The sequence below is a fragment of the Tupaia chinensis genome, unplaced genomic scaffold (genome assembly GCF_000334495.1).
Source record: "Tupaia chinensis unplaced genomic scaffold, TupChi_1.0 Scaffold000684_1, whole genome shotgun sequence".
NCBI lineage: Eukaryota > Metazoa > Chordata > Mammalia > Scandentia > Tupaiidae > Tupaia > Tupaia belangeri.
The window spans coordinates 305,669-369,179 of NW_006160207.1; the positions used below are offsets into that span (position 1 = coordinate 305,669).

The following is a 63,511-nucleotide window of genomic DNA, read 5'->3' on the forward strand; positions in this document are numbered from 1 at the left end:
GGAAATAGCACATTCAGAAACACAGAGGTCTGAGGAGCACGGAATGCTTAAGACAGGGTGGGAAGTCTCTGGTGCCAGAAGTCAGAAGGCCTTGACCCTCCTAAAGAAGTATTTGCTTACATCTTAGCCCAACATCCTGGCTGGCTGCCTGGGTTGCCTCCCAGAACTGACTTGCTAACCAGTGGTCGGCAAGTGTGGTCAGGGCTTCTTTGTCTTCCGGCCTGGTCACACAGCATTGTTCCTCCTCATCTGTGTCCTGTCCAGACAGCCCGATACAGGGCCCCTGCTCAGAGGCCGGACCCTCCACCTAGCATCCAAGCTGCCAGGTTACATTCGCCTTTTCTAAGTAAGTAGTTCTGGATCCCCAGGAAGGGTTGGTAACAGGGTGAAGCCAGGGTCACAGGGTCCTGATCACCCAGAGCATTAATCAAGCAGCCAGGCCTACATGGCTGAGATGTGTGATACAATTTGAGAATTCCCCCATCACACTACCCACAGGGTTCCAGCTCAGTCACTCTGATTTCTATTCCAAAAAATGTTTCAAAACCCCCCTCCCCAGAAGCTCTAGGCAAAAAGCCTGGGCAGACAGAAGGGGGGTTTCCTTCCTGTCCCTGAGGAGCAAAGATTGCTCCACTCACAGTTCTGAATCAGCTCTGTGTCATTCCCTTTGACTGATTAAGCTGACAAGATAGCTAGAGTAAGGTCCCGGAAACCCCTGGGGTCTAGGAAATGGGTGGTGATAGGCTCCCTCACCCTAGAACAGAAACTAATCAGGCTGCTACAGACTAGGAGAAAATACAGGGCTCTAAGTCTGTTATTGCATTGCTAACAGATATATCTGTTATCTGGATACATTTACAAGAATAGAGGTTTATTTGCAAAACTTACAGTTGTAGTAGCTGGAAAGTCCAAGAACCAACGCCTTCTCATGAAAGCTAGAACTCAGTGAGTCTCAAGAGGCATCATTGATCTATTCATGGGAGTGGTGCCTCTGTGATGCAACCACACTATCCTATCACTACCCTCTAGGCTTCATGGCCTCCCAATAACTTCCAAAACATGAAACTTTGGATAAACCAATAACCAAACCATAGCAGTTGGTAACAACTAACCTGATAAAGCATGTTTGTTGCACCAATTTGCTTATGTATAGAAAACAATTATTTTTTTCATCAAGACATTGTTTATTCAAATGTACAATGTGTTCCTAACGAATTACTGCAAACGTGGTATCTCTCAGTGGCAGAGGCCACACAGCAGAGCTGGGTTCACTGCTCAGTGTTCCATGAATCTGAAATCAAGGTGTCAGCTGATGGCACCTCACCTGAAGCTGGGATTGCCCTCCAAGATGATTCATGTCATTGGCAGAATTCAGAATTCAGTTCCTTATGTTTGTAGGACTGATGTCCCCATTTTCTTACTGGTATGAGTCAAGGATACCTTCCAAATTCTAGAGACCATTTTCAGGTCCTTGCCCCAGGGCTCCCTCCACCTTGGCAACAGAGATCCTCTCCTGTTTCCAATCTTTCTTTCTCTTCTTCCATCACCTGGAGAAAACTCTGTTTTTATTTTCTTCTTCCATCACCTGGAGAAAACTCTGTTTTACTTTTATTTTTTAAAAGGTTTTTTTGCTTTAGGGTGCATGTGCTTGCCAGAAAGAAAAAAAGACAATGAGAAAGTGAGAAGTCACCTCCCCACCCCCACCCCTACCCCCAGAAGAAAGGCCACACCACAATCCTTCTTCTCAATTCTCCTCCTGGGATCTTGGGCACTCAAGCAAACATGGCCGACATGATTTCAAGCCACCAGATCTGGGACTTGAACCATGGTCAACCATCTGGGAGTTCAGCAACATAGCCACTATGCCATCTGCTGGCCTGAAAACTCTTTTTAAAAGGCTTGTTTGAGGCATTAGACACTCTCAATAATCTTCCAAAATAAAGTCACTGCTTATTTCCATTCTCAATGCCATTCAATAGAGTTGACGTCTACAGACCCCATCCCTCTCCTAAAGACCAAATCTGGAGCTCAGGGTCCTCCTACATGGGAAGAAGCAGATGGGAGTCACAGACATAAGGGAAGAATGGTTAAACCCATACATTTCACTGTGAACTCATGAGAAACTGCAGCAGCTAGGAAATATGCCCTGCAATCCAGTCAAATCAATGGTGGGGCAGGGGTGAGCGGTGGATAGAACGCAGACAGCACTTTGCCTTTCCAAAGTGAGACAATTAGGCTGCTGCCATAAATGTGACAAACTTCTACATGTTTTTCCCTTTTAACTTTATTTTGTAGAATTTGTTGTTTGTTGGTAAGAAATTGTAACTTTTAGGACCAGAAGATGGTATAATGGTTATGTCATTGGACTCTCACGTGACCAACTATGGTTTGAGTCCCGGAGATGCTTGAAACACACCTGGCACTTGTGCATGCATGCCCAAAATCCAAAGAGGAGAATGGAGAAGAGATTACACCGTAGCCATCTCCCGTGGGAGGTTATTTCTTGCTTTCTGTCTCTCTTTCTCTCTCTGTCTCTCTGGCAAGAACATACACTCTATAGCAAAGATCTCTCTTTTTAAAAAAAGGAAAGAAATTGTAATTTTTCTGTGCTCATATCTATTGAACTCTATTTTTACCTACTATTATTATTCATTTTATATATACACATATAAATTTTCATTCTAGGGACCAGCAGTTAGCATAATGGCTATGTCGCTAGACTCTCATGTAGTCAACCGCGGTTCGTGTCCCGGACCCAGTGGTTTAAAAAACTCACGCCAGGCACGTGTGTATGCATGCCCAAGATCCCAAGAGGAGAAAGGAGGAGAAGAGATTGTGGCGTGGCCATCCCTCCTAAGGGGTGATATCTCACTTTCTATCTCTCTGTCTCTCTCTGTCTGTTTAGCGAGCACACGCTCCCTATAGCAAAAACCTTCTCAAAAAATAAATAAATAAATAAAATTTTCATTCTAATGATTTTTTTGGTTCTTGTTTGTTTTTTGGAGTTTTGTTGTTCTTTTTTTATTTGTTTTCCTTTGTGTTTTTTGTTTGTTTCTGTTTGTTGTTGTTGTTGTTTTTGTTTTCATTTTTGCCATAGGGCACATGTACTTGCTAGAGACAGAGGGAAAGTGAGGAAGCACCCTCCAGGAGTGGTGGCCACACTATAATCCCTTCTCCTCCATTCTCTTCTCAGGATTTTGGACAAGCTCAAGCTTGTGCCCAGTGTGTTTTTCAAGTTATTCTGGGACTCCAACCACCTTAACCTCCATGCCAGTCCTGCTGGCCTAATTCTAATGGATCTTAACCAGAATGAGATCAAACATTCATTTATGCACCTCATTCCCAGAATTTTTTTTTCAAGCTGGAGCCTGAACAAGTGTATTTGGAAATCCTTTTCTAAAGAATTTGATTGCTTAACCATTGGTAAAAGCTTTTATGCATCTGGAATAATGAATGTGTTGGCATAAACTGTAATTTACGGAAGAGCATAGTTTTAATGAATGTGTTGGCATAAACTGTAATTTACAGAAGAGCATAGTTTTTTTTTTCAATTTTTTTAGTCTTTTAATCCAACTATTTATTGATTCATATTGTAGTCTTTTAATCCAACTATTTATTGATTCATTCATCCATATACCAATAACTTCCATATTTGTATCTCCAACACAGGCTTCTCTTGAGCTCAGGTCTAGACACCTTTGAGCTCTAAATGTTTAGACCAAACTGTCCAACTGAAAGCTCTCTGAATATCTCAAAGGTACCTCACACTTGATATGTTCAAGATCAAACTCCTAAGCCTGGGCTTCCTAAGTATTCCCTACTCTAGCAAATGAAGCCACCATTTATACTGTCATCCTTGACGTCTTCTTCCTCAACCCCATAGGTGACCCATCAGTTAATCCTCACCATTGTATTTCCTTAAACTCTCTTGAATGCATCAACTCCCCTCCATCTTTACTGCTTCCACCTTAGACCAACCCATTTTCTCTCACCATCTTCACATTAGTAGCAATAGCAATGTATCCCCTATACTGAAGCCAGAGCAGTCTTATTAAAAAGCACAGGTTACCGTGTCTTCAATTCTTAGTGAGTCTATGTTGCATCCTTAAACATGCACTGCAGACATTGAAGGGCTGCCCTCTACCACCCACCCCAGTCTCATCTCATCCCATTTTTTACCATGTTCCCTGATTGCAATCACAATGGCTACTGAAGTTTCTCAAGCTTACCATGTTATCCCACCACAGGGCCTTTGCACACGTTTTCTACCCCTGGAAAGACTTTCCAGTTTTCCTTAATTAATTTTACTCACCCTTTTAAATCTCATCTCAAATATCCATTGAAGATATCCCTAATCTCTATTCTTACATAAGAATTCCATGTTAAAAACCCGTAGAATTGGAGCCAGCAGTTGGTGCAGTAGTTGAGGCACTGGACTCCCACATGGCTGACTGCAGTTCAAGTTCCAGATCTGTGGCTTGCTTTCTCACTTTCCCCCTCTCTCTATCTCTCTCTCTGGTGGCTGCACATGCCCTATATTGAAAAATAACAATAATAATAATAAATAAAATTAAACAATCATTTTAAAAGGTCATCAAATTGAGTTCTTTCTCTTTGGAATATTCATGTTTGTAATTACATAATTATTAGTGTTATTTTATTTAAATGAAATAAGATTCAATTCTTTGTTGAAATGAGATATACAGTGAAGTCATACATTTCTCAATATTTTTGAGAAAATATTTACATGTCAACTACTCAAATTGTTGAGAAGCAAACACCCAGCACACAAGTCATATACGAACCTTCCCAAGTCAGTCCTGCCTACCAAGTATTCTGTGGTATCTCAACTCCTAGCAAAGATCAGACTCTTTTTCTTCCTTCAAAGTCTTCCTCAAGATAATCCTCTGGTTGTGGCTGCTCTTTTGTAATCTCTACTAATTACAATGCTGGGCTGGAAAAGTCCAGGTTATTTTATGTTACAATTTCGTTCATATGGCTTCTTTAATCCTCTCTGCCAGGCAGAACTGTTGGCTTTCTTGAGATCTACTTTAGTTCCTAGTTGTCTGGTCATATCTTCAGATATGACATCCCAGTCAAAACCCTGGCAATAACAAGTATCCCAAATTTCTTATGCAAGGTAACAGGTATTATTGAACTTATGCAGATAACTCTTTTGCTGCAAAATAAGAATACTCATAAATATTTTCCAATCCCAGAGGGGTCAGGAAGGGAGAAAAGTTTGTTTCAATTTAAAGAAACAAATGAACAAATATTTTAACAAATTGTTGAACATATCAACAACAGCTCAAAAGAAAGCAAAATCCTTAAATCTGGAAAACAAGACGTAGTAAAAAAAATCAGTAATCTTTTAATCAAAAGTCATAAAATTCTATTTCACCAGTTCAGTCTCATGTAATTAATATCTCCTCTGTTGAATTTTCAGTGTTGCTGTGGTCTGATATTTTGCTTAAAACCTGGAAGTTAACATTTAATGTTATTATTGGTATTTCCAGACTTGTTTCTAGCATTTTCTTGGTTTCTCTTTGTTCTCTTATTTCTGTCTGTGTGTCTTTAGTTTTCCTGGTAAAGCACTCCCTTCAGAACTTCTTGAAGAGCAAGTCTGGTGTTGGTAAGTTCTTTCAGGTTTTGTTTTATCTCAGAAAGTTTTTATCTTTTCTTCCCATATGAAGGATAATCTTGCTGAGTATTGTGTTCTTGGTTGAAATTGCTTTTCATTTAACGCTTTGAATATTTTCCCCTTCTTCCTTACTTGCATTGCTTCCTATGAGAGGTCCAGTGTTAGCCTGATGGGATACCTTTGTAAGTAACCTGACATTTCTCTCTTGCTATTTTAGTATCTTGTCTTTGTCTGTGGATTTGGCCAATCTAGCTATGATGCGGTTTGGAGATCTTCTTGGGTTGATTCTATGTGAGGTCCGTTGTATTTCTTGGGTATGAATATTCGAATACCTCTCTAGGTTTGGGAAGTTTTCTTCCAGGATTTTATGGAATAGAAATCAATACCCTTACTAGTTTTTTTCATCTTCTGGGATACCCATTATCCGGATATTTGAGTGCTTGATGGTATCTAATATTTCTAATTTATTATGCTCATTTGGGGGGGGGTATTTTTTCAGTGTTTTGGTCATTTTTTCTAAGTCAGAGGTTTTTGTCTTCAACATTTGACACTCAATCTTCTATATGGTGTAATCTGCTTTTAATACTTTCAAGGAATGTTTTGATTTCCTGTATTACAACTTTCATCTCTAACAGCTCCGTTCGATTTTTAGTTTTTTTCTTTTTTATGGCATGAAAGAACTTCCTCAACTCCTGGAACTCATTGTCACTTTCCTCTTGCACCTTCTGGAGTTCATTGTCTCTCAGCTCTTGCATCTCATTTAGTTTTGTCACTATGAATATTCTGAATTCTTTATCTGACATTTCCATGAGTTCCATTGCACTGTCTTTGGATGATGAAGGGTTGTTCTTTTCCCTTCGGAGAGAGACATTTTCTTGTTTTCTTATATTTCTTGTGCCTCTGTGGTGGTTTCTGTTCATCTGATAGACTATACGTTTTTTCCTAATTTTTTAGAGCTAATTCTGAGCATTCAGAGGTGTGTGAGAGGAGGTGATTTGCAGTCTCTCTGGAGCTCCATTTCCCTGATGGTTGCCAAGCAACCTGCACTTTTGACTTTGGAACTAGATGTTACAAAGGCCTCACAGTTTCTAGGGAATAGATGCACCAGAGGTGTGTGGGAGGAAATGAGCCGTGGTCTCTGCAGCTCCATACTTCTCCCTGCTGCTCACTCTGCGATCTCTCTTCTCTGAATTTTAGTCATTTGGTGGTGTATTCACTTTTGGCTAATTGCTTAGAGAAGGTTTCTGCAACGGTAAGATCATGCGCTTCCCTTTATTGTAAAATACTTCTGTGACAAATTCTCTCCTCTACTGTGTTTTGCAAATATGGTACCCACAGAAAGAGATACTGAGTTCAGATTTATAAAGAAGAGTTTCTTCCTTCAGGTAAGGATTGAGGATTCTCTGACCCTAGTGCTTGGCTACTGTGCACCTATGCCAATCACAAAAACAACCAAAAAAGAAAGAAAGATTTTTTTTTTAACAGCAAAAAATGAAAACCACACAGTGCGCTTGCATGTCACAGGAACACGGCAGACACATCTCAGATTGAAATGACTTCTGAAATTAGCAAGAGAAAGAAGAGGTCAAAGATGACAAGAAGTGTTTTAAAATTGAACACACACACACATTTAAAAAAAGAAAGAGACAGAAAGAAGATGGAGGTTGCCCTATCTGTCTGAGCTTTATTTTGGGGTCTGGAAGATGGAGTTTAGAGCAGAGATTCAGTCACCTTGGTCCCAAACACTGTAGGACACACCTCAGATTGAAATGGCTTCTGTCTGAGCTTTCTTGGGGAGGTCTAGAAGATTGGATTTAGAGCAAAGATTCAGTCAGCTTTCAAGGCAGGACACACCTCAGATTGAAATGGCTTCTCAGATTGAAATGGCTTCTCAGATTGAAATGGCTTCTCAATGTTCTCTGTCTCACTTAGATTGGAAAGGTATTCATTTTGCTCTTGTTATTGAATGACGGTTTAGTTGGGTATGCAATTCAAGGCTGGCAATTCTTTTCTCACACATAGTTGAAGATATTATACATAGTGTTTTGTACTTCTGACAATTATAAAATTTCTCCTTGTCTATAGTTTGTAGTAAAGCTGTAAGTTGAAGAATCCCCAGTCACAGGCAAAGCCAATGCCAAAGGAGGAGCTGACAGAACTAGATCAATTAATAGATTAAAAGAAGAGACATAGAACATCAACATAGATTATTATACAACTGATACTTCCAAGAGAACAATGTGTATAGAAAAATATTAAGAGCATTTGCAAAACCTCATGTAACCATGTCTAGGATAAGGGGTCTGGGACTAACCAAGCCAACTGCTTCCACCTCTGGTATGGAGTACATCCTGCCTCTGTGGTTACTGAAGGCAGCGTGATTCTACTGTGACTCAGTGCAATAGTCAGTGAAGGTTCACCCTACACAGGCAGTCTCCAGAGTTATGATGCAGATTTACTCATATAGCAGCTTCCCAGTGAAGACAAAAATAATCTGACTGCTTTTTCCTATTTCCAAAACCCTTCCAGAAGGCCTGGGGAAAGTCACACCTACAAATATCAACAGACCATTCTGGCCCATTGATAAGATTCTTCCTTTACCCTGTCCCTGGCATAGTATTGTTAAGCCAAGCTATTTTGGCCAAAAAATGGCCACTCCCACACTTAGATTCCTATGGATAAGCTGAAATCATACATTCATTCATTTTAGGGTGTTTTCCTGAGCAAGTTACTAAGTTACAGACAATCACAGTAGCCACACTTCAGTCAATCACAGAAAACTCACTTCTTAGGCTGTTCGCACAGCCTACCATTCAGCTGTTACCAATTCAATGATCTCTCTACCTCACTCCCTCACTTTCATGTTTGTACACACTTTCCCTTTCCGCACACGTCATGTTCCCTTTCTGCACCTGTCACTTTCCCTTTCCGTAAACTTATGTACCCCATGACCATGCAGCACTCGTAAGTCGTTTTCTGGGAGACTGCCCAATTGAAACTCCCACCCTCTGTTTAAATAAACTCTGTTGAATTTTTGTGTGTCTAAAATTTTGTTCCTAGCAGGTTGGCATCAGAAGTGGCATCACGAAGAAAGCTCCTGTGATCCCAGAAACACCAGGTAACCAGGCACGGTAACTTCAGAGCCCATCGTGCTCACTGCTCTCTTGTTTGGGACTGCAGGTCGTGGCTAAGCTTTTTCTCAGATTCAAGCTCCACTGAATTGTGTTCTGAGCTCTCTGAGTTTATTTAAATAATATTTAGACTGGACTGGGTCCAGGATTGAATCAGATTTGATAATTAACTGGATTGAATTCAGTTAGAGGCCTCAGGTCTGGGGTACATGTTTTCAATAATGGAATTGTCTCAGTCTAGAGAGGCTGGGACTCCACCTTCTGGAACTCCAGTCAACTCATGTATAACTGTAGGGAGTGACCAAATCTGAGCTCAACGATGGTGGGCTTTAAAGACGAGCAGAGCAGACTCACTCCCTAGGGCTGAGGCTACACAGCCAGTGAAGGTTAAAGGAACTGTTTCAGACACAGGAGGCCAGGTGGGGCTTGTTTAGAACTACAGGACAACAGATGCTCCACAGCTGCCATCAACAATATAAAACACCTGGCTGTACCTTCTGTTTCTCCCCTGCCCCTTTACCCTACAAAAGAATAGGAACGGCTCAGGGCCACGGCGATCTCCATCAGAGATACCCGGACTGCCCAGTCCCCACTTTATCTCTATTTGTGTGTCTGTCTGTCTGTTATTTCTAAATCCACAGCTGTTCTGACTCGTTTGTGTACCTCCCCCTTCCCTGACACTTCACTGGGCTCAGAATGTGTGCATTTTTAAATAAGGGGTTAACTTTACTAGAGAGAACTTGGAATTAAGATGGCCACAGTGGGGAAGCTTTAATTTGGATAAATTTGTTTGTTTACAGGGCATATTAGAAAGAAGGAAATAAACACACACACACACACACACACACACACACACATACACATACACACATACACACACACACAAAATGGTGGAATATTTTCTTTTATTTGACTCGTTTGTGTACCTCCCCCTTCCCTGACACTTCACTGGGCTCAGAATGTGTGCATTTTTAAATAAGGGGTTAACTTTACTAGAGAGAACTTGGAATTAAGATGGCCACAGTGGGGAAGCTTTAATTTGGATAAATTTGTTTGTTTACAGGGCATATTAGAAAGAAGGAAATAAACACACACACACACACACACACACACACACATACACATACACACATACACACACACACAAAATGGTGGAATATTTTCTTTTATTTGTATGCAGAGGCAACTAAATGACTAAATGAATCAAAAATTGCCTCCTTAAAGGATTCTTGGCCAAAAGTCAATGAAAAGCTTAAGCAATAGACTAAGAACATGACAAAAGAACTAAGTAACCTCAGCTGTTGAACTAACCCCAACTGTTCCCTCACTCCGTCCATCTCTACCTAAATACTCTGACTCCACTAACTCTTTTTGTGAATTACTCTTTCACTCTGAAAATGAGGAAATGGAAGTCAGACAGATCCTGTACAAAGTAAGACCTTCTGAGCAGCAAGGCCTTCCTTCCTTAACCACCTTTACTCCATGGTCTAAGCTGAACTAAGAGTCATTGTAAAGGACTTTCCTAAACCAAAGGAAAGTTCTCAAAAATTTACTGTGAAATTTAGGATCCTCACAGGAGCTTATGACCCAGGACTTCCTGACCTTTACCAATTTATTCACAAGATATTGGGTCCCGGTAAGGCTCAAAAAGTGAATGGCAGCAGCAGAACGGGATAATCCTGAGGAAGATATTAATGACACTTCCAGAACCTCCTCACAAGATGGCCCAAGGGGAGCTAGAAAAATTGCTGAAAATCTTTCAAATTCAATTCCTAAAATGTTTCCACAGAAAATGAATTGATCCATTATACAATCTTGTAGACAAAAAAAAAAAGATGAACCAGTTTCAGATTATGTAACTTGTATAGAAACACTTTTTGTAACACATTCTGGGCTAAAAATACATCAAGGAATTTTTCCTAAAGTGACTGAAACAGTATTAACTACACTATTTATAAATGGACTTCATTCTGAACTTAGTACTTCAATTAAAAATCATAAACTGGGACCACCAGGTGGCATAATGATTATGTTGCTGGACTCCCACATGGTTGACCATGATTTGAGTCCTGGACCCAACGGCTGAAAACTCACGCCAGTCACATGTGCATGCATGCCCAAAATTCTAAGAGAAGAATGGAGGAGAAGGGATCGCAGTATGGTCATCCCCCCTAGAGGGTGATTTCCTGATTTCTGTCTCTCTGTCTCTCTGGTAAGCACAAGCACACTATAACAAAAATATCTCTTAAAAAAGAGAGAGAGGCTGGGACCAGCAGATGGCATAATGGTTACATCACTGGACTCCCATGTAGTCGTCCATGGTTTGAGTCCCAGACTGGGCAGCTTAAAACTCACATTGAGCACATGTGTGTGCATGCCCAAAATCCCGAGAGGAGAATAGAGAAAGGATTGTGCTGTGGTCATCCTCCCTGAGGAGTGGTTTCTAGCTTTCTGTCTGTCTCTCTCTGGCAAGCACACACCTATAGCAAAAATCTCTCAAAAAAAAAAACATAATAATAATAACTATAAACCAGGATTGGAGGTTACTGATGTGATTGAACTAGTTGCCCTAGCTGAACATTTTGAGAACCCTAGAACAAGAAAAAAAAAAAAAACAGAAAGCTAATAAAAGTATATCTCTCCAATTACAATAGTTACAAGACCCAAGAGTAAAGGGACCTTTTCATTCTTATTTTAAATCACAACCAAGAGGTTCCAGAACTAGAAATTCTATACCCTGAGATATCTGTCTTCACTGCAGATAATCAAGTCACTGGAAAAGAGATAGTCCACTCCTGTATCAGTCCATCAATAACACCCCTCCCTTTAGGCCAGATGCTTTCTCCACTAAAGGGTACCCAAGAGATCTTCGCTTTCATGATAATGAACATTGACAAGACTCCAAGGGATTTTCTAGTAAGCTGTTTTCCATTCACTCCCTTAAATAAACTTGGGGTAACTGAGGTTAAAATAAGGGGAATCTTGTACAATCCTGGTGGATAACACAACTACTTTATCTACTCTAAACCCCACTTTAACAGACTAACAAATTCCTTGGAGTAAAAAGGTAATTTCAGTGGTGGGGGTTTCAAACCAAGTTCAAGATGTTCCCATATTTGAATCCATTCAATTGACCTTAAGGATATTCTCAAAAAAACATATTTTTTTATTATACAACACTGCTCCAGTAAATTTACTAGTAAATTTTATTGTACAACACTGCTCCAGTAAATTTACTAGTAAATTTTATTATACAACACTGCTCCAGTAAATTTACTTGCCCTAGTAATTATTATGCTTCCTGCTGGCAGAAATTGATAAAGTTGAAACACAGGTCTATGATAACCCAGACTTTTCTAAAATACCTAAATGTTTGTGGACCTCTTCTTCAACTGATATAGGGAGGATTAAAAATGTGAAACTTATAAAAGTACAAATAGATCAATCTAAACCTTTACCTAAATTATCCCAATATCCATTAAAACCTGAACCAATGCAAGGGCTCTCACCAATCATAGACAACTTAATTAAACAAGGATTTAAAGGTCCATCACCAGTCCTTGTAACACTCTAATCCTACCAGTTAAAAAACCAAATGGATGAGAGTAAAGATTTGTGCAGGATTCAAAAACAATTAATGAAATTGTACTACCAAAGTTTTCTGTAGTTCCAAATCCTAGTGCTTTATTGTCTAATGTACCTGCTGATTCAAAATGGTTTACAGTGGTAGACATCTGTTCAGCTTTTTTTTTTTTTTTTTTTTTTGAGAGGTTTTTTGCTATAGGGCGCATGCGCTCGCCAGACAGACAGAGAGAGACAGAGAGACAGAAAGCGAGAAATCACCCCCCAGGGGGGATGGTCACGCCGCAATCCCTTCTCCTCCATTTGCCTCTCGGGATCTTGGGTACGCACACACACACGCCCGGCGTGAGTTTTAAGCCGCCGGGTCCAGGACACGAACCGCGGTCAACTACGAGGGAGTCCAGCGACATAGCCATTATGCTAACTGCTAGTTCCCTGTTCAGCCTTTTTAGTATACAAGTTGAAAAGGAGAGCCGCTATTTATTCACTTTTACTTGGAAAAATCAGCAGTATACATGGACAGCCATGCCATAGGGATTCACCCAGTCACCTTCATCTTTTCCTCAAGTATTACATCAAGATTTAATAACCGGGAACCAGCAGTTAGTGTAATGGCTATGTCACTACAACCAAAAGACAGTTGAGAGGTTTTCTTGGAGGATATTGCAGTCAACCAAAAGACAGTTGAGAGGTTTTCTTGGAAGAAAATGCAGGCTCTGGGTCCCAAATTTTTCTTTAATAGCCCCATCATTGTATGAGCTCAACAGAAACTCAATACCAGAGCCTGTACCTTGGTAAGACAGTCAAGAACAGGCTTTTAACCAAATAAAATTGACTTTACAACAGCCTCCAGCTTTACAACTTCCAAATGACACTGAACATTTTACTTTGTTCATGAATGTAATAAAGCACTAGGAATTCTTAAACTCCTAATGGGGGAAAATATAGACCCCCTGTATACTCTAGTTTGCAACTCAATCCAGTAACTATGGCACATCCTAATTGTTTAAAAGTAGTAGCAGCAACAGCCAAGGTGGTAGAAGCTTCCTCTGAGAGAGTTTTAGGAAATAAACTTAACTTGCAAGTTCCACATGCTGTAGAAACTTTATTAAATTCCAATCAAACCTAATATTTTTCAGCAAGTGGGCTAACATATTATGAGAGCCTCCTCCTATCTCCTTCCGACCTCTGTCTAAAATGCAGTCACCTTCTTAACACAGAAACCCTATTACTTATACCTATACACACATATATAGTCCATGATTTGGAGTATGTTATAGAAACAAAGGTTTCTAACTTCTAGTGGGACCCCCATCAAAAATGGACTCTGAACAAATGGGCTGCTCTCTGCTATCCTATTGCCATCACAGATTGCCATTATTAAGATTAAAGTTTATTTCTATAAAACTGAACCTGAATATCAAGAGAATACCCTGGCAGATTTTTATGCTAAATCAGCTAGTACTGACAATGTTAGGATATACAATTTGAATGAACTCCATAAGATTGATTCAAGTCAACTCCTTTATTTAATAAACAGTGTGATGCACCTGATTTGGAAAAACAAAATTGGCATTTAAAAGTATGTAAACTTGGGACCAGGAAATGGCGGAGTGGTTACATCACTGGACTCCCAGATGGCTGACTGTGGTTTGAATCCTGGGCCCAGTGCCTTGAAAATCAGGCTGGGCATGTGTGCATATATGCCCAAGATCTCAAGAGGAGAAAGGAGAAAGGACAGCAGAGTGGCCATTCCTCTGGGGAGTGATTTCTCACTTTCCCTCTAACTATGTCTCTCTCTCTCTTCTCTCTCTCTCTCTCTCTCTCTCTCTCTCTCTCCAGCAAGTCCATGCATCCTAAGGCAAAAAACCTTTATAAAATTGATTAATTAATTAATTTAATTTAATTAAAGGATGTAAATTCAATGTTAAATGTGGACTTACCAAGGGCCCGGACAGCCTCCTGTTCCTTCCTCAGTCCTTAAAGCTTCCATCGTTAAAAACTCTACATTCTACAACTCATTATGGAACAGACAAGATGATCCAAATTACGAAAATAATGTTTGTGGGGTGACTACTCCAAAATTGCTAAAATGGTTTACAATCAATGTTTTCCTTTTCAAATCCATAATCCTGGAAAAACAAAACAGTCAAAACATCAAGTGTACATTTCTGCCACCTGATTGACCATCTGAACATTTACAAATGGATTGCATTTAACTGCCACCCTCAATGGGGTATCAGTATGTTCTTGTAGTTATCTGCTAGTTTTCTGGTTGGATAAAAAAAAAATGTAAAAAAGCTGATGCTATGACAGTAACTAAAAAATTATTCAAAAATGTGTTTTCATTATGGGACATACCTAAAGAAATTTCTGGTGAAACCCATTTTACAGGGCAAATTATAAGACAGTTAAATAAAGTGCTGGGTACTCAATGTCACTATAATTATACCTATCACCCTCGGTCTTCTCAGAGAGCTGAAAGAGCAAATGGCCTTTAAAAACTAAAATTAGCAAAATTAACAGAGTCAGTTGGGTTGCCTTGGTCAAAGGTATTCCTGTTGGTATTAATGGCAGTCAGATCCACTCTTCTGGAAAACATAAGTTGACCCCTTATGAAATAGTCACTGGAAGACCTATGCCTCTACAGAAACTCATGCATCCCTGTTCTTCTAAACTCTGATATGTCTAAACACTATAAAGCCTTGATGCAATATGCCAAAGTTTATTTTCACTAGGTGAAAGAAGCCTTTCCTGAATCACTGCCTGGGGAACTATCAAATCTTTCATGGTCTAGAACCTAGAGATGGGGTCTCCTAAAAAAGATATCAGAAAAAGACTGTCCTTGAGCCTTGCTGGAAGGGACTAAGTTCTTCTCAGCACTCACACTGCAGTGAAGCTTTAAGGCCTCGAACCCTGGGTCCACATTTCACAACTCAAAGGGCCCTTTCAGACCCGGGACTGTACATCTGTCAGGGATCTTACAGTAAAACTGAGCAGAAAAACTCTTCTTTGAAGCAGACATCCTAAATGAGGACACATTTGTTCAAGTCAATCGAGACCTCTGCCATCATGAAAACTTTGTGCCTTTTTCTTTTATTTCCTACTGTCTTAAGTCTTTTTCCCTTTCACGGGGAAAATCCATGGGACCATAATCAGTAGATGACTCTAGCTCAAGCTTATGCTTTTGCACAAAACCAGAGCAATTGCTGGGTTTGTGGGTTAATGCCAAAATGTCGAGAAACAATTCCATTCGTGTCAATGTCCCTCCATGTTCCTAATGAGAGTCACTCCGAAACTTCAAAAGAAGAATGGGAAGTTATCCTTGATATTCTAAACATCATTCCTAATCGTTTTTCTACACTCACTAAAAACCACATTCTAACTTTCTTAGACAATAATTTGACTGTTGCCAAATATAAAAAACCTACTTAAATGATGCCCACAAAAAGTATACTGTGTTTTCTGGCACCACACATTCAAGATCTGGGAATTAATTACACAGGTGCAAGCAATTGTTTGCATAATGTTACTAGATTAAATCCAGTACAGTCTCTTCTTACTAAGTGTGGTTACACACCCTTACGGTATGCTATAATGGGACCACAAAAGGAAGTGCCCCACTGAACCTTGTTTAGGAGCTACGAAGACTTACAAGAAGGCAAATTTAATTGACCCCTGTTCAAATGCCACTAGGTGGTCCTCTTTTCTTAACACCCAAGAGCCTGTGTTAAGTCTACAGAGAATTCGCTTACTCCATTCTGCCCCCTCGATGGTTTGGGTCTTGCTATTTAGCTTGGCTCACTCCTCCTGCCTTTCAAATAGCTTTCCGTGTAAGTCCTCATAATGGCTCTTATAAACATAGATCAAAATGATCATTAACCAAAATTAGTACCAACCTTGAAATAGATGAAGATAAGTTAGTTTTCACTGAAAAAAGATTCCAGTAGGACTCACAGGGACTAACTATTGATGGTAGTAGGGTACCAGGTGTATTAAATTTAAAGGTTATCTGCAAATAATGCAAAAGTTTGGATTTTGTAGCAAATCAGACTTCCCAGGGTTTCAGAGAAGTAGAGGCTACCCTCCAAAAGGTGGACAATAACATATAAATTCAACAAAAACATTTAATTGAGCACCATGTGGCTTTAGACCTCCTTTTCACTCAAGTTGGAGTCTTTTTTGGGGGGGAGAGGGTGAAGAGGTTTTTCGCTATAGGGCGCATGTGCTTGCCAGAAAGACAGAGAGAGACAGAGAGACAGAAAGCAAGAAATCACCCCTCCAGGGGGTATGCCCACCCCGCCATCCCTTCTCCTCCATTCTCCTCTCGGGACCTTGGGTATGCACACACATGCACCCGGCATGAGTGTAAGCCACCAGGTCCAGGACTCGAACCACATTCAACTATATGGGAGTCCAGCAACATAGCCATTATGCCAGCTGCAGGTCCCTCTACTTGGAATCTTATGTTTAGTACTTAACAAAACTAAATGCTGTACTTACCTCTCTCCTGAATTTGATACCACAGACAGTTCAGTTAAAAAGGTGACTGATACTGCTGCTTCCTTAGACTCAGCCGCCATCAGGGAAGACTCTCAAGAGAAAGGAGTAGATGGTGTATTTACAGGTACAACTAACAGTTTTTTTGCAGGCATCCTAAATGGTGGATAGCAACAGGCTTGGGTTTTTCAAGGTTTTCTAATCTTTATATTTCTCCTGGTTATTATGACTTATGTTACTAGACTAACGACAAAGCTGAATACCTCCTTAAATCAGGCCATTTTACAGAGAACTATGGTCCTCAATCATCATCACAGTCACAATGATAACGGACAACTACGTTCAAAGACCATTGAATCGCCTGTGTTGCCTGAAGCTTAACCTGTTTCATTCCGTTTGGCTTGTTTCAGAGGAAATTTTGTTAAGGAGTACACCTTAGTCATCACGTTAGTCCTCCTGGTACGCTCTATCCTCTCAGGTCTTAAACGCTCTGTATGCAGCTGTCCATCCAGCACTGAATGGTCTTGTTTCAGCCAGATCAGTAAATGCACAAAGAAAAAAACTATCTGACTTGTGTGACATTAACACAACTTGTGTGATATTGTGACTCATGAATTCCATGCTGGACACCAGAGAAAACTTGTCATTTCTATGCTGAGAGCAAGAAAACATCCCATCAATGCCAAGTCTTGGTCAATCTCTCAAAGATTTGAGAGGCTGACTAAAAGCTGGAAAATTGTTAAACTAAAGTATTTAGTCCTAAAATGGTTACTGTACTCCCACACTTGGATTACTATGGATAAACTGAAATTGTACATGTTAGGCTGTTTTCCTGAGCTGGGTACTAAGTTACAGCCAATCACACTAGCCACACTTCAGTCAATCACAGAAAGCCCATCTTTTAGGCTGTTCATGCTCCCTGCCCTCCAGCTGTAACCTATCCAATAATTTCTCTACCTCAGTCTCTCACTTTGGCGTTTGTAGGTCACTTTCCCTTTCTGCAATACACATTACTTTCCCTTTCCATAAACTTATATACCCCATGACAGAGTCCCTCAGAAGCCAACTTCTGGGAAACTGTCTGATTCAAATCTCTCGCCCTTTGTTTAAATAAAGTCTGTTAAATTTTGGTTTGTGTAAAATTTTGTTTTTAAAATATCTTTTAAGTCTTCTTATCTCAGTTAAAGTAAATTCCAGACATTTTTGGATGATCTCTGAGATACAGATTTTCTTTTCCAATCACCAACCTAAGAATTTCAAACTCACCTACAACCTACAAGCTTCTGCTTCCAGATGTCCCACCTTTTAGATCCAGGCTGATGGAAAGGACTCCTTATGCTGATTGTCAACTTTCCTGCTCTTAAAACGGTAAAAGAAACCATCCTTATCTCAACACCTAGAGAAACATGCTTATCTTTCTCCAGGTCAGTCACTCAGTTTTGTGCTTAGTAATAAACCATATTAAATATTATTTCTATAGAGTTGGTTATTTCCATCCATGCCTGAATAAAGACTCAAATAAAATCAGTACTTTTTTATATTTACAAATGGCTTTTGTCCATTTCTTTGTTCAGACTCGCTCTCTTCTCCTGCTCCCTCCTATCAGTTTTTTCTTTAAAATGTTTTATTTCTGTAGGTTTGATTCTTCCCTTAGCTCCTTAAACAGTTTAAAGACAGTCCTCTAAAGTTTCTTTGTAGATTTCTCTATTAACTGTGGATCTCATGCTTTAGCCTTTGCTTATTCTCTCTCTCAGAGATATATATTCTTAACATGTGGATTCTTTTTTTTGGATTTTTTTCCCTTTTTTTTCATTTCATTTTCTTTTATACATTAAATCACATTATTATTTGTCTTTAAAAAATGGATATTTCAACAGGTGAACATTTCTCCCTAGTACAGTTGATAAAACTACAAAATATCTTCAACAGATAATACCACATTTCTTTGTGCCATTAATGCTTTGCCTCCCTATTATTTTTCTAAATGTCCTTCCTCAGACCCTCCTCTTTCACACACATTATATCTGGTATTTACATTATACACTGTGTTTCTATATCCTTTAGTCTATTAGTTTCAGTCATAGAGTGCGGACACTCAGTATAGATTAAGTGGGGACATACAATGCCTCTCCTTCATAGCCTGGCTTGCTTCACTCAGCAGTAAATCTTCCATATTCATCCACTTCCTGTCAAAAGCCAGGATTTTGTTGTTTTTTATGGCTGAATAGTATTCCATTGAGTATATGTGCCACAGTTTTTCTATCCATTCATCTGTTCGTGGGCATTTGGGTTGTTTCCATGACTTAGCAATTGTGAATAGTGCTGCAATAAACATTATTACATCTTCATCAATACTTATTCTCTATAAAAGTTCAGACATGTGTTCTGAGCTAAGGATTTCTCTTCATTGGTCAGCTTAATGTTTCTTCTGCAAGGGCATGAAGATTTTACCTACTTTTAAGATAGTTTTTGGGCTCAGAGCTCCAGCAAGTAGTGAGAGTTCACAACCATATCCATGCATAATGAGGTATTGGATTCCATTTATCACAGATTCCACACACGCTGTGGGGCCAGAAGCCACCTCCCCAAGTGGATTTCTAAAGCAGAAGACAGAAACCACCTCATCCTATGTTTACTCCAGCCTTTCATCTGGTTTTGTGCAACATTTCTACAAGCCCAAGTACAGCCTAGGTATCATCCCCATGTAGGGATATGCAAGGGGACTTCAAAAAATTAATGGAGTAATAGAATTAAACCCCAAGTTTGTTTTGGTGTGAACACATTTTAAAATCTATATATAGTTTTTATACATATTTTCTATAAATTTATGAAGACCCCTTGTGTAATATGGGCCTTTAATATACATACGTGGTTGTAATAACCCCTGGGACCTCCAGAACTCCAGCCCCTTTTTGTTCCTGTCCCCTGGAGCTTTCCTTTGTCACATTTTATTCAACTTATTGTGTGGTCAGAGTGTCGGGTTTTCAATGCATTCTTGCCTGGAAACTTTCAAAGTATCTTATCAATTCTTATAATCCTTGTTGCCCACAAACATCTCATACTTAGAGCTAGACAGCCATTGCTTCAGGCATAGGGTAGAGCCCTACCAAGAATGCAGAATTCATTGTTCATCTCCTGACTTTCAAAATGAGCAAGAGTCATATTTTATTGACATGAAAGAGGAGATTCCTCTGTTCCAAATCCAAAGATTATAGATACAGGGAGTAGAGTTCTTTTAACAAGACACAAACTAAAAAGATACCAGGTAAGACATGTGAATAGTTTTCCAACAAATAACTTAATAAATAATAAATAATAGTAAGAATTAAAGAAATGCATTAAGAATGGGACTCCAGGGCCAGCTTATGGCCTAGTGGTTAAAGCAGCTGGATCCCACATGACCAACCATGAAATTCAAGTCCTGGACCTAGACTTGAAAAACATGCTAGGTACACGTATGTGCCTGCCCAAAGGAGGAGGAAATAGAGGAGAAGGGATTGCGCCATAACCATTCCCCATGGGGGTACTTTCTCTCTCTCTCTTCTTCCCTCCAGCAAGCACACATGCACTCTGACAAAGAAGAAGTCGAGAGGAAGGGGAAGAAGAAGAACATGAGGACCAGCTCCCAATCCCTAGATTCTGGCTGTGAGTCTTCTCCAGAGCCAACCCAATAGCAGCCGCACCTGTGTGCTCAGTAACCACATGGATGAAAAATCTGCCCCTCAGACCTTGAGGAAGTCTATAGGTGCCCATCAAGCTAAGTGTGCCAGGGACACTTCTGTTCCAGGAAATTGGAGGGCTTTGTTGCCCACAATTTCCAAGACATGTGATATTCAATCTTCCGAGCCCTTGGGACAATAGCTTGTGGGAAAATCCAGAGGCAGTAAAAGTTGGCACATGCTCCAGGAAACTATGAAGAGGGCTTGGGAGGGCAAAATTGGTATTTTTAGGAAGAGAAAAGAACAGCTCTTCCAAGCATTGCTGAATCCCACTTGAAGAGCATTTGAGTGGATGGAGCATCATATTTGTAACACATGATCTTCAGAGGAAACTAGTATCAGAAAAAGAAGATACAGAGAGGTAGATTTTCACTCAAACTGTTAAGAGAGAGCTCTCTGTGTTCAGAGCCAGTCCAAAAATGGACAGAGACTTTAGACACAGTGAGGTCTCTGTCACGGTGGAATGTAAGCACAGGCACAGTCACTTGCTGGGGCTGGTATAAGGTGTGGGGTGGGGTAGACTCTCTGGTGACATTCTTAGATTCTAGGAACTCTTTTTTTCTAAGAAAATCACATAGGATTATTGCCAGCCAAAGCCCCAGTTTTCCCAGAACCACCAGATGGAGCAGAGTGCCCTGCACTGAGCTGGCCTACTACAGGGAGCATGGCAGCCCCAGGGCCCAGCCCCCAGAGCCCCTCACACCCTGCTCTGTGTCTCACCCTACAGTGCCTGGAATTCTATTCTTATTCCCATTCCTGTGGACAAATGGCAAAGGCCTCCTGTGGCTCCTGCTCCTGCTCCTTGGGAAGCTAGGAGTTGAGCTCACCAAGAAAAATTCTCCAGCAGGAAATGAGTGAGAACTCCCTAAACAGCCTTGATAACTGGATGGGACTTTCCTTTCTGGTGCTTTGTCAAGTTTTAAATTCATAAATGAAAGGCTTTTAATCTTCTGTCAAGTATTAAGACATATTCATTAGCATGGCAATTTTTAATCTTCTTGGGGCTGAATGAATCCACCAGTAATAGGTGTTGTGTGCCCTTGAAGGAGAAAATACTTACATAACGTCTGCAATATTTTCAGTTTTTTTTTTTTAAGATGGACACACACATATAAATCAACAGTGATGTGTGTAGGGTCTGGGGGAAGTGAAAAGAAACATGGTGGAAACTTTCCCGCTGGCAGGAAGTTTCCTGCTTTCCACATCTGGCTCGCTATCACCAAGGGACTTTCTGCCCTCCCGTTTGGCACCCTACCACCAGTTGAACAGAAATATCGTTTCCTGTTGATCAGGACAGGATGCCATTAATGCTGTGGCAACTGCTCACTGGACAAGGGCCCCAGAGAATAAGCAGCAATCCTTCCGATGTGACTCTCCCACCTCTGTTCAGACCACGGGACCTCACTCAAGAGCCTTTTCGCAGAATATATTTTATTGGCTTTGCTAAATCCCAAACCTGACTCTGGTTCTTCCATCCTTGCCGCCTCTGACTCCTCCAACGATCATAAGTCTGACCTACATCTGCCGCTGAAACCCGGGAGGGGCTGAATGCCTCTTGGTTAGAGCCCCTCCATCTGACCTCTCACGTAGTCATCCAGCTGGGAAGGTAAGCAACCCCATCCCCATTTTTCAGACCTCCAGAGCTTTCCCGTCTGCAGTCGCGGCAGCGCCAGGAACACTCCCCATCCATTCTGGGTGCTCCAGGGGTACCCTAAGGATCATCTCTTCTCAGGGCCGCCTGGACGACACTTTCCTTCACCCTCCTATCTGTGGAGAGATTATACCCAAAGGGGATGCCTCTCAGCTCATTCTCTCTACCTGAGGTCTAATCCATCACGGGGTCTGCTGCCTCCAAACCTGATCCAAAAAACAATCGAAATGCCACCTGGTCTTCCTGTCGACCACGGCTTGGCCCAAATCTATCTGGCCACCCGAGGGCACTTTCAATTTCAATACTTTGACCAACCTCACCGATTTTGGTCAGACTGCCAGCAAATGGATGGAAATCCCACATGTTCAGGCTTTTTGATACTGCGCTCTGGTCCCCACCTCTGTATTATCTGCTCTCCCTCCCAGATTTTGCTTGCTAAGGTGAGTGGGGGCCAAAAACCTGCTCCTAGCCTTTCCAGGGAAACTTCTGAACCCCCAGAATCCTCTGCTCTCACTGTTCTCCCGCAATCTCTTTCCTCTCCACTGAGACCCCCTCCTGATTCTCCATTAAACTTTCCCAAACCCTCTGTCTCCCACCTCCCTACCCCAAGAATCCTCCCCACCTCCCTCCACCAACAGTCCTTCTGTCTTCCCGCATTACAGGCCGGACATGCTCGAATGACTCACCCCTACCCCAGGTAATGGCTCTCCTATGGGAGGTGGCCACGGCTGAGGGAGTCAATCGAGTCCATGTTCCTTTTTCCCTCGCAGATCTGTCCGCCATTGAAAAGTACTTGGGCTCCTTCTCTGCCAACCCCACCCACTTTATCAAGGAATTCAGATATCTTACACAGGCCTATGACCTCACCTGGCATGATGTCCATATAATTATGACATCCGCCATGATGGCAGATGAGCATGACCAGGTACAGGCGGCAGCAAGAGAGTATGCTGACAGGGCCCACGTGGAGGATGCCACCACAGCGGTAGGTGCTGAGGTAATCCCTGAAGCTGATCCCAGACAGAGATAGCAGGAAGGCGACCCCAACTGCCAGTGTCATGACTACATGTTGCGATGCTTTACGGCAGGAATGGAACAAGAAGCCCAAGAGATAAGTCACCCTGGGTTGAGAAGAAAATCCAGCCATGTTTTTGAGCTTCCTCACTGAGGCTATGCAGCTCCATATCCGACTCTCCCCAGAGGTCAGGGCAGTAATTCTGGCCACCCACTTTATCACCCAGTTGGCCCCTGATATTAAAAAAAAAAAAAAAAAAAAAAAACTCAAAAAGGCTGAGCAGGGCCCTCAGACCCGCATTTGAGACCTGGTGAACATCCGATTAAAGTTTTCAACTCCCAAGAGGAGGACGCTGAGGTAACCCATCACGAACAGGCCAGACAGATGGCTACCATGCAAGCCCAAGCCCTGATGGCTGCCCTGTGGCTGCACCTCAGAAGGGGGGGTCCCTAGATGCAGTCTTCCCTTAGGAAACTGCTTCAAATGTGGCAAGCCAGGCCACTGGGCCCCTGAGTACCCAGATCCCAGGCCACTCACTAAACCCTGCCCAGGGTGTGGCAAAATGGGTCACTGGAGCTCTGATTGCCCCTAAAAAGGGAGACAAGATCCACTCCCAACACCTCCACGCCGAGAGGAGATCTATCATCCCGACTTCACCTGGCCGTGATGGGACTGGCTGAGGATTGACGGACCCCGGACTCGACCACCCCAATTACCCTCGCCGGGCCCAGGGTCCAGCTTCAGGTAGCGGGTAAGCCGTTCACTTCCTCGTGGACATGGGGGCTACCTACTCTGTCCTCCCAACATGCCCTGGCCCCTTGTTACCCTTCCAGGTCTCTATTGTGGGTATTGATGGCTGGCCCTCATATCCTCTCTCTACCAAACCCTTAGCCTGCCGCCCCAGGAAAATGTACTTTTCCCACTCTTTTCTTGTCATTCCCACATGTCCCACACCCCTCCTAGGTTGTGACATTCTTGCAAAGTTGCATATCACCTTTCAGTTTAACTCCTCCCCCTTTCTTGGCCTCCTCTGCCAGGCCTAATTCCCCTCCCCCACCTATCTCTCCAGACCAGGTCAACCCCATAGTATGGGACATTTCCTCCCCTTCTGTTGCTTCTCACCGTACTCCAATACTCATCAAACTCAAAGACTCTTCGGTCTTCCCTCTCACCCACAGTTCCCTAGCTCTAGAACTAACCCACTGGGGCTTAAACTCATCATCACTCAATTTCTACAGTGTGGCCTTCTCATCCCCATGACTTCTCCCTACAACCCCCTTTACCAAACTTACTAAAACTCCATCAGCGGTGGCCTGACCTGCTCCCCATTGCACTCACTCATCTACAGGCAATCCCCCAAAAACCCACTGGTCTCAGCCTCTCTGAGCTGCTTTACGGCAGACCCTTTCTGATTAACCATCATCTGCCTACACAGACGCCACTCTTGGCTGACTAGTTCCCCTATTTGGCCCTCCTCCGGGCTCTCCTGCAAGAACAAGCTAACTGAACCTTACCCCAGATTCCTTCTACTGAGTCTCCCTCGATACTACATCCAGGGGACTCAGTTCTCATAAAAGACCTCTCCCCAAGATCTCTACAGCCTAAAAGGTCAGGCCCCACATGGTCATACTCACCATCCCAACAGCTGCTAAAGTATTGGGTAAGCCCTGCTGGTACCACCTTTCTAGACTGAAGAGGGCAACCTCTCACTCCAGCTGGAAATCTACCCAACTTGGCCCCACTAGACTCCAATTAAACAGACTTTCCAACTCTTAGAAAAACCCCCTTCTCTCCCTCATGGCAGAAGCCTATGTCATCTCTACCCTACGCCTATAATTACCTGTCCAGGCCCCCTCCATAACACTAGCCCTAGTTCTCTCGGTTGGACTGACTGCAGTGGCCCCACAGGAATGGGTGTTCTGGAAAAGGCTTTTGCTAGCAGTGTTATACCTCTTACTTGTGGGAATCATGGTAAGTCTAAAATGTCTGGGCTGGCTAACCAGGGCTGCCTTCTCCCCGTGCGGTTAGTCACCCTGTTAATCCTCTTACCCCAGGGTCTTGGGCTTTTACCAGAAGTAAATGGTAACTCCTCTCCCCATTGCCTCACATGGTGCAACTGGACTGTCCAACAGACCACTGTCCACCTACAGCTGGGATCCTACCTGCCAATGCTTGGCCATGTAAAAGGAATTAATACTCTAATTATCATCCTAGGGCTCCCAACCCAACTGGCGTTCGTACATCAGGGGAAAGGCAACAAGGCCTGCCTTGATCTCACAACAATCCAACAATGCCAGAACCAAAATATACCTTACTTCATAGGAAAATGCAGAGAGAACCATGATTGTTACACACACCCCCCTCCCCCAGGATATGTTATGAAAATGGGTATGTTATGAAAGCCTTAGACAGTATGGGCTCCCAGATGGAGGAGGTAAATGTCCTACAGAAACTTGAGCTGCCATCCAAGACACAAAACAAAAACTCAAACCCCAGGCCCCTCTAATCCAGTTGAGACTCCCTACACCCCGAGGAGACCCTCAACTCGACCTGAGAGTTATTATACTTATTAACACAATTCATGCTCTCCTGTCTCGGATGAAGCCCCATCTGGCGTCCAGCTGCTGGCTTTGCATCCCAACAGCCCTTCCCCACATATATGCCACTCCAGTCTACCTTACCAATGATACCCCAATAGTTAATCTGACCTCTGTATGGGATGGACCAGTCTCCCAAGTACCTCTCTCCTCCAAGCCTCAAGGCTGCTTTTAAGTCAAGGCTCCATTGAGGTAGGTAATATGTCCTGCACCCACACGTTTCCTGAAATAGGACTGCACTTTGCTCTCAATACCTGGGGTTCCATTTCATGTGCGGACCCTATGCTTACCAGTATTTCCTGGAACACTGGTCCAGAACCTGTACCTGGGCAATTCTCACCTTCCAAATAGACTTCCTAGAGGGGAATGAGACAGTTGATGTTCCCTTGGTAGCTCACACCAGAGTTCATAGGGCTAAAAAATAGCAAAAACTGTCAAAACCCTACAAGTTCAGCTAGACTCCCTAGCTGATGTTGTCCTACAGAACTGTAGAGGACTAGACCTCCTGACCACCAAAAAAGGTGGACTCTGTCTATTTCTGGGTGAAGAATGCTGCTTCTATGCCAATGATTCAGAAGTGGTCTGAGACATGGCCAAACAGCTTAAAGATTTAGCTTCTAAGCAGAGACAAGCAGCAGCTGACTCTTGGACAGGTTGGCATGGACTGTGGACATTAGCGCCATGGTTACTGCCTCTTCTGGGACCCCTAACAGCTATTTTTCTAATCTTGGCTTTTGCACCCTGTGTCTTACGCTTTCTCAGGGAATGCGTATCCACCATAACTCGAGTGGCAATTAATCAGATGCTCCTGCACCCCTACGCACCCCTTCCCCAAGACCCTCCCAATAGAGGGCCCCAGATCGATGTCCCTTAACAGCCTGAAGCAGCCAGAATGGTTGTTATTTCTTACCCCTTTAAGGTCTGAATGTAGGGTCTGGGAGAAGGGAAAAGAAACATGGCGGAAACTTTCCAACCAGCAGGAACTTTCCAGCTTTCTGCATCTGGTGCGCCATCAGCAACCGACTTTCCCACCCTCCACATTTGGCGCACCCGCCACCACGTGAACAGAAACATCGTCTCCCATTGGCCAGGACAGGATGCCGTAATGTGCGGCAAACGGTCTTTGCGGGCTCCTACGAGAGGATGAACAGCAATCTTTTGTATGTGACTCTCCCGGCCTCTGTTCAGACCGTGGAACCTCACCCAAGAGCTTTTACACAGAATAAATTTTACTGACTTTTGCTAAATCCCAAGTCTGACTCTAGTTCTTCCACCTTTGCTGCCTGACTCCGCTGCTGATCATAGGTATGACCTGACAATGTGTTTTCCCAGAAATTGTCCATTTCATAAAGATGTTTTGGGTGAGAGACAGTTTGAGAGAGGGGGCTAGACAGATGTTGATCAAAGGATAGGAAATTTCAGTTAAATAAAAATAATTTCAACAGGGACCAGCAGGTTGCATGGCAGTTATGGTGCTAGACTCCCACCTGGTCAACTAGAGTTTGAGTCCCAGACCTGCTTGCTTGAAACGTACATTGGGCATGTGTGCATGTGTGCCCCAAATCCCAGGAGGAGAATAGAGAAGAAATTACTGCATGAGCATCCCACCAAGGGTTATTTCTCATTTTCTTGGTCTTTGTCTCCAGCAAGTGCATGCACCCTATAGCAAAAATCTCTCTAAAAATTTTAAATAAAAATAAAATAAAAATCATTTCAATAGCTCTCTTGGACATGATGACTATAGTTGATAATAATATATTGTATTCTTGAAAAACGTTGGACCAGGAAGTGGCATGGTGGTAAGAGTGGCCTGATCCCACATGGCCAACTGATTAGTTCAAGTGCTGGACCTGGCAGCTTGAAAAACACGCTGAGCTTATGTGCATGTGTGCCCAAAATCCTGAAAGAAGAATGGAGGAGAAAGGATTGCAGCATGGCCATCAACCCTGGAGAGTAATTTCTCAGGTTCCCTCTCTGTCTCTCTCTCTGTGTCTGTTTCTCTCTGGCAACCACATGTTCCCACATTTTTTTTTAAGATAAAAGAATGCTCTAAGAGTAGATGTTAATCATATCATAAAACCATAACTTTAAGAGGTAATGCATATGTTGATTGCCTAGACTTAATCACCTCGCCGTGTATATACACTTCAAAGCATCATGCTGCACATGATAATACATACAATTGTATCTGTCCATCTAAAATTAAGTAAATAGAGTAGGCAATAATTACATATTAAATTCTCTTGGAGTCTTCTTGTGGTTTTTGTTTAGCTGCTTTAACTATGAAGGCAACTTGTTGAAAGGTCAAGGGATAAATTAGAAACAGGGATAACTGGATTTAAGAAACTCTTACAAATGACAGGAAAGAAGTTAAATGAATACAAAAATGGACAAATTAGTTCCCAATGAGATTTAAGGCCAGTCAACTTGAAACAGATATTCAACTTACTATGCTAAAATAAAAGACTGATGATCTTATAGCAAAAGTGGAAAATGCATCTTCAAAATAGGTACATTTCCATGCAAAGAATCAAACAGCAGGAGTTGTCATCTATGAAAACAGAGAAAAAATGTGTAAAACTAGAAAGAATAAACTGAACTTGGAACAAGAAGTAGTAAACTCAAAAGTTAAATGGAAATAAATACGGTAGACTATGTTCAAGTAGAAGAGTATATGTGGAAGACTGAAGAAAGAGTAAGACAGCACATAGTAGAAAAATTAAAAGAAGTCGATCTATTTTTACAGACACAAGCAGCATTTCAAGAAAGCTTAGAGCAGTTTAAGAGAGAATAATGATACTTCAATAAGAAGTCAGATGGAACTCAGAATGAATGATCTGGAATCCAAACTCTTCAAAATAAGAGCTTCTCAAGAAAGGGCCAGCTGATGGCATAGTGGTTACATAGCTGGACTACCACATGGCTGACAGCAGTTCAAGTCCCAGACCTAGTGGCTTCAAAATCATGTCAGGCACTTGTGTGTGTTTGCCCAAGATCCCAAAGGAGAATGGAGGAAAAGGGATTGCAGTGTGGCCATCCACTGGGGCGGGGGGAGTGATTTCTCACTTTCCCCCTCACTGCATTTTCTCTCTCTCCAATGAGAGCACACACACACTAAGGCAAAAACCTAGGGAAAAAAAGAGAGAGAAAGAAAAGAGCTTTTCAAGAAGATTCTAATAAAACTGGGAAAAGAAAAGCAACTCTATCTAGAAGAATCACAAGTTAGAAAATCATAATTCTATAAACTGAACAAGACTACCGAGCTGTTAGCAGCAGTCAGTGCCAAATTTTTTATGGAGACACAGAATAGATCTTTACTCAGCAGTCTTACTACTGGACCACTAGACCAGTCCTAGAGTCCCTAATGTTGGAATCTTAATAATAGTTTAGTGCACAACAGAATTCTTATTTCAAGAGAAACTTGTGATCCTGTTAAGGTCAACCATCTTTTTATAACTGTTCAGGTATCCTCAGTGATTCTGCAAAGTTGCTATTCCGTCACTGGCTTTGAAGTATTCTCTGCTTGCTTCCAGGCTGATCTGGACCGGATTCTCTTTTGAGATGAAAGTCCTCCTTTTTACATTTTTGGTTGATAGCACAACTGGTTATTTCATTATCAGAGAAAACAATCTTTTGCTCATCTGTGATAAATCTATCAAAATAATTTAGCTGAAAGAGGACACAAGCAATACCCAGAAAAAGAGAGATGAGTAAAACCCATCAGTGTGGGCTTTACAGTTGCAGCCCACACTACCCAATTCCAGATTTCTCTGTCCTCTAACTGCTATATTTTAGCATGAGAGGCTAAGAAGAGGGCTCTGTAAGGCAGAGGGCACAATCAGTGTGTATAAATTCACTTCAGAATCCAAAGCGAAATGACTTCTTATTTGAACAAGAATAAATCATTACTTTATGCTTTAGGAAATTACAACTGCCTCACCAGTACAGCAAAAGTTGTTCCAACATTTTTAACAGTGATGTATGCTCTTATTTTAAACTTTCATGCTTTTTTCCATCCTTATTGTCAGCCGGGGAGGATAGATTAGCCACTCTAGAATTCAACAAGGTGTAATATTTCAAAAAAATAAAAAAGAATGAAAGAAAGAAACTTGTGATTCTTACCTCAATCTCACATCCTTCAAGTAACAGCATAGAAAACTTCTTGTTTCAGAATTGAACAGAAGTATAACTAGAGAACTAAGAGAAACTTCTACTGAATTCACATATGTATCCTGTGGAGTTTCTCCTCAAAGATCTACTGATGAGTAAAACTGAACTCAAGATTTACTTTTGAAAGCATCACAAGAACATGTTCAGATCTTGAAGAAAATTTACATGATCCGAAAGACAGTATTTTATTGATGACTGTTTATATAACCTTTTCATTGTTTCCATTAAATATATGACAGGTAAAAATCTTTATTAAATACATTTTTATTAAAAAAAAAAACACTTTCTGGATGTATGTGCATACAGAACAAAACATGGAGTGGAGGGAGAAATACAGAAGGGATTGCAGCGTGACCGTTCTCTATGGGGAATGCTTTCTCACTTTCCTCTCTTTCCTCAATAAATGTATACTCTGGCATATCAAGCAAAGAGAGAGTTGGCAAGGATAAGAAGAAAGCTTCACATATTTCTGGTGTGAATATAAAAATGGCGCAGCTGAAGATGGAAGACAGAGGGGCTGGCAGGTGGCATGGTGGTTGGAATGCTGGACTACCTCATGACTCACAGTTTGAGTCCTGGACCTGGCAGCTTGTTTTCTCTCTCTGTCTCTTTCTATGTGGTCAAATGTAAAAATAATAAATAAAAATTAAATTAAAAATTATTTTAAAAAAAGAAGATAGAAGATACAAATGAAAGAATGAGAGGAGGACATACAAGAAATTTTATAAATAATCACTCAATGGTACATGATGATTTATAGGTATCTGGGATGAGAAAGGAAAAGGAGTCAAAACAGATGTAACTCCCTGTGGTCAAACCATAATTTCAACACATACTTGAGGGAATTTGAATAAGGTAATTCACATCTTTGGATTTTGGTCTTTCTATTTGCATGATGGAATTTTTGCCCCACAGAACTGTTGACAGTCTAAGTGAGAGTATCATGTAAAGACTATTGAATGATGTTATGAATAATAATGCAGAGAAATAACAGATTTAACGATGTGGGTGACATCCCAGACATGTCTTGTATGGAGAAATAAAATAACTAAAACAAAGATAAACTAAGAAGAATATCTATAAACACCTCGTCTAACGAGAGTGCGAAGTCCTTCATTCCATGTTTTCCACCTTTATCAAAGCCTCAATTGTCCTGAAAGGGGAAGCTTCTCTTTCAACCACCAGCTGCTCTGTCACTAGTGAACTCAGTCTGAATGGGGCATTGAGTCAGGAGACCAGGACCTTGGGAGAGGAACTGAAGGATATTCCCATCTGAAAATTCCAGATCCAAAGTCTTCAGGGACCATGTCAGATTTTAGTCTTTCCATCTGCACAATGAGGGGGTTTGTTCCACGGAATTGTTAAAAGTCTAAGTGGGAGTGAGAGTCTTATATAAAACCTACAAAATAATGTTATAAATAATACTTCAGAGAGGTAGTGGATTTGAGGACATGGGTGACATCCAAGACATGTCTTACATGGAAAGAGGAAACTTGGACAAAGATTTTTTTAAAAAAGAATATCTATGCATATCTATTCTAAACAAGAATATAAAATTCCTCATTCATGTTTTCCACACACAACAAGACTCCCACTATCAATGTGCAGGAAAATTCCTCTTTCAAACACTACCATCTCCATCAGGGAGCTCAGTCTTGGTGAGGCACATAAATCAGGAGACCAGGATCTTTGGGAGAGAATCTGAAGGATATTCTCATATGAAAATTCCTGATTCCAAGGACTTCAGCGGTGACTAGAAGGGTAGGAACTTTGAAATATCTATGCTGGATTTAAGGCTTTGCTCCCCACCAACTAGTTTGAGATATCCATTATCAACATGTACCCTTGAAGGTTCTTGTAAGAATTAGAAGAAATAATAAACTACCTAAGACAATACCTGGTCCAAAAGAGATTTGAAAGCCCAATTCCTTCCTTGCCTGTTTTGCTTGTTTTGTTTTCTTTTGTTTTTTCTGCCTTGGGTAGGGTGGTAAGGGCCACTTGCATGGTCACATTTTCATTGCTTCGGGGCTGAGGACTACTGATGTTCAGCCATGACCAAGGCATCACACGCACCTTCAGCTTCCTGCTCAAAGGGGAAAGAGGGAAGAGATGGAGCCTCCTATTATGAATCATCTACCTCCTCCCTCATCTAGCTGCCATGCAGCAGACTCCTAGCATGGCTTCAAATGCCACAGTGTTTAGCATGGACCTTGCTCAGACCTTTGGTATCTGAGGTCAAAGAGGAGGCAACAGTTCAGCAGAGGTGACCTGGAAGGAGCCAAGAATCCTAGGAATCTAGGCTACCAAACAAGTCAAAGAAGCTCATGAAACTAGATTCAGCCCATCTCTGATGGAAGAGCTGGGGTCCAAGGCAGGAGTCAGAGGCTGAAAGGAGGTGGTGACACCACGAGAGAGAGAAGCCTCCATACAACACATTACAGACTTCACAAGGTCTTCAGGCAACTGGAAGTGAGGTAAATAAATCTCTAATTTGGACCTCTGAGCCGGGTCATGGGAAGTCGTCATGCTCACCCTTGCTTCCAGACTTCTGAGTGAAAGAAGGTGGCTCAGCTTCTTCACAACGAGAGATCTTATCTCCCTTTCACTGGCTTCACACAGCCCCACCACAATCCTGAAGGAGCCAGAAGTCAACCAGCGGGAAGACTCATGACTCTAAAACAGGGGCTGTGGCAGAGGCTTTAAGTGATGGTGAAGGTGTTTGCGAAGGTCAGATATGGGAGAGGCCTTTTTAAATCTCTGAGATCCAGGCAGGATCCAGGGAACAGGGCCATGAGAGAGGGTTTTGGGAAGGATAGGAGGATTCCAACATGCAGGGCTGAGAGGGAGGAACAGGAACAGATAACCATCAATTCCAAACGGGGATACAAGTGAGCAGAAAGGAAGATATCCTGGGGTTTGGGACCAGCAAGGCTGAGGGTCAGCAGAAGAGGCAAGAGATGGTTGAATCAGATTTTGGCATAAGCTTCACCGACCAGGGCCTACAATAACCCCATCAGGATGAATGAGTTGTACTGCTCATTCACTCTCACCACAAGTATCTTCTCCCAGAACAGGAAAAGACCTGAAACTGCTTTCCCAAGAATACAACCCCTGACCTTAGACTGCTGAGGTCACTCTCTGGTAAACAGAAAGCTGAAAGGGTTTGGGATAATGCAAATACTTCTTACTCCACAGGAAGGTGGTCTTGGAACCTCAGACTATGGAATGTATAATGTGGTCTTTTCTGGTCAAAGGATATAATGTGGACTAGATCCACCCCACACACAAACGCATGCACATGCGCACATGCACACACACACACACACACACACACACACACACACAGCTTTATCCCTCAAGAGAAGCCCTATGCAAGGTCTACAAAAGAAGTCTTGGATGAGCCCCATTGCAGGCTCCCACCTACTCATGTTGTAGCCATAATTCCCAACTCATCATCCAAACCCCAGGTCCTAACTCCCCTCAAGGGTATGGTCAGCAAATCTACATAGTCTCCAAGTCTGGGAAGTTGCTACAGGGGGCAAAGGAAATGATAGAACCACTGGTTCTCAGGAAATGGGCCACAAGTTCAGGATAATGCAGATCAGGAGCTGGAGCAGGACTGAAGTTGGGCCAGGCAGATGTCTGCAGGTATCAAACTCAAGTGAAGGTGTCTAGGAGTGCTGGATTCCTCCTGCTTCCTCCAATTAAATGATCTTCATGGCCTGACCTGGTTTATGGATCTCACTGTAGACAGTAGTGAGAGGCCCCTCTTCCTCCAGATTTTGTCCACTGACAGCCTGTGAATGTAAGACAGAGGGCTTTTGGAGCAGCTGGGGAACAGAGTGGAGCCCGTGGGACTCACACAGAAGCAGTGCCTGCTGATATCTCCTGCCCAGGAATTTTCCCAATGCAGCTAACACAATACTGGCCCCAATTGTAATTTTTTTTTTTTGTAACTACTATTGATTCACCAGAAAAGAATAAAGAGGTCATGAGGTGAGAAAGGACAGATGCCTGGGTACTGAGGCCAGGACTAGGAAGTGAGGGACCTGGGAATGCCTAGGCCAGCCACTGTTCCCAGTTCTCACTTTGTTGTTATCGTCCCGAGGCTCCGGGTGCATCAGATCTACATACTGGATGTTATCGTGATCATCCCTGTGTTCTTCCTGCAATTCTGCACCTGAGAAACACATAAACAAAGCTGGAATCTGTGCCTTGAAAACCTATATCCCTCCCCCAGTGCCATGAACCAACCCCAAGGCCATGGCTACAGCCACCATTACCTCTAAAAGTTTTGTTCTATGGACAGAAAAATGTAGGAGAAAGGGAACCATGGGGGGAAAAGATGTAGCTGGGCCTGAAAGAAAAAGTACAACCTGCCTCTTCTGATCTCTGTCTTCTTCTTCTTCTCACAAGTCTTCCAAAGCAGTCCAGCCCCCAGGATCAACAGCACAACCACAGAAAATCCTATGATGCCTCTCAGGGGTCCATTCACGGCCGATTCTTGTGTACTGTTTTCTGTCACACAGAGTGAAGAATAATTAATGAAGGAGAAAACTTGAGATGCACATTGACAAGGGGGGATAGAGAGAGGAAAAGGCAGTGGAGAAGGGGGAAACAATAAAGAAGGAGCATGGCAAGTTCATGCATTCAATGGGTTACTGACTGTCCTAGTCCATTTTCTGCTGCTGTTAACAGAATGCCACCAACTGGGTCGTTTATAAAGAAAATGTTGATTTGGCTCGCAGTTTTAGAGGCTGAGAAGTCCAAGAGCATGGCCCAGTACTTGGCAAGGGACTTGAGGCAGCACTCACGTTTGGCATAGAGTTTCCCAAGGTCTGAGGCCTCGTAGAAGGCAGAAGGGCCAGAGATCACATGAGACAGAGAGGAAGGGGACTGGACTTGGTCTTTTCATCAGGAGCCCACTCCTGCAATAGCCAACCCACTGCACCATTAATACACTCATGAGAGTGGAGCCCTCATGAACAAATCACTCCTTAAAAGTCCCACCTCTTAATGCCATCACAATGGCAATTACATTTCAACTGAGTCTTGGAGGAGATACTGAAACTATAACATCAAGTTCCTGCTGGGTGCCAGGAACTCTGAGGTGAACAGGATGGGATCTGTCCCCTGAGGAACTCATCATCCAGGAGAGAAAACCATATGTCCACAGCCAAACAGAAAGGTTGTAGCTAGAACATTGTCTTACAATTTGTACACAGGTCTTCCAGAAGGGCTTCCCCGAGGACTTGATTGGCAAATTGAATCTGGACGAAAGAGTAGATATTTTCCAGAAGTTCTTGGGGGTGGTGGGGGTAGCATCCCAGGAAGGAGGAACACAATGTTCTCCTGTCTGGTAGCTGGGGAAAGGGTATGGAGGGACAGATATGGATATAAAAGCTATTCAAACGCAGAAACAGGTTCAACGTGACCCCTAGACTTCTGTGTGGTGTGAGCAAGGGAAATGTGGTACTAGAAAACACGGCCAGGGCAAGAGCCCAGAGCCCTCAGAATCCACTGCTGCCCGAGCTCTACATCCCCCTCCTCTCCTGCAGGTTGCACTCACGTTTGTCACAGATGGTCCCAAGGTCTGAGGTGTCACTTTTCTGGTCCACATCATTGCTGACCATGCATGTGAGGCTGGCATTGCGCTGGCTCAAGGGAAGCCTCAGAGCCAGGGTCCAGGGGTTGGGGACTGGTCCTGGCATCCCTCTCTGCTCTAGTTCTCTGGGGATGTCCTTGCTCTCCCAGGTCACCATGAGGCTCTCTGTAGTTCCTGAGGTTGAGCATAGCAGGGTGACATTGCACCAGTCTGACGAGACGGATGTTGACTGGATCAGGATCTTGGGGGAGGGCACAGGTTCTGGGGGAAAAGAGACAAAAGACTGGAGCCTCACGTGTGGAGTACATGACACATTGCACTTCCTCATCTGTTATCTCGCCAAGGCCCTGGCACGCTCTCTACAAGGAAGGTCAAGGGTCTTACACATGAGACAGTTTCCCCAAAGCTAAACCTATAGCAAGTGACACTAAGGAGAGAGCCACTGAGTTCAGCTCTCCAGAATTTCACCAGGTTAAACAAGTCTAAAATCTCTCACAACGAAACAAGGCAGACTCCACCTTCCAGGACTGATTATTTCTAAGAAATTGGGGTTGATCCTGGGAGGGAAAGAAGTCTGGGACAGAAGGGCTTGTCCTGGTAGGGGGTCCTCGCCCTGTGTCCCTAGCTGAGAGGACACCTGGAACTGCCCAGCCATGGTGGGGAGGACAGCAAGCCAGCTCTGGGAGGCCAGAGAAAGGCCCCAGGCCCCCAGAAGTAGAGATACCTGTGGGAGAGGTGGTGGGAGTGACTGGGACCGACAGCTCCGAGTGTGTTTGAACTTGCCCCTGAACTTGTGGAGCAGACAGGGAGAGGAGGGAGGCACATTTACAAGCCAGTCTTGGACATCACATGGGGGACTTCACGCTGTAACACCCTCTCTATAGCAGGATATTTCCCTATGCAGACAGGGACTTTACGGTATGAGAGCATTGGAGGCAGTAGATGGTATGGTGGTTAAGGCAGCAGGATCCCACATGGCTGAGTGAACCATTAGAGCCCAGGCCCAGTAACTCGAAAACCATTCCAGGTGGGGGCCAGCAGATGGTATAAAGGTTTAGGCACTGGACTGCCACATGGCCAAATATGGTTTGAGTCCTGGATCTGGACTCATGCCAGGTGAGTGTGTATGTGTTCTCAAAATTCCAGCAGGAGAATGAAGGAGGAGGGTTTACAGCATGGCCATCCATCCTGGGAGGTGATTTCTCACTTCCCTTCTCACTGTCTCTCTCTGTCTCTCCAGTGAACTCACCTGTCCTATGGCAGAAACCTAAAAAATAATAGAAAAGAAAAATGAAAACATGTGAGGCATATGTGCATACCCAAAACCCTGAGAGGAGAATGGAGGAGAAATGATTGTGGCATGACCATTGCTCTTGGGGGGCACTTTTTCAATTTTATGCTCTCTCACTGTCTCCAGTAAGCACACATCATTTACAAGCCAGTCTTGGACATCACATGGGAGACTTCATGTTGTAACACCCTCTCTGTAGCAGGATATTTCCCTATGCAGACAGGGACTTTACGGTATGAAAGCATTGGAGGCAGCAGATGGTGTGGTGGTTAAGGCAGCTGGATCTCACATGACTGTCTGCATGATTAGAGTTCCACACCTAGTGGCTTGAAAAACATGCTGGGTAGACGCCAGCAGGTGGTATACTCGTTAAGCCACTGGACTCTCATGGCCAACAGTGGTCTGAGTCCAGGATCTGGACTCATGCCAGGTGAGTGTGTATGTGTTCTCAAAATTCCAGCAGGAGAATGAAGGAGGAGGGTTTACAGCATGGCCATCCATCCTGGGAGGTGATTTCTCACTTCCCTTCTCACTGTCTCTTTATCTCCAGAGAGCTCATGTGCCCTATGGCAAAAACCTGAAAAATCAAAAAAAAAAAATTTAAAAAAGAGAGAGAGAGAGAAAGGAAAACATGCCAGGCATATGTGTATGGCCAAAATTCTGAGTGGAGAACAGAAGAGAAGGGACTGTGGCATGGTAATTCTCTTCTCCCTTGGCGAGTGCTTTCACTTTCATGCTTACTCTCTGTGTCTTCAGCAAGTACACACAGCCAATAGCAAAAACAAAGAAAGAGAGAGAGAGTTGGCTAATGTGTTTTCTAAGAAGCAAATTCCCATACAGCTGTGAAGGCTCTGAGAGTTGGATTTGAAGAGACTTGGGTGAGGGAGGCTGATAATGGATGGAGATGAGTGAGAAGACAAGCGGCAGAGTGGACTAGACATACATGGTTTCCCAGATTATGGGAAATTGGTTAACAATTCCCCATTCCCCACCAAAGCTGTTCATGTCTTAATCATCAACAATTGCAAAAAAGATGGGGACCAGCAGTTAGCGTAATGGCTATGTTGCTGTACTCCCACGTAGTCGACCGCGGTTCGCGTCCTGGACCCGGTGGCTTAAAACTCACGCCGGGCACGTGTGCGTGCATGCCCAAAATCCTGAGAGGAGAATGGAGGAGAAGGGATTGTGGTGTGGCCATCCCTCCTGGGGGGTGATTTCTCGCTTTCTGTCTCTCTGTCTCTCTCTGTCTGTCTGGCAAGTGCACGTGCCCTATAGCAAAAAAAAAAAAAGACAATTGCAAATGTGTAAATGTGTTAGGTTACATGGCAATGAGAAATTAAGGTAGCTGATAGAATTAAGTTTGCTAAATACCTGATCTTAAAATTATTCTGGATTGGTGCCAGTAGATGGGGTGGTGGTGTAGGTGCTCAATTCTACATGGCCAACTGCATGGTTCATGTTCCAGACCTGGCAACTTGAAAAACATGGGCACATGTGTATGCATACCCAAACCCCAAGAGAAGAATGGAGAAGAAGGGATCACAGTGTGGCAATCCCCGTAGAGGGAGTAATTTCTCACTTTCCTTCTCTCTGTCTTACTGCTGAGCACATACATGAACCCTGTGGCAAAAATCTAAAAAAAAATTTTGTTTAGTTTATTCTGGATCCTCTAGATGGACACAGTGTAATCACAAGAGCTCTTAAAAGTAAAAAGACAGAAGGAACCAGCAAATGGCATAATGGTTTCGTCCCTGGACTCTCATGTGGCTGACCATGGTTTTGTTTTGTTTTTTGTTTTTGGGGGAGTTTTTTGGAGAGGTTTTTCACTATAGGGCACGTGTGCTCGCCAGACAGACAGAGAGAGACACAGAGACAGAAAGCGAGAAATCACCCCCCAGGGGGGATGGTCATGCCGCAATCCCTTCTCCTCCATTCTCCTCTCGGGATCTTGGGCACGCACGCACACGCGCCCGGAGTGAGTTCTAAGCCACCGGGTCCGGGACGCAAACTGAGGTCGATTACGTGGGAGTCCAGCAACATAGCCATTTCACTAACTGCTGGTTCTCGTGGCTGACCATGGTTTGAGTCCTGTACCCAGAGGCTTGAAACTCACGCCAGGCAAGTGGAATGGAGGAGAAGGGATTGTGGTGAGGACATCCCCCAGGAGGTTATTTATCCTTTCTGTCTCTGTCTCTCTGGCAAGCACAAGTGCCCTATACCAAAAACCTCTCTAAACAACATCAATAAGACAAGTACAAAGACAGAAAAGAACAGTTGGAAAGATGCAGTGTGAGGACTCAACTCCGTGTCTGTGGCTTCACAGATGGAGGGAGAGGCTATGAGAAGGCAGGCAGCCCTAAAGGCAGGAAAGGCAAGGAGATGCTCTCTTCCCTGGAACCCCAGGAAGGAACACAGCCCTGCCAACACCTGAGCTCAGCCCAGGGAAATCTGCATCTGACGCCTGACTGGGGCACAATTTAGTAATATATTTGTGTTGTTTGAAGCTACGTTGTGGTAATTTGTTATAGTACCAATAGAAACGAAGGCACAAATTACATCCCTTTAGTGCCACAAGGAACAATTCATGTGACTACAAAAATGTTCACTTCTGCCAATTTCCCTTTACTCCCCACAAACACTGAAGTGGCTTTTCTCCCCAGTGCAAATCTCAGCTCCTCTCTCTGTATATAATGGCCCTGTTTACAGGGAAGAAAATGGAGAATGAAGGCTGGTGTCTGAATGGAAGCCTGAAAATGGGACCTATGTGACACTTCTAGGGACCAAGGACAACGAGCCCTAAAACTGGGGAGAGAGCGTGTCACTTACCACAGACAGTGAGGAAGAAATCCTGGTCACATTTTCTTCCTCCACTTAGGGTGACCTGAGCCCAGTACCGCCCACTGTCCTCAGAGATCAGGTTCTCGATCCTCAGGGATGTCACGCTGGGCACCTGGACCCTCTGCCCGTACTTGTCCCGGAGGCCAAGCCAGGTTGGAGCGTCTGCCCCCCGATGGACTCGCAGCATTTCCCTGTAGCCTGATGGAGGGCCAAAGGACCATGTGATCTCCTCCAGCTCTGCTCCTAGATCTTCTCCTGGATTCTTCTCCACATGGAACAAGGCGGAACCTCCTCGGATCCTCTTCTGAGAAGACTGGGCTCTAGAATCGTTCATTCCAGAGCTCCTGGCCTCAGCGCTGCGAGCACCTAGAATATTGGGAACAGGAGACATAGGTGTTTTCTCCATGACGATGAGAGGAGCATAGGACTTTTATTTTTAAATCAGAGCCATGTAATGTATTCTCTCGATTCTGGGGAAGCTGCCTAATACAGTGAATTTGAGGCAAGTTTGGGATTAGGTCCAGGTTCCAGTGGAGAGCAATCTTGAACAGATTACTCAAACAGTCTACAGTTTCTGTACTAGCCTGTGTGGATAAATGAGATTGTGGATTGGGCCAGATGGTGGCGCAACCATAACACAACTAGACCCACATGGGGAAGGTGCTGGGTTCTCCCCAGGGTCTCCCATACCATGCTAGACACATGCACATACCTGTGACTCAACCCAGCTCAGACAGGGTAGGCAACAATGTAACCCTGTTAGGACCCTGTTAGGGTCCACCTTTTACTTTCTCTCTCAGAAGAAATTCTGGTCAAGTGGGATTGTAGCTAAAGCAGCTGAATCCCACATGGCCAATTGTGCAGATTGAGTCCTGGACCTGGTGGTTTGCCAGGCGTGTATGCACTCATGCCTAAAATCCCCAGAGGAACCTAGAGGAGCAGGGATTGTGGTGTGATCATCCCTCCAGGGGGGTGATTTATCACTGTGTCTTTCTCTCTCTCTCTCCCTCTCTCTCTTGTCTCTCTTTCTCTCTGGCAAGTGTATGTGCCATGTGGCAAATTTTTTAGAAAAAAATTAGAAGTGAGCGAAATGGTGATGCAACAATAAAAAAATTTAAAAATTATTTTTTTTTAAAAAAAAAGGAGGAAAATGAGATTATAGATTAAAAGCAACTAGCATACTTTCTGTGATGTTTACATGTATCACTGTAGGAGTCAGTTTCTAAAGTAGATCCCAAACACCCCTCCATCCTCATGTTCACACCCTTTCATGGAGTGTGAGGCGCACCCAGTAATAAGCTTCTAACAAGTAAAATAAAAATTTAAAAAAGTGATGTCACGTAACACAGTCACATTAGACTCTGATTTCCAGCTTGCTCGCTTACTCAAGTAATCTCTCTTTTGCTGTCTCTTGCTCACTCTGATAAATCCAGTTGCATGTGAGCTACTCCTGGAGGCCTATATAGCAGGGAACTGAGGGTGGCCCACAGTCAGTGAGGAACTGAGGCCCTCAGTGAACAGCCAGAGAAACTGCAGCTGTCAGCACCCACCCAGGGAGTTGGGAGCAAGTCCTTTCCAATTAAGCCAGGACCCGACCACTACCCCAGTCCGCTTTGATTTTGGCTGGAGGGACCCTGAGTCAGAGGCCTCGACTAAACCACACCTGGATCCTACCCCAGGACCCCTGAGACAAGGCACCATGTTAGCTCACAGCTCTAAGTCCTGGGTAACAGGTCACATGACCGGTAATTAACACAATAATGGATGCAGCTTGCTTTCCTTCTAGAAAGTGCATTAGGCTAGGCTCAGCTTGTGCTGTGCTGACACACTTGCAAATTCAGGGACTGAGAACAACGGGAGTACACCTCACTCACCACATGTCCATGAGAGATGGCGAGGGAGGGCTCCTGTCACACATGGGTGGAGCTCCACCACCTCGCAGTGGCACCATGCAGAACCCCATGTCCTTATAACCTCCTCAACCCCCAAAGAAGGAAAACGTCATTCATGGGGTTTTCACCACCTCAGTCCAGAAGTGACCTGGCCTCTGCTTCTATTTTTTTGGACAGAAGTAGGCACATGACCTCACCTACTTCCTGGAGTCTAAAATAACATGGAGGGCCAAACAGCCTATCTACCAAGCTTCATGTCCCAGTCACCAAGAGAGGCCTGCTTTGAATGGCCCCAAGACACAGTCAGTCTTCCTCAGCCTCCATCTCCTGCAGAGCCTTGACCAGTGGGCACAGCTACCTCAGCAAGGCCTCCTCCTGAGCCCTGCCTCACCCATCAGGTACACCCCTGGGAAACTAGGGGGTAAGACAGAATCAACAAGGAAAAGTACCACAAAAAGTACCTCTTTCTTGTTTTTGAACAAAGAGCAATGTCCTCCCTTCAGCAGGTCAGGACTCCCTGGTGTGCTGCCACCTGACCAGTGCCCAGGCTCTCTCCTAATCAAGCCTGCCCCCTCCTGCTGTATGGTGAGCCCACTCCTGGCTCTCAGTGGAACAGATAACAGCTCATGGCAGTATTCAGATCAGGAAGTGTGCCAGATACTCCTTTGTTTCCATTTATTCACTCACTCTCTCAGTCAAGTCTCTCCTCTGGGCCAGGCCTTCATCCCTCTCTCTTCAGCTCCCTCACAGGACTAGGACCCCACACCAGGCTTGTACTCTTTAGCACCAAGGCCAGGCCTTCAGGACCTGTATCAGTGAATCAGTGGCCAGTGCCCTGTCCAGTCCTGCCTCAGGCCATCCAGGAGGTTTAGCCGGTTCATCCATCAGCCTCTTTTCAGCTCCTCACAGCTCATCCAGCTCCTCCCTTCCACACCTCACCCACCTCTAATGTCTAGTCCAGGAAGAGGTCCTGCAGACAACATGCTGTACCACAGTACACACATCCTGGAGTGCAGGACACCCTGACCTGGCCACACAAGGCCACTGAGAAGAACTGTACAGGCTGTCAGCCAGTTTCCTCTAACCAAGTCAAGGCACGAGGGCCAAGGCAAGAAGGTCTCTCAGAAACAGCACTCAAGCGTTAGCAGAAGAAGAGACGGAAATGCACTGGCTCCTCTCCCAGCTGCAATTCCCCACGTTACACACCAGGAAAATGGAATCCTGAGTGTTTCAGAGTTACCAGGGTCTCAGGGGGAGCAGCCCATCTCGCACTGTGGGCTGGCCGGGATGGGGAAACAGCCACTGCTGAGCAGGGCTTGCCGCGGTGGGTATTTTCCCCGAATAGAGGCCGGATGATCCCCGCCTGGCCAACATAACAAGCGACAGGACAGGACACTGCTCTGTTTTGGTGACTGCACCTCCTCTGGGGAAAGCTCCTCCCTGCCCAAATCTACCCTAACTTAGGGCAACTCCCAATTGCAGTGACCTGGAACCTCCACCTTAAAGTCATCCACAGGGCTCACGTTGCCCCCAGGAAGAGGGGCTGGGACAGAGGCTGGAGTAGGCTGACATGGTTAAAGGCATGGGCCCTTAAACCTGATTATGGGGACAAATGTGCCTCTGTGACCAGGTGCACACACAGGTGAGCAGAACTTACTCAGGGCCTTCATTAAATCTCCTTGGAAAAAGAGACCACGCAGGATGACAGTATCCCTGAAGGGAGGGTTCCTGGGCATGGTGGTAGAAATGGAAGACAGAGCTGGATAATCCAGAACAGCTACCTCAATGGAGAATAAGGCAGGAAAAGGGCCACTACCTCATTTCAAGACTTCCTCTAAAGCTACAGTAATGGAGACAGTGTGGCACTAGTGAAAGAACAGACAGACCAATGAACAGAACAGGGAGCCTAGAAATAGACCCCCGTAAATACGGTCAACTGATCTTCGACAGAGGAGCAGAGGTAGCACAATGGAGAAAAGATACTCTCCTTAACAAATGGTACTAGAACAACCAAACATTCAGGTGCCAAAAAATTACTCTAGACAAAACATATCCTTCACAAAAGTTCATTCAAAATGGATCACAGAACTAAATGTAAAGTCACACAACTTTAAAATTGCTGCAATATTAGAACAGAAAACTCAGATGACCTTGGGTATGACAGTGACTTTTTAGACACAACACCACGAAAGACATTGTCAATAAGCTGAGCAGCATTAAAACAAAAACTATCTGCTCTGAGAAACCAATGTAAAGAGAATGAGAAGACAAGCCACACTATATTGATAAAAGACTGTTATCCAAAATATACAAAGAACTCTCAAAACTTAATGATGAGAAAACAAACAACCCAATTTAAAAAGTGAACAACCATCTTAATAGATTTCTCACTAGAGGACATATACAGGTGGAAAATAAGTAGATGAAAAGATGTTCCACATCACATGACATCGAGGAAATGCAAATTAAAATAACAGTAGATATCACTCCATACTTATTACGATGGCTGAAATTCAGAACCCCGACAACACCAAATGCTAGTGAGAACGAGGAGCAACAGGAACTCTCCTTCACTGCTGGTGAGAACGTAAAACAGTACAGTCTTTTTGAAAGACAGTTTGTAGGTCTCCTACAAAACCAAGAATACTCTTATTGTAAGATCCAGGTAGTAATGCTCCTTAGTATTTACTCTTGGGAGTTAGAAAACTTGCATCTACACAAACACCTGCATACAAATGTTTCCAGATTTATTCATAATTGCCATATTTGGGAGTTACCAAGTCTTTCAACAGGAAAACTGACAAGCTGGTACATACAATCAAATACTACTCAGTGCTAAAAAGAAATGTGCTATTAAGCCATGAAAACACAGGAAAGAAACTTAAATGCATACTAAGAGAAAAAATCCCATCCTATCTGTCTGCTTATTATATAATTCCAGCTATATGACATTTCAAAAAAGACAAAAATACAGAGATGTTAAAAAGATCAGTATTTGGGGAACCAGCAGTTAGCGTAATGGCTATGTCGCTGGACTCCCACGTAGTCGACCGCGGTTCGCGTCCTGGACCCGGTGGCTTAAAACTCACGCCAGGCACGTGTGCGTGCGTGCCCAAGATCCCGAGAGGAGAATGGAGGAGAAGGGATTGCGGCGTGACCATCCCCCCTGGGGGGTGATTTCTCGCTTTCTGTCTCTATGTCTCTGTCTGTCTGGCGAGCGCACGCGCCCTACAGTGAAAATCTCTCTCAAAAAAAAAAAAGAATTAAAAAAAAAAAAAAAAGATCAGTATTTGCATGGGATTGGGATGTGGGAGATAGGGATGAATATGCAAAGCATAGAGGATTTTTAGGGCAGTGAGCAGACACCATGTGCTACTAGAATAATGGATACATGCCACTGTACATTTCTTCAAACCCATAGAAAACATGACTAGAGTGAACCCTAATGTAAACTGTGGGTTTCTAAGACTATTCCATACGTCTATGGACGTCTTCTGGTACTAATGATACATTGATGAGTTTATTAATTGCAATATATGCACCACTCTGGTGGGGGATGTTGAAATGGGGGAGGCTATTAATTGTGTGTGTGTATGTGGAGGGGGTGTAGAGTATATAGGAAATCTCTATTCTGTCCTCTCAATTTTACTTTGAACCTAAAACTGGTCTAAAAAGTAGTCTTTAAAAAAAAAAAAAAAAAAAAAAAAAACAGGAAGACTATCATCTCCTCCAGACAGTGGGCTCAGTCCAAAGGAGCTGAAACCACAGTGACTGCAGAAAGAGCCCAGAATTTGAGAATGGCCTCTCTCTCAGTTTACATACGTGAACTCTTTCCAAGGCAGCCGCCTCACAGACCCTGCCCCGTGAGCTGTCCTGACTCCCACATCAATGAACGTCCACACTGCACCGACACCTACACGGCCAGCACCAACACAACCACATCACCACAGGAAGGCACTTTTTGGTCTCTCAAAACTCTAAAGGCCTTGTTTCTTCTAGCTCCTTCCAAAATCGAACCGGCTCACACCCAAAAGAAAGCATTTAAGGGACTTTTCTTTGATGACATACTCCAAAGTGAATTTATTTTGTCTTTGGTGTTTTGTTTGTGTCTTTCTTTCTTATGAGCGAGTACCAAGTATCCCCCAAGTGGATCCCCACATCACACTCACAGGAAATCAGGACCTCTTCCATGTGGAGACCTAGGCCTGTTTAACTAAAAATGTACCTAGAGACCTCATTAACAAAGAAAGAAACACAAATGCAGTCTCCAGCAGGTACCCTAGGGCCTGTGCAAGGTAAGCGCAGTCGTATTTACTAGAGTATGGGGGGGGGAGGTCTTCAAAGAGTTCATGGAAAGTGCATATTATAATAAAACTATCTATGGATTTTAAAGTTTTTGCACCAAAATAAACTCATACTTCAGTTCCATTTGTCATGATCTTTGTGGCGTCCCCTCACAGTGTTCTCGCAGACAGGAGGACATGGTCTTCAGGGAGAGGCAGGGAAGGGAGCAGTGATGGGTTGAGTCATTGGGCAGAAAATATCTGTTGATGGAATAGCCCCATATCTCAGAATGTGACCTTATTTGGAAACAAATGTAGTTTTAGAGATGTAGTTTAGTTAAGATGGGTCATTTCGGTGGGCCCTAGTCCAATGTGACTGGTGTCTTTATAAAAGGGGAAATGGGGACGCAGACACAGACATGAACAGAGGGGAAATGATGTGAAGAGACAGGGAGAATGCCGTGAGAAGACAGGATGCGGTGATGGACCTGAAAGCCAAGAACACCAAAGATGGCAGCAAACGCCACAGGCAGGAAGAACTCCCCTCACTGTGAACCAGATGTCTGTCTCCCCCTCAAAATCCAGATATTGAAGCCTTAGCCCCACATATGTCTGTATTTGGAGAAGGGACTTCTTCTAATTAGGGAGTAATTCAGGTCATAAAGGTGGGACCTGATAAGGCTTAGGGTCTTTATAAGAGAACACCAGAGAGCATTCTCTTTCTCTCTCTCTCCCCCTGCCTCTCTCTTTTTCTCTCCACATGCACCAAGTGACGACCATGTGAGCACACAGTGAGGAAGAATGTGTACATCAGCAGCGAGGAACAGAACCCTCACCAGAAACCAGACTGGTTATCACTTTGACCTTCTGGTCTCCAAATACTAAGAAAATGACTTTCTGTAGTTTCAGCCGCCCAGTCTATGGTATGTTGTCATGGAAGCCCAAATACCCAGATCCGGAGCCTTAAAAGACATGCCAGGTGCAGGTGTGTGCATGCACAAAATACCAAGAGGACAATGTAAGAGGAAGGGTTGCAGCATAAACATCCCCCTCAGGGGACACTTTTTTTTTACTTTCCTTCTCTCTTCTCATCTCTGTCTGGCAAACACAGGCACCCCATAGCAAAAACAAACAAACAAACAAACAAACACCTCTATAGTTTTAAAGGGAGCATGGGGAACATGGCACTGCTCACACCCTTATTTTAGACTTCTTTCCCTGGGACTGTAAGACCGTGAATTTCGCTTGTTTGGCACAGTTTTTTGGTGCTTTCTTGTGGCAGCTCCAGGAAACTCATACAGGAGGGATCAGCAGCCAGGGCTATGCATTGACCCTTTGAGGGCTTCCTGAGATCCAGGGCTGGGTCCTTAGGCAGAAAAATCAGCATGATATCAACCCTAGAGTGAGACAGGTCTGGGTTCAAGTCCTACATTCATCCTGGCTGGGTGATCTTCAGCAAGTTCCTAAAACTGCCTGAGCCTTGAGTCCCCACATACGAACAACAGCAACAGTGATTGCAAGTATTCACAGGACTCCTGCAAGGATTAAGTACACTACAGAAAAAGCACTGCACAGAATGTGTTCACCTGTCATCAGCATCACTGTCATTTGGGCCCACCTGCCATGGATTTCCACAGTTAGCTGGATTTCTCCCAGTGCTTTCCCTTTCTCAGAAAAGAGCTCACCTATGCCCCGAGAAACACAATTTCAGCAGCTCTCCAGTTACTGGATGTCTCCTGTTCCGTAGGACAGCTCATCAAGGATGCCAGGTTACAGGTCATTATCCCACTCAAAGGATGAGGAGATGACATTGAGCAGCACCAAGAGGCTTGTGGATTTTAGATTGTCAATCAGATTATACACCCATATGGTTAAAAAAAGAAAGAGTAAATAGAGATTAAAAATTACGTCTCTCCTATCCATGCCTCCCACCTGTGCAGTCCCATTTCCTACGAGCAGGCACTGTCATCCGCATCCTATGTATCTAACCAGAGAGGATCTGTGCATTTACAGGCAGATATGTGTACCCACAGCCACGACACCCTCCATACACAGGGTCCTGTTTCTCTCCTGTTCCCATAGCAACACATGTCAGAGCCCACCCTAGACCTGCATGCCTGTCCCATTTACTGTCTGCGTGTTGCTCCATATGGGGCTCTAGCTCTCACCTACTTCTGAGGCCGTTTGTTCCCTGAACTACAAGCAATGATGCAAGGAATAGCCTTGTATTCAAGCCTTTGCACACATGCATGTCTGTATATTAGGATATTCATTAGAGTGGAGTTAATGGGTCAAAGACACATATATCTGACTTTTTTTTTTTTTTTTTGCTATAGTGCTCAGGGAGGTCTTGGGATGCAAGCATAGGACCTTTTCTATGTGGGTCCAGTTGCAGTACCACTGCACCACCATCTGACCCAAACATGTTTTTTTATAAGTCAAATGTATCAAATTTTGGACTGGCTGCATGGCACAGCAGTAACACAGTACTCAAGAGGAGCCCATCCCACATGGTGACCACAGTTTGAATCCCCGATTCAGTCAGCATGAAACCTACCAGGTGTGCATGAAGGTACCCGCAATCCTCTTGGCTGGAGGACTGAAGGAAGGGGATCGCAGCAAGACCAGACCCTGTCTGAGGTGCTCCTCTCCTCCCTTTCTCTCTCAAGTACATGCACACTATCATGGATACAGAAAACAGGTGAATAACTTTTACTGAGTTACTGGTTTTATATATCTTGCTGGTAAAGACTGCCGCTGGCAAAGCATGTTTTTAATTCTCTCTTGTTTTCTTTAGGTACTTTCATGGTTTCAACTTTTCATTTTTATTTTATTTTATTTTATTTTATTTTTAGAGGTTTTTGCTACAAGGCATGTGCTCTCACCAGAAAGACAGAGAGAGACAGAAAATAGAAAATGAGAAATCACCCCCCCAGGGGAGATGGCCATGCCGCAATCCCTTCTCCTCCATTCTCCTCTTGGGATCTTGGGCATGCACACATGTGCACCCAGTCTTAGTTTAAGCCACCAGGTCCAGGCTCAAACCACAGTCGACTACATGAGAGTCCAGCAACATAGCCATTAGGCCAACTGCTGGTCCCTCATGATTTCAGCTTTTATGCTTCATCTTTGATCTACCTGAAATTTATTTTGGTGTCAACAAGACTACATAGTTGAACATTAAAACAGAGTGGTCAAAAATTAGACTTTAGAGGGGCCAGCAGGTGGCATGGAGGTCAAGGCATGGATTCCCACATGGCCAACTGCAGTTCAAGTCCCAGACCCTAAGACTTAAAAATCATGTTGGGCATGGGGACCAGCAGATGGTGAAATGTTTATGTCACTGGACTTCCACGTAGTTGACTGTCTTCTAAGTCCCGGACCAGGTAACTTAAAACTCACGCCAGTGTGCTTGCATCTGTGCTAAGATCCATGGAGGAGAAGGGATTGTGGTGTGGTCATCCCCTGGGGGGTGATTTCTCACTTTCTGTCTCTGTCTTTCTGGCAAGCACATGAGCCCTAAAACAAAAAACCCTTCTATAAAAAAAGAAAACCATGCTGGGTACGTATATGTGTACGCCAAAATTCCTGGAGAGAGAATGAGGTGAGGGGTTATGAATGAAGGAGAGGGAATTGTGGCATGGCCATCTTCCCTGGGGGGGGGTAATTTCTTATTTTCCCTTTTTCTGTCTCTCTCTGACAAGCACATGCACCTGAAGGCCAAAAACAAAAAAAAAAAAAAAAAGAATAGACTTTAGAGTCTGTGAGATTTGAGCCACATCCAGGTCCTGGATTTCCTAGCTTATAAACTTGAGCAGTTTGGTTATTTTTTTTTTTAGAATTTCTTTTTATTTAATTTAATTTATTCATTCATTTATTTTAATGTGACTGGAAGAAGACACACACAGCAACACAGAGGGGAAAGTGAGAAAGCAAGCCACCAAGTCTGGGACTGAACCATAGTCGGCCATTTGGAAGTGTCCAGTGCCTTAACCACCACGTCACCTACTAGTCCCTTAAGCAGTTCTTTTACCTCTGTGTGAAATGAAAATAACGCAGTATGTTCCTCGCTGAACTTTCCTTTGGATTTAAGTAGAAAAAGTGTTCAGGGCCCAGACACAGTCATGCAGTAGTAACGCATGCTCCAGATGCCGAAGCCCCGTGGGAAGGCCCTGGGCTCACATTCTGAAGCCTCCCTGTACACCCCAGGCATGCACGTGCCCATGACGCAGGAGTTGTGCTACCGAGCAAGGAGACTCACAGCATGAAAAGCCTGTTCGGTATCTCCTCTCAGTCTCTCTCTCCCTCTCACAGAAAAAAAAAGAGATTAAATAACTAAGCTTCTGGCACAGTGCTCATGTGTTCTATGAATATCTGTTGCTAATATCACATGATAATGGTCATGTGACCAAGCACATCTGGGACTGAAGCCAGACAACCTCAGTTCCCAGGCTGGTGTTCTTTCCTCTCCACCAGCTGCTTCTTCAGGGCTCCCCTCATGGGTACAAGATGGGTTCCAGGGAGTCAAGGTCCAGCCAGCCATGAGTTTAAAAGAAAATTAATTGCCATGTGTCCACAGCAACTGGCTTCCAGAGCCCTGTCACATTCCCAAGTTACCAAGTCCTCGAGGACCGCTATGCAGCTGGGAGAGAGGTGTGTACAGAAGGTAGGAAGGGCAGCTGCTTGCTCTCCCAGGCTTGAGCTGAAAACAATTTCCATATTATTAACTGTGTTTGACTTGTCCTCTCCCTTTAGTGGGTTGTTTTTTAATATAAAGTGTTCTATGTTCCATCAAAAACAACCACACGGGTCATGGAGTATCTTTAAGTGGACGTTCACAGGGCACCTCACCCCAAAGGAAAGCAGTATTAAGGTGGATCCTCCAGACGTGTACCTAGATATCCACAAATACCTTGTGAACAAGGGTTTGTTTGTAAATTTACTTCAGCCTTCCCCCGACCCACTTACTAGGTGTCTTTAGTTCTCCCTTTGAACCACTCCTAATATCTTACTGGTTCCTCATTAATTAATGAGCAAAGTTAAAGTATCCTTTAAAACCTCAGTAAACCATTCCATTTAGTGTTCATCACATATGTGTGTGTGTATGTGTGTGTGTATAACTGTGTGTGCGTGTGTATGAAGTGTATAAAGTATATGTGTGTATATATACACATTTTTGTTCTTGCTATAGGACACATAGGTTCAATATAGAGAAAGAGATAGAAAAACTGAGAAAGCACCCCCCCTCGGGGAGTGGCCATGCTGCCGTCTTGTCTCCTCCATTCTCTTCTCTGGACTTTGGGCACACATACATGTGCCCAGTATGTTTTTCAAGCCACCAGGTCAAGGACTTGCATGACAATCGGCCTGTAAAGTCCAATGCCTAAACTACCACACCACTTGCTGGCCCCTAACTGTATATTTTAATAATCAATTTTGGGCCCAGCCAGGGAATAAAGTCCATAGCATACTGGACTAAAGTGCGGAAAGCCACATGGCTGACCACAAGTTTGGATCGCCAGGTGGGCCTATAAACTCGCAGGTGTGAGGGCAGGGAAAGGGGACCACAGTGTGATGAAATGCTGTTGAAGGTACTCCTCTCTTTCATGTACACACACCTGCTATCAAAAAAATTTTTTTAAATATATCATTTGGCGCAGAACATAAATGTTCATTTAATGTAGGGATCAAAGAGACAGTCTTCTTTTCTAATGGGGAGAAATGGGGCATTGGGCTAGCTTAAAGACATTTCAGTCTCCAAAGGAGCATCTCCTTAAGGGATTTTCACAGGTAACTCTGCTCAAAGCGGTGCGTGTCTCTCCCTGCCAGCACAATAAGATCAGTGACCGAGAGAGGAGCCAGGGTTTCTGCTAACCAGACAGGAACTGAAAAGGTCTGGCTGAAGCTTTTATTAGCCCCTTCCACCCACACAGCTGCAGCAGGCTTTCCTGAGCGTGGTTTGCAGACCAAATTTCAATACACCATGAGGAAGGAGAGGATGTCCTTCAGCAGGTGTTTTGGCCAGACCCCTCCCCATACCCGGGAGCAAAGAAAACAGAGAGTTGGGGGAGGCAACTGGAAGAGGTGGGTTCCCAGTGGCCACAGGGACTTTTCTGGCTTCTCTCTGGAAGGGCCCTTGTCAGGCTCGCCAGCTGTCAGCCCTGCCAGGGCACAAGGGTGGACCAGGACAGGATGGGAGAGACAGAGCAGAGCCTTGACAGCCACAGAATTCTGTCTGGGTAGAGGCACCGAATCCCAGAATGTCCTAGTTAGGAGCCTTAGAGGTGACCTGCCCAAATCCCTCATTAACAGAAGAGGACGCTCTCTAGGACTTGCCCTGGTCACACAGGGCAGGGCCAGACCTAGAGCAGGTTTCCCCTACCAGCCCAGGGCTTTCCACCTGCAGGACGCTGCCCACTACCTCTCTCCATCTTCTTCTCTGCCCTCCCAGGAGCTCAGCCCGTCCCTACACTGCTGTCTGATCCCACCAGGACCCTTAGCAGCTGCTGGCTCTCACCCCTGCTCCACTCCCCTGGGAAGGGAAGCCAGCACCTCAGTGTCAGCAGAGCAGGAGCTCCTGGGTAGCCAGCCTGCCAGACCCCGCTGCCTGGAAAAGGGAACCCAGGAGAGAGCAGGCTCAACCCCAGGTTTCCAGGGAGGACCTGCCCCAGAGCTGCAGATGAGGGGCAGCTGGGGGGAAGGTGGAAGAGGTTGGAGAGAAGGGAGCAGCAGGGCTCTGATCCACTGACAAAGGAGGCAGATGGGGAAGGGGAGGGGAGGGGAAGGGAAGGGAGGGGAAGGAAAAGTAGGAGAAGGAGGAAAAGAGAAAGAGGGAGAGGGAGAAGGAATCCAGGGACAGTGAGGTAGTTCACAAGGCAGAGTTAAAAATTCCCTTGAAGGCATGGGGGTTAAGGTGGCTGGATCCCACATGGCTGATTGCATGGTTTAAGTCCCAGAATCTTAAAAAACACACCAGATGGGTGGATGCATACACAAAATTTAGAGAAGAATGAAGAAGAGATTACAACATGACCACCACCCCCCTTTTTAGTGTGGGGAGAGAAGGAGGGTGCTTTCTCACTTCCCCTCTCTCTGTGTCTCTCTCCTCTCCAGTAAGCACACAATGCCCTTTGGCAGAAAATAAGGGGGGGGGGAGGAGAGATGGCACATTTAAAAATTCACTTAAATAATATAAAATTTAAAACTTGTAATCAAAATAAAATGAGTTTGTTTTTCTGTCATGTCTCCCTGCCACACACTGGAAAACCAACAGCAACTGAATTTCATCTCACGCATCAAAGTCACATTCCACCTCTCAGTGCTGTCTCCACTCCTCCATGGTATCTAGAGCCCGCCATGCAGGGACCCTTTCTCCTCCAGCCCTCCTCACCTCAGCCGGGCATTCAGAAAGTGCTATGATCATTAAAGGCTCAAGGGCACAAGGGAATCCCAGAGCGCAAGTGCCCCCCAGGCTGGTAACCGTCTGGGAAATTACAGTGTGAACTGAGCCAGCCCCCGGCCACCGCCTTCCATTCAACAGATCCCCTTCCAAACACACATCCAGGAGTGAGTTTCAGGTTTTTAGAATGGTAAGGACAAATTCTTTATCATCACCCTCACCAACACTCCCTTATCACCAATTCCATTCCCAAAGCGGGATGAACTTGAAAAAGGACAAATCCAGAAACGAGGGGCTTCAGGCTTCCCGAAAGGACGCAGAGCAAGTGAGAGGCAATGTTCCTTCCAAGGACCCAAGGACGCCTCTTACCAAACTCTACACAGGGTGTCCAGGCACATTCACTACCATGGAGGTCGGGCCTATGGGAAAATAATTTCAGTCATTCCCAGTTCCTGCTGGACTAAAGGGAGAGACTCAGTTCTTCCTGTGTGCATAGACAGCCAGTCCCTAAAATAAGAAGCAGAAGGAGGGCTCTGATCCACAGACAAGCGAGGCTAACGGGGAAGGCGCAGGGGAGGGGAGAATGAATCGAAATTCATTCTCTCTCCCTCTCTCTCTCCTTTCCTTCTTTCTCTTCCTACTTCCTTCCTTATATTTTTGTTTTGTTTTATTTTAGCTTTTTGGGGGGTTTTCTTTGTTTTTTTGGTCTTTTTTAGGTTTGTGCCATAGGGCATGTGTGCTCAAAGGAGAGCAACAGAAGACAGAGAGGAGGAAAGTGAGAAATCACCCCCCATAGGGACAGCCATGCCACAATCCCTTTTCTTCTATTCTCTTCTTGGGATTTTGTGCACCCACACACCCATGCCCAGTGTGATTTTCAAGACTCGGTCTGGGACTCAAACCACAGTCAGTCGTGTGGAAGTCTAGCGCCTTAACCTCCATGCCCCCTTCTGGCCCAATGTTTTTTTCTTTTTTTTGTAATCTTCCAAACCCAATGTCTAAGGAGAAAATTCTATACAAGTGAACACATTTTTACACTGTAAAAATAGTATTGAAGTAGATAAAGCCTAAGATACCTCATTAAAGGAGGTCTAACCCCTCCCTACTGCAAAGCTCAATGTCCATTCAAGGCATCCTATTTTACACATCTCTCTAATTATTTAAATCTTATGTAATTCTTTGCAAGTTCATTAAGAGACTGAGCTGCTAAATAAAAAAATATATAATAAAAGCCTTCACCAACTTTGTATTCACTAGGCCTTATTATTTCCTCAGTAGTTTTTTTGTTTTGTTTTGCTTTTCTAGAGAGAGGCTTTTTTTTTCCTATAGGGCACATCCGCTCACCACAGAGACAGAGAGATAGAAAGCAAGAATCACCATCCAGGAGGAAAGGCCGTGCTACAAAAGGCCACGCTACAATCCCTTCTCCTCCATTCTCCTCTTGGGATTTGGGGCACACAGGCACACGTGCTCAGCTTGTTTCAAGCCGCCAGGTCTGGGACTTGAACCATGGTCAACCATGTGGGAGGGGTCGAAGTAGCCATTACACCATCTCCTGGTCCTATTCTCATTAGTTTTTAACACTGTTTGACATACAAACATAACAATCCTCCATAAAGTCATGAATGTCATGTACAGCCTCTGTCAGGACAGTGTTTCTTTCAGTTCCCTTTTTAGCTTAACTCCCTCTTTTCTCTACTTCCTCCTCTTATTTTTCTCCCCAGTAATATAAAATGTTATAATAATAAATAAGAGATGGGTTTTCTCCTAAAGTCCCTATCAATAATCTACCAAATCCTCCCACTTTTCAACACATGTTTATAAACACTGGGTATATTGACACCCTGGAGTTTGTGAGGCTGCTTCTCCTTTTATTTAAAAAAATAAGGATTTCATTGTATTCATCTGCCTGGATCTTGCTCACGCATCTCACCTCATCCCTCCCAGGGAACCAGGACATTTCTAAGGCTATAATGTTCCATGTACAGATACTCCTCAGTTTGTTCCATAGCCCGCAAATTCATCAGGATCTCCTCTATTTTCCTAGGGAAAATTTTGTTGGAGTCTTGCCCAAGACCACACTGTGACAAACATGGTTTCACTCAGAATGCCCGAGGCTGACAGCATTTTGCAGTAGGAGAGACATTCAATGGGATTATAAAGAGCCAAAGTCTTGCATCTTGCTTTTACCTGAAGATAAATTCTTTTCAGCATTTCAAAATGAAAACTAACACTGAGATAAAACGCAAATTTGACAATCAATTTTAAGATGAACTCGAGGCCTTCAAGGACCCTGATCTGCTCAAAGCTGAGCCCTAATTCCAGGTGAGAGACATGCTCACTCTCCTTTCTCAGGGAAGAAGCTCAAGAAGCCAGACCAGCAGGGCTGCGTCCAGCTCAGGCACCGGGTTCTAGTCCCCTCCACTCAGCTGCACAGACCCTCAGGACCTGGTGAGCTCCTGGCCAGGAGTGCAGGTTCCCCCCACCACCCTCACCTCTCTCTCTCTGCCTCCCCAGTAACACAGCACAAGCGCCTCACCTCCCTGGTGATGATTCTCTAATGCACCTGCCCTGGCTCAGGATTCCTAGCCTCGGGGCCACCAAAAGGCCATTTTGTTCTTTTGCCCACAACTTCTCACTCAGATAACTGACAGTTAAATAAGAAATGAAATGACCTTTCTGAACACGATAGGAACTGAGGAGAGCCACTGTTCACCCCAGGACTCGAAACTGCATATGCTACTTCTACAAATTGTAACACAGTGGTTTTCTCCATTCTCCCTCCAGAAATCTCAGAGCCTGAACTGCCCTCCCAGAGCACAGGAGCCCCCAGCCATCCCAGCCCTGCCCAATTGTCCTCCCTTCACAGGAGCCCAGACCACTCACTGAGGAGGAGGCTGACGACTCCCAGGAGCCAGGCAGCCCTGCAAGGGTGGAGGTATCCTGAGCAGGGCCCCATGGCAGGCTGCCGGCTGGGCTGTTCAGCTGCACAGAAAACATCCGACTATGGAGGTGAGAGAGGAAGGGAAGCCTAAGCACTGAGAGCCCTCAGGGCTTCTCCCCCCACCCCACCCCACCCCGGGGCGGGGCCTGCAAGCTAAAGCCTGTTATCAACTTTCCTCAGCCTCATCACCTCCAGGACACAATCAGTAACAACTGAAGAATAAATGCATGAAAGACCACACTCAGCACTCAGCGGTGCCTGGCGTCATGGTGGAGAGGCTCACCACCTCTCTGGGTCCAGCCTGCTTGGCTCCTCCTAGGATCAGTGCCTGTCCCAGTTCCTACTACATCAATGAGTTAAATTTCTTTTCTGATTTTCCAAAAAGCTTCAACTGTCAGTTGCCTGAGTAAGAAGCTGTGGGCAAAAGAGCAAAAGGTTCTAGTAAAAACTGTCAACCTCCCACCTCCCTAATGCAAATATTGGTATTTACCTAGAGCCATATGGCTTCCCTAGCTGACACTGATGTAGTCGCCTCTCTGTCTACTCAAGGCGCAGCCAAACCTCACAGAAGCTGATAGGCTGGATGGAACATGGCTTTCCCTTTAAGGCTCTGTGAGCCCTGCTCCTGCTAACGCAAAGGGGCAAGGGAGAAAACTGCGCACTCCCTCTGGCCACAGCCTAAGCTCTCTCCTGCTCACTGTCACTGTCTGAGGCTCAGGTCTGCTTCTCTGTAGACCTGGACACTCCACATCTGAGAGCTGTCCAAGAGTGCTGTTCCTAACTCCTGGACAGTGCCTCCTTCTTTTCCCCACCTAGACTTCCACTCCAGCTGCCCAGCAGAACACCTGGCACCTAAGGAGATGGAGAACTGTCGATGCAAATAATAGACTAAGAAAATATGAGGAATGAGATGAGATACGATGCAGGTTCTGAAAAGCTCAGGCATGCCTCACATTCCTAGAAATCAAGAAGTCCCAGCAGGAGCACAGGGCTGTGTGGGTGTTCGTGAGAGCTCCGGGAAGTCCCTGATACCCCCGTCTGGACCTGTAGGACCAGGCCACCACCGTAACCTCAAGGTGTCCAGGTTACTGCTTAGTAAGCCCATCTTATGGATGTGAAATCCGAGCCATTGAGGTGTGATAAGATCTGTAAAATGTCACCTGGCTAAGCGAGGTGGGCAGGGCTCCTGATCACCTGGACTCCAGCAAAACAGCTCTGCAGATTCCAGACAAGAGTAAGTATTCAACAGTGCCTGATCCTCCTTCTCCCTCTCAAAATAATGGAGAAACTACTTCAAAAGGCAATCTAGGAATCCTACAGTGAGAAACTGGCTCTTACATGAGTGGAAATCTGGACAGCTCACGCCCTGCCGACCCTCAGGACGATCGGGATCCAGTCTCACGAGGCAGCACCACACGGCGTCCATGGAGCACTGCTGAGAGGGATTCTTCTTTGGCAGCCATTTGAGTCTGAGAATGATTTGTGTGAGGGGAGGAGGGAAGAGAGGAAACCAGTAATGTGGCTGGAAGCCAGGAGCCCTCTGTGCTGCCAAAGTACCAGAAACGTTCTAAAACACCAGGCACTGAATCTCATTTTCTTTTAAGAGAGAGATTTTTGCTATAGGGCATATGCACTTGCCAAAGAGACAGAGAGAGACAGAGAGACAGACTGGCAATGCGTGAGCTGTCCAGATTTCCACTCACGGCTGTTCCCTGAGGTGGGGGAAGGTTAGACCCTAAACGAAGGGAAGGTTAGAATAGACGCTCTGAGTTTTGGTCTTTCCTTGACTATCCAACCTAGGAGAAAGAGAAGACCTCCCCCCTAGCTCAGCCCTGCAAGGTGTGCAGTGGGAAGCCCCAGAGCTGGGCTCAGAAAGGAGCAGACAGCAGCAGGTGTAGTCACAGTCAGTTGGTCCCTGTCCCTCCTCCCCACCTTTCCTCCTCCTCTGTTGCCCAAATTACTATGTGCTAGTAAAAGAGGGAAAAAAGTGTGTGTGTGTGTGTGTGTATATATATATATATCACCATTTTTAACTATAAATACACAGAACTAAAACTTTTGAAAATAACACTATGATGGGCAGGGTGGTTTCGATGGCTCATTCATGGAAAAGTATGCAAATATTGGACAACTTTAGCCATTGTGGAAAAATAATGAACAATTTAATGTGTATATTAAAATGTGAAGGGTAAAAAATATAAAGAGATTCAAAAATGTTCTCCTCCAAAGGGAAAAATATAGCCCAGGGAAGCTCTCAGCAGTGGTCTCCTCTAAGATCAAGGCATAAATAATTACTCAGGCACATTTCAGCTGGAATTTCCAAGAAAGAACACTTGAAATCACCAAGGAGAGATCTTAACTTTTCCAAAACATAAAAACTTGAGAGAAGCAGCATAGAAGGGGAACTACAGCTCCAGCCAGCTGAGATCAGCAGGATAGAATCAGCGGAAATTCCCCTGTGCTGGGAGGGAGGAACAAGAATTCCCCACAGCCTCTGCTATCACCATAGATTACATTCTCTGCTGCCTGGGAGTTCAACAATCTGCACATTCCTAGGATCCACAGGGCTGTATAACTTTAGTGGGGAATCGCACCCCACTTAACCCCATCTCCTAGTACCTGAGCAGCTACAGAGTGACAGCATTCTGAGAATAGAGCAATTGCTGAACTAACACCTGCACTGAGGACCTAGGCTGGCAAGTCTTCACATCCCCAAGAACCTGCTGAAATCCCACCAGAACTGCATGGATGGCTGCAGTGACCACCCCAGCTAGACCGAACCCAAGCCTGGACAGCATTATATACTCCAGAACACAGATGGACCAGAGCACCAGGACTGCTCTGAGGAACAGGTAGACAGAAGCAGGAGCCCACTACCTAGTCCGGCTTATGCTGCAGCTCCAGCACATGACACATCGCCCTAGCTGGACCCTCCAATCTCTGATACCAAAGCTTCCAGCTTGTCCTGGGCACAGAACACATGAACATATAGCTCCTGCCCCCTTAGGAGCCCCTTTGTCCCCCACAAGCAGTGCCTGGCTCCCCTTGGACCCAGCTCTCATGTTTCTCAAGCATATTACCCCTGTCTCACGTGGGAGCTCTCTAGCCTGAGCTCCCACGGCCCTTCACTTGCCCTGTGAAGTCCCACAGCACCTCAGAGCAAAGGCCCCAGCTTCTGCCGGAGGCCTGCAGGAGCACAGGTCTCTGTGATAGATAGGAGCCAAGACCGATACACACTACTGCTTGAACATATGGACCCATCCTCAGTGTGGGAGCCCTTCAGACTCAGCAAGGCATCACTCCTGACAGTGCTGAGCAAAACACCCACCATACCTGCAGCCCATGAATCCTACTTCTAGCAAGGGCCCTCCAATCTCTACAGGCTGGCATTCTTGGCCAAATTCCTTCTCATCCAAGGTATCGGCTCCCTCTCCACTCCTGAGGTTAACAAGGTCACTAAAGTCTGTAGGCCAACAGCCGTGGCCGCTACCACTTCCTTCAGCCAACTGGCTCACTGAGTGCTTCCTGCAACCAACAAAACTGCATCACTACTACTACAAACACACAAATCTAGAACCCAAGGCACTCACTCCTGCCAATGAATACAGTAGAAGAAAACTCGTGGAGACTACACGTATCAACATAAAAAAATCTGTAGTGGTTTTGTACTGTAGCAATGATTGAACTCAAGCAGAAATGAAAAAGTGAATTTTATTTACAATAGCACCCCCCCAAAAAAATCGAAATAAATCCAACCCAAAAAAGTAAGAGATCTTTACTATCAAAATTATTTTTACAACTGAATAGAAAAATTGAAAAAGGCATGAAAATGGGACCAGGAGTTTTCATAATGGCTGTGTCACTGGACTTCCATGTAGTCAATCACAGTTTGAGTCCCAGACCCAGTGGCTTAAACTCATGCCAAGTGCATGTGTGCCCACGATCCCAAGAGGAGAATGGAGGAGAAGGGATTGCGGTGTGGCCATCCCCTGGGGGAGTGATATCTCTCTTTCTGTCTCTCTGTCTCTCTCTGGCTTTCTGGCGAGTGCCCTGTAGCAAAAACCTCTTAAAAAAAAAAATATATATATGAAAAAAGAGGAAAGACATCCCTGTTCAGGGATTGGAAGGATCAAATTAAGACGTCAAAACTACCCAAAAGTGATCTATAGATTCAATGCAATTTCTATTAAAATTCCAGCAACATTTTCAGAGAAATAGAAAAAGCAATCATAAAGTTTGTCTGGAATCATGAAAGACCCTGTATCAACAAACAATACAATACCAAAAAAGAGTAAAGTTGAAGGCATCTCACTGACTCACTTTAAAATATACAACAAAGCCATAATAACAAAAAGTGTGATACTGGCATGAAAACAGACATGTAGACCAATGGAACAGAATAGAGAATCCAGAAATAAACCCAACAACATACAGCCAAATGATTTTTCACAAAACACACAAGACAATACAGTGGAGAAAAGATAGTCTTTTTGACAAATGGTGCTAGGAATACTTTTCAACAAATGAATATCCATCTGCAGAAAATGAAACATGATTACCATTTGTAAAAATTAATTCAAAATAGATTAAAGATACCCCAAATCATAGAACAAATGAAGGAAAATACTGGAGAGAGACTTGAAAATACTGAATTCATTGAATAAGACCTCTAAAGCCAGGGCACTAACACCAAAGTAGGTAAGTGGACTAATATTAAGCTACAAAGCTTCTGAGCAGCAAAAGAAACAGTAAATAGAGTAAAGAAACAACCAATAGACTGGGAGAAAATATTTACAAACTGTATTTCAGAGAAAGATCAACAAGCAGAATATATAAGGAACTAAAACTGCCAAAAAAAAAAAAAAAAAAAAAAACAATAATCCAATCAAAATAGTCAATCAACCTGAACACACAACTCTCAAGGGATGACATACAAGTGGTTAAAAAGTACATGAAAAAATGTTCAGCATCTCTTATCGTAAGGAAAATGTAAATCAAAACCACAATGAGGTATTGCCTAACCCCAGTCAAATAGCTATGACAAAAACAAATTTTTTAAAGTTGACCAGGCTGAAATTTATGCGCTGTTGGTAGGGATGTTAGTACAGCCCCTGTGAAAAATAGTGAATATTTAGAGATTCCTCAAAAATCTAAAAAATAGAACTATCATATAGTCCACCAATCCCACTGCTAATACCAAAAGATAAGAAATCACTCAACTAAATAAAGAAAGAAGAAGAAAAAGAAAGAAATCACTCAATTGGAGAGACATTTTCACACCCATGTTTATTACAGCATTATTCACAATAACTAAGATGTGAAATCATTCTGAACACCCAAAAATTGATTAATGGATTGGGAAAATATGGCACATGCACACAATGTAATACTACTTGGCCATAAAGAACAACAAACCTTGTACTTTGTCCACAAAAAGGACAAAGCTAGGAGACATAATGCTAAGTGAAATAAACCAGACTATGAAAGATGAATACTGGGGACCAGCAGTTAGAGTAATGGCTATGTCGCTGAACTCCCATGTAGCTGACCACAGTTCAAGTCCCGGACCCTTTGGCTTAAACTCACGCCGGGCGCGTGTGTGTGTGTGCCCAACATCCCAAGAGAGAATGGAGGAGAAGGGATTGTGGTGTGGCCATCCTCCCTGGGGGGGTGATTTCGCATTTTCTATCTCTCTGTCTCTCTCTGTCTTTCTGGTGAGAGCACACACCCTATAGCAAAAACCTCTCAAAAAAAAAATATGAATACTGTATGTTCCTGCTTAACATATACTGAATGTCTGCATTCTATGATGGAAACTGAAAGACTTGAAAGCACAAAAATAAAGAGAGTAATGGTAGATACCAAAAGCTGGCTGGTAGACTGGGAGGGGAGTTCATGAGAAAAATTTTAATGGACTCAAGAATGCATGTAAATAAGAGAAAGAGACTTCAATATGATATATCACAGCAGAGTAAAAAATATAAACAATTTAATACATATTAAAGAAAAACTAGTGGAACTATTAACAAATGTGCACAATGTAGTATAATATTCAATGCAGAAGAAGATGAATATGTGTGTATCTTTGACTTGATTATTAGACACTGCATGCCTTAAAAAAACACACTGTAGGGGCCAGTAGATATTGTGTTGATTGAGGTGCTGGACTTCCACATGGCTGACAATGGTTCAAGTCTTGACCCTGGCAGCTGCTTTCTCACTTTCTCACTCTCTCTCTCTGTCTCTGTCTCTCTTGCCCTATCTCTCTCTTTCTGGAGAGTGCATGTGCCCTACAGAAAACTTTTAAAATAATAATATATAAAATTTAATATTTTATAAAAAACTACACTTTAGCCCTGAAAGACATACATCAATTATATGTAAACAAAACATCATAATTTTAATTTTTTAATTAAAAAAATCCTACCATTCAGAAAAAGAAGAAATGTAATTTATTGGGCCCCACCCCTGAATCAGGAATGTTGGAAAAATGAACAAAATTTCCAGGTGATCCAGATGAATCCCTCTTCTATTTTATAAATAAATTACTTGAGCTTGGAGCCCTTCTTGAACAATGGAATGGTCATTCTTCTCTTCTCTTGCATAGCTCTTTTGAAGTATCTAGTGTTCTGAAATTGGAGCCAAAGATGGTAAAGATGTTTCCTCTCGAAGGGAAACTTTCTTATAAGCATAATTTCCAGAGAGAAATCAAAGACAAAGTTGTCAAGGAATTTTAAAAAAAAATCCAGTACTTGGATTATTAGTCTAGCCTGGGTCTTCATCATTCTTGTATGGCTTTACTCACCAATAAACCTAATTAGCAATTAAATTATTTAAAACTTCAATGTGTCATCAAATAGATAACATCAAGAAAAAGATATAAATTATAATGAAGAACCAAGCTAAAATTCTGGAATTGAAAAACACAGTAACTGAAATGAAAAAATCATTTAGAAAAAGTCAACGGTAGACATAAGCAAGTGCAAACATTACTAATGAGCTTGAATAAATGTGAACTTAGACCATGTAGTCTGAATAACAGGGAAAAAAATGAACAGACCTGTTAGACACCATGGAGCATACTAAAATAGACACAATAGATTTCCAGAAAGGAAAAAGAGAGGAGAGAAGAGAAGAAAAGAGAGGAGAGAAGAGGAGAAGAGAGAAGAGAAAAGAGGAGAAGAGGGGAGGGGAGGGGAGGGGAGGGGAGGGGGGAAGAGAAGAGAAGAGAAGAGGAGAGAGGAGGCGAGAAG

The 63,511-nt window shown here is 43.9% G+C and overlaps 1 protein-coding gene and 1 long non-coding RNA gene across 6 annotated transcripts; one reads left to right on the plus strand and one right to left on the minus strand.

The window, feature by feature from the left end:
* Window positions 1-23,116: 23,116 nt before the first annotated feature.
* On the plus strand, window positions 23,117-27,270 carry LOC102498843 (uncharacterized). 2 transcript variants are annotated; one of them, XR_003551421.1, is made up of 3 exons: window positions 23,117-23,209; window positions 23,836-23,990; window positions 26,817-27,108. It is a non-coding gene; the product is annotated as an uncharacterized LOC102498843 (long non-coding RNA). The 2 variants fall into 2 exon arrangements; XR_336278.2 differs by having other exon boundaries at window positions 23,129-23,221; window positions 26,817-27,270.
* A 2,982-nt stretch (window positions 27,271-30,252) lies between these two features.
* On the minus strand, window positions 30,253-57,734 carry LOC102499263 (T-lymphocyte surface antigen Ly-9-like). 4 transcript variants are annotated; one of them, XR_003551416.1, is made up of 6 exons: window positions 57,597-57,734; window positions 39,729-40,106; window positions 35,576-35,872; window positions 34,383-34,524; window positions 34,095-34,186; window positions 30,253-33,803 (listed from the first exon to the last, which is right to left on the minus strand). XR_003551416.1 is itself a non-coding variant. In XM_027776574.1 (6 exons), exons 1-6 carry the CDS (start codon window positions 57,682-57,684, stop codon window positions 33,711-33,713), a joined length of 1,086 nt encoding a protein of 361 aa, XP_027632375.1. In that variant the 5' UTR covers window positions 57,685-57,733; the 3' UTR covers window positions 30,253-33,710. The 4 variants fall into 4 exon arrangements, 3 of the variants coding, with proteins under 3 accessions (XP_027632375.1, XP_006160480.1, XP_006160481.1); XM_027776574.1 differs by having other exon boundaries at window positions 34,387-34,524; window positions 57,597-57,733; XM_006160418.3 differs by lacking the exon at window positions 57,597-57,734 and adding an exon at window positions 56,201-56,344 and having other exon boundaries at window positions 34,387-34,524.
* Between the last annotated feature and the right edge of the window lie 5,777 nt (window positions 57,735-63,511).

What these genes read in the sequence shown, in the direction of transcription:
- LOC102499263 (XM_027776574.1), bottom strand. Translation starts at nt 57,684, where the DNA reads ATGGACGCCGTGTGGTGCTGCCTCGTGAGACTGGATCCCGATCGTCCT. An exon ending in TTTCTTCCTCACTGTCTGTG is followed by an intron (nt 35,873 to 39,728) that starts GTAAGTGACACG and finishes CTTTTCCCCCAG; the next exon opens with AACCTGTGCCCTCCCCCAAG. An exon ending in CTCGGGACGATAACAACAAA is followed by an intron (nt 33,804 to 34,094) that starts GTGAGAACTGGG and finishes TTACATTCACAG; the next exon opens with GCTGTCAGTGGACAAAATCT.